This window comes from Neolamprologus multifasciatus, chromosome 4, assembly GCF_963576455.1.
Source record: "Neolamprologus multifasciatus chromosome 4, fNeoMul1.2, whole genome shotgun sequence".
In the NCBI taxonomy this organism is placed as follows: Eukaryota; Metazoa; Chordata; class Actinopteri; order Cichliformes; family Cichlidae; genus Neolamprologus; species Neolamprologus multifasciatus.
In genome coordinates, this window is record NC_140442.1 from 10,452,123 (window position 1) to 10,523,678 (window position 71,556).

At 38.7% G+C, this 71,556-nt stretch overlaps 4 protein-coding genes and 1 long non-coding RNA gene across 12 annotated transcripts in view; 2 read left to right on the top strand and 3 right to left on the bottom strand.

Annotated features, from left to right (window-relative positions):
* The first annotated feature begins 4,681 nt into the window (after window positions 1–4,681).
* unkl (unk like zinc finger) lies at window positions 4,682–22,393 on the top strand. Of its 5 annotated transcripts, none has more exons than XM_085155889.1 (16): window positions 4,682–4,805; window positions 5,430–5,639; window positions 10,337–10,513; window positions 11,491–11,624; window positions 11,765–11,900; window positions 11,979–12,096; window positions 13,470–13,554; window positions 13,656–13,822; window positions 13,996–14,187; window positions 15,133–15,183; window positions 15,286–15,463; window positions 15,540–15,650; window positions 15,751–15,987; window positions 16,207–16,394; window positions 16,475–16,732; window positions 16,911–22,393. In XM_085155889.1, exons 1-16 carry the CDS (start codon window positions 4,741–4,743, stop codon window positions 17,064–17,066), a joined length of 2,463 nt encoding a protein of 820 aa, XP_085012015.1. In that variant the 5' UTR covers window positions 4,682–4,740; the 3' UTR covers window positions 17,067–22,393. The 5 variants fall into 5 exon arrangements, with proteins under 5 accessions (XP_085012015.1, XP_085012017.1, XP_085012016.1 ...); XM_085155891.1 differs by having other exon boundaries at window positions 16,276–16,394; XM_085155890.1 differs by having other exon boundaries at window positions 15,561–15,650.
* On the bottom strand, window positions 21,555–30,358 carry LOC146519800 (dynein axonemal assembly factor 8). Of its 4 annotated transcripts, XM_085155884.1 has the most exons (26): window positions 30,241–30,358; window positions 30,052–30,153; window positions 29,848–29,938; window positions 29,664–29,769; window positions 29,348–29,587; window positions 29,042–29,260; window positions 28,815–28,959; window positions 28,560–28,745; window positions 28,328–28,468; window positions 27,348–27,539; window positions 27,143–27,250; window positions 26,863–27,007; window positions 26,478–26,757; window positions 26,164–26,246; window positions 25,843–25,997; window positions 25,372–25,498; window positions 25,113–25,244; window positions 24,871–25,032; window positions 24,448–24,750; window positions 24,099–24,380; window positions 23,896–23,990; window positions 23,674–23,788; window positions 23,134–23,336; window positions 22,957–23,033; window positions 22,812–22,881; window positions 21,555–22,674 (listed from the first exon to the last, which is right to left on the bottom strand). In XM_085155884.1, the coding sequence occupies exons 1-26, from the start codon at window positions 30,325–30,327 to the stop codon at window positions 22,606–22,608; spliced, it is 3,915 nt and encodes a 1,304-aa protein (XP_085012010.1). In that variant the 5' UTR covers window positions 30,328–30,358; the 3' UTR covers window positions 21,555–22,605. The 4 variants fall into 4 exon arrangements, with proteins under 4 accessions (XP_085012010.1, XP_085012009.1, XP_085012008.1 ...); XM_085155883.1 differs by having other exon boundaries at window positions 22,812–23,033; window positions 26,164–26,243; XM_085155882.1 differs by having other exon boundaries at window positions 22,812–23,033.
* Window positions 30,359–30,478: 120 nt separating this feature from the next.
* Window positions 30,479–43,415, top strand: LOC146519801 (uncharacterized). The gene is made up of 3 exons (XR_014873587.1): window positions 30,479–30,592; window positions 30,823–31,015; window positions 38,828–43,415. It is a non-coding gene; the product is annotated as an uncharacterized LOC146519801 (long non-coding RNA).
* igfals (insulin-like growth factor binding protein, acid labile subunit) lies at window positions 32,072–34,581 on the bottom strand. Its single transcript, XM_085155895.1, has 2 exons — window positions 34,448–34,581; window positions 32,072–34,310 (listed from the first exon to the last, which is right to left on the bottom strand). Exons 1-2 carry the CDS (start codon window positions 34,464–34,466, stop codon window positions 32,569–32,571), a joined length of 1,761 nt encoding a protein of 586 aa, XP_085012021.1. The 5' UTR covers window positions 34,467–34,581; the 3' UTR covers window positions 32,072–32,568.
* Window positions 43,416–48,289: 4,874 nt separating the features above from the next.
* The window catches only part of shisa9b (shisa family member 9b), a 24,959-nt gene continuing 1,692 nt past the window's right edge, over window positions 48,290–71,556 (bottom strand). The window contains exons 2-4 of the mRNA XM_085155896.1: window positions 69,692–69,798; window positions 53,986–54,117; window positions 48,290–52,387 (exon numbers count right to left, since the gene is read on the bottom strand). Coding sequence (XP_085012022.1) covers window positions 52,008–52,387; window positions 53,986–54,117; window positions 69,692–69,798 — 619 coding nt within the window. The 3' untranslated portion in view covers window positions 48,290–52,007. The remainder of the gene's footprint in view (window positions 52,388–53,985; window positions 54,118–69,691; window positions 69,799–71,556) is intronic.

A 71,556-nucleotide genomic window follows, 5' to 3' on the forward strand; every position in this document is an offset into this window, starting at 1 on the left:
CATAATAGGTCCACTTTAAACATTCACTGGAGCATGCAAACACATGTTCACAAACTTACTTTATTGTTATAAATAAAGAAGATGTCCCACTTTTCCATGAACTGAAAGTCAACGTTATTGATAGCATCAATAAACCTGTTTTAAATATTGAGATTATTTTGTAGATCTTTCAGGAAATAGAAGTTAACACACAATCTCTATTTCTTAATTGGTAAGCAGAACATTTGTGCTCATATTTACATTGAATCCAATGTCAGAATCGGGATCAGGGCTCAGTTTAAAGATGGCTGCAGTTATTACCTCACTTGTCAGTTCCTGTTAGCATGATGCTAAAGCAAAGAGGCAGGTGTTGTTTTTGCCAGGAGAGCAGGAGACTGAGTAAACATATCATTCCATGCTAACAACATAAAGCTGCTTCATTCAGGCTTTCTTTAACATATATTCTTAATTTCTAAGTACAGAGGCTTTGACAGACAACATTTCATCTTCTCATACTGCATCCACATATTTTATTTACAAGGTAAAAACTTCTCTTTTTTAGGTAGAATCAAACAACTAATGACAGTAATACAATTTGGCCAGTCAGACATGTGTTTGTTCCAGATTCACTGTGTTCCCAGAGGCCATCACTGCGATATAGCTGCCTGTAAATTGACAAAATGATTTTGACAGAACATTATAAACATTAAGATATTGACCACAAAGGTTAATTTAATTCAAATTAGCAGGTGCAGTATACAAATTTTCAACTTTATGGTCCCTGAGGCGTTATATTAGAGGTTGCATGAAACCTGTCATAATTTGTTTGTTGATCTGTAATCAACGTCGTACGTTCTTGTGTAGTACTGCACTTTCTGTCTTAATTTCACAAGTGCTTCTAGTCATATATTTGATCATCTATTATAACATGGTTCAAAGCATATTAACAGTGTTATTTACATTTTTACAAAAGCAAACATTTTACAGTATCGTGCATTATGAATACTGGATACAGGAATTGCCATCACAACCAGGTTATCTTTATACACAATCTGTGCATTGCCAGCCTGCAGGCCGTGTGTGTGTGTGTGTGTGTGTGTGTGTGTGTGTGTGTGTGTGTGTGTGTGTGTGTGTGTGTGTGTGTGTGTGTGTGCATTAGGCGACCAAAGATAATGGCGTAACTGGGAAAAACAGGAGTCCAAACCACAAACTGTTATTCCAGCTGTAACGGGCCCTCAGCCTGGGAAAGCTACTCTGAGTATTGTTTCAGTGATTGTTTATTAGACGTCTGCAAAAAATGCTAAACTTTTTGCAGTGCACGATGCTAAAAATTCTCTCGACTAGTGTTTCCATTACGCTAATTTTGGTTGTTTGTTTTGCACTTTCCCCATTCAACAAGCTCTGCTTTTCACACCTGTCCATAAATCTGTTAATCTTAACAAAGATTAAGCACAGATTGTATATTTGGAAATTTTATATGAACGTAGACATATCTGATGATTTATAATGTTCTGTAAATGGCACACGGCTATAACAGTGCCGTGAGGGCACAGAAACAGGAAGACAGGCAAGTAATAATGCAATGAGGACTGTCAAGTTCATTGATATAAACAAGCAACACCTATACTCCAGAGCCAAGACCCTCTTTGTTGAGCCCTGAAGGAGAGGCAAAAGCCCCCATCTGTACACATATAAACACACACAACTGTGAGAAGAGCTTTTCAGTGAACTATGTGAACAGCTGAGACTACTGAGGAAGGTTAAAGGGTTGCGGTGGCTGACGTCACAGAAGGGAAAAGGGTGCGACTTTTCCACTGCCTAAATTCAGTCCTTCCTCTTGATAATTCTGACTTGCACAATAAGCAAGAACCATTTGATAAAAGCACAGAATGAAATACTATTGACTTATCCAATGTTTGAATTTTTGGTCATTCCTTAAGATCTGCTTTATTTCTTCATAGTTTGCTTCCAAGGAAAATCAATCGATTGTAATTGTTTAAAGTGGTCTTGAGCAACAGTTCTTCGCTCTTTCTGGAGGGTTTTAACAGTTCTTCTTCTTTCCCACGTCATTTGAATCCAGTGCTTTTATCTGACCATTTTCAGAACAATGTTTTTGTTTGTCAGAGGGCCCTGTGGCGCCAGTGTCCGGCAGCCTCGTCTCTGTCAGTGCGCCCCAGGGTGGCTGTGGCTACAATGTAGCTTGCCATCACCAGTGTGTGAATGTGTGTGAATGGGTGGATGACTGGATGTGTAAAGCGCTTTGGGGTCCTTAGGGACTAGTAAAGCGCTATACAAATACAGGCCATTTACTATAACATAGACTTATGAATCATTCAAAGCAGCTAATTCAAAAGGTAGCTAACTGAAGGGATCAACCAATTATGTGTCTTCAGTCTGAACAGTCTCTCAAAATATTGTCCTTAAGAATTAAGAGGAAATTCAGCAGACACAGAGGACCTGAGAGATGCATCTGACCCTTCAGTTGATCCATCTGTTGTTTGCCAAAGCCTCAGACAAGTAAGGGTGGCTGTCAAGAAGCCATTATCAAGGAAGGGAAACAGATAGAAAGGGCTGAGGTATGCCACGTATTACACAAGAACTAAACTGAAAAATAGTGGAATGATAATTCCAAATTCAAAATGTTTGTTTTTTCATCAGCATGTATGGAGAAGATTGAGAAAGAGGTGTTGACAGCCATCTGTAAAGCACGGTGGAGGCTCTCTCATGGTTTGAGGCTGAATTCTAGTCAGTGGTGTTTGACATTGTGCCTAAAGTGATGGAAATATGAACACAGAAAGGTACAGTCAGAGTTTGATCAACCATGCAATGCCATCTAGAAAATATTTGACTTGAAATGGCTTTATTTTTCAAGGATGACAATGATCCCAAACATACTGATAATCCAGTAAAAGCATGGAACAATTGAACAATATCAGTCATGGATTGGTCTCCCCAGAGTGCAGACTACAACACTGAAGCAGTGTGGGATCATCTTGACAGAGAAGAGAACAAAAGGCAGCCAACATCTAAAGAAGAGCATTACATTCAATTCAACTCAATTCAATTTTATTTATATACCACAAAATCCGTCTCCTCAAGGTACGTTAAATTGTAACGCATAATAACAATGTCCTTCAAGAAGCCTGGAGACCTATTTCTGAAGACTGCTTAAAGAAACTACAAGAAAGTTTGTCTAAGAAAGTTCCAGCTATGTTGAAGAATAAAGGTGGTCATACCAGACACTGACTTTTAAGCACAAAATATTTCTATTAACTCCATTTTAGCTTTATGTACAGTATTTCCATGCACATTTCAATAAAGCTGTGCACCTATTTCTCATTTTCCTAGAAAAATATAAAAGAAATGTTGGGTGGCTCAAGACTTTTGCACATTACTGTATGTTGTAGGATTCATATTGCTGAAATCTAAAAAGAATCTATCCTCTGCTATGAACATGAGCTGCTTAAAGCATACCAAAAATAATGTTTGAAAAATATGATTCTGCTCCTTAAATGTTATTTTTACATAACAAACATTCCCAACATTGTCTAACTGTAAGCTTAGCATAGGTGGGGCATGTCAATGTAATTACAACGGGATGCTCTGGAGCTTATGCATAAATATAAGGCAGTGCACTCGGTGCACCTGAGCAGCTGAATAATGGATGAGCTGTATAATTGCATTTGTACATTAAAATCCCAGGAAAAAAGAACTTGAACAGTGCAGATTATATTCCTAGATACAGAAGTAAAGACCCTTGAAACTACTTGATGCCAATTTAATGTGGAATTCTGGTAAGCTGAGAAAGATGCAAAAAGCAAAACAACTACTCCTTTAGATTTTTCAACTATAAAGAAACAGAAAAAACAATCTGATATATCACCATCTCATAACATAACTTACTACATCAAAGCTTACTTACTACAAACTACATCATATTGATTTTTATCTGTCATTCCAGATAATTTATCATTCAACCATATTTTTTAAATCCTGTGACATAACAGAAAGTTGGCCTGAAATCGGTTAGATTTAATGAACACTCAGCACATAACATGAAAAACAACTGATTCTAAGATAAAGTTTGGTTTTCTGGCCCTCTCTGACTGGAGCTTTAAACTCCACTTGTTGCTCAGTGATGGCTTGATAATCCTTTAAAAGGTTTAATTGGATGAGAGACCATTTATTTATACTACTCACAAGCAGTAAGGGGCATTTGACTAAACAAAGTCACTTTTTTCAAGTAACATTGAGTGTTTTACAGGTTTAACACGACAAGCTTAACGATTGCAAGTATTTCAAAACAAACAGACAGATAAAGGTAAATAAAGGCAGAGAAATTATTTAACACAAAAGCTGATGAATTACTTTTGTGTTTAAGCCAAATATTAAACACAACCTATAGCAAAACAGCTGTTCAGACTATTAAAAATAAATAAATACAAAAGAAAAAGAAAGAACACCATATCCATAGGTAAAAACTACAAAAAAGAATGACTGAAATATCATCAAATATCTAAACGAATAAAAATCTAAGTACAATACAAACAAATACAGGTATATTGGTATGAGGCGTAACAAAGGCATGTGAATAAGATATAAACAGTGTGTGAAGTGAGTCATCGTTCCGTGATTACAGTGCCCCCATACTGCCCCCGTGCGGCCGCGTTTGGTGTTTGCAGTGCGCTGGCGTGCAGGCGAACATGCATTCACTGGAGCAACAGATCCGAGCGCATGCGCAATTCATTGTTTTGACTGAAAATGCCGTCGGTTTCGAAAACGGCGGCCAATGCGTCTCCTCAAACCGAGAAACCTACCCACTATACGTGAGTAAAGCTGCTGCAAAGAAACAACAAAATCTTTCGCTGCTGAAAATGCTCGTTTGAACGCGCACCCTTGCTCGCGTGCATTTTCAGCATTCCTCAACTCCTGTGCGTGCGTTAAAAACATGGTGCTTTTCCTGGCTTTGTGACTACCTAACGTTACATAGCAGACAGCGACTGTACGCTAAAGACATCTGCGTCAATACAGGAAACTCTAGGATCTTAAATCACCAAACTGGTTAGCCAACCGTTAGCGGAATCGTTTTGAAGTGTTTCATGCTGTTGATGAAAGGGTTTTGATGGGTCTGGTTAATATTACACCGTCAACTTGGTTCGCTAAATGATTAGCCAGGAACTCGCTAACCAGTCCGCTTGTAAATAGCTCGGCCTTATTTTGAGTTCCCTCTTGCTACGCACATTTATAGACGTACGCTCAGGTGCTCTGTACTAGCTTTACGAAGAAAAACATACGTAGTCTTCACTCAGCATAGCAAGCTAACTCTACTGACCCAAAATGTATAGTAGGCTACAACACGACTCCCTGCTAAACTTTTCCCTTGGCTAAGCTCTTACTTGCTAGCGGATAGCCGTTTAAATCCCGCTTCGTGTTTGCCCTGCTTGTTTCAGATACTTGAAGGAGTTCAGGACGGAGCAGTGCCCGTTGTTCCTCCAGCACAAGTGTACGCAGCACAGACCCTTTACGTGCTTTCACTGGCATTTTCTCAACCAGCGACGAAGGCGACCCATACGAAGAAGGGACGGAACTTTCAACTACAGCCCCGACGTTTACTGCACCAAGTACGACGAGACCACAGGCATCTGCCCAGATGGCGATGAGTAAGTCCCGCAACTTCAGTCAGGGCAGCTACATGAGTGTGTCACTCCTGGCAGCTGTTGACGTTTGATGTTTGGGATGAGAAGCATGTTTGTTTTATCTCAGTTTACTCTTGTCATGTGCTGTTTTACATTTTTCAGGCTGTATGACCAAAATAGCTTTCCTGAAAGGTTTTAAAGAATTTTAGTTGTTTATGTATAATGAACATGTCTTTGTCTCGCATATAAAATGAAATTAATAACAAGTAAATAAGAAAAAATGATGCCAGCATTAGGTAACATATTTTGTGTTTAATTTTAACATCAGTATTGCTTAGAAATGTCCATCAAAAAACGACTCAGTGTTTTGTGTTTCTGATATACGACTGCACATTTAATCGAATATTAATCTCAATCGTGATTTTGATTTTCCACAATTAAATGATGATGATTAATTGATATTCTAAATACATCCTTCGCCAATAGAACATAAAGCAAGAGCAAATCAGACTCTCCCTCACGACATGTCTGCCTGTGCCAATCATAGCTGTTACCTGCAGCACACTACACAGCCTCAGGTTTCCTAAATGCACTGGACCGCAGTGATGACATACTGTAGATAACAAACCGTTAAAAAGTCTGTCAGCACAGCAGAAAGTGAAGAGCTCATTCCTAGAAGTTGCATCATCATCCGTTTTTTAGAAATGCTTTGGATTTAGGGCAGGTGATGTTAATAAATGCAACAAGCCTGCAGCATTTTTTCTAGATGTGTTGCGCCACAAAGCAGCACAACTACTCAGTGTTCCATCCGCCTTACAAAGCAATCACATTCTGTTTGGCCAACGATGTGCCTCCATGAAAATCAACTTCAGGTTCATCATGCAGGTACAATGAATTGCATGAAAGGCTTTATATTGTGCTTCAAAAGGTGTGGCGTATAACACAACACCTCAGAATTTTTAAATGAATAGTAATGGAGCACAATGTAAAAGTAAAGGCTGTACTTATTCTGGGGCTTTTTTTTCAATATTTTTCTTCTAAAAGCTTCACTGAATGAGGACCAGTTTTATTTGAATGCAAAATTTTTTACATAGTTTTGTCATGCAGTATGAATATAAAAACAGCTTTATATCTTTTTGTTAGTTTTTTTTTTTTTTTTTAAATCACAAAAATGAATCAATCATTTTGTTAAATATTCACAATCCCAGTATAGAACCAAGCAACTGTGATAAGCATTTTGGCCATAATTGTACAGTTCAAGTTTGATAGTGATAATAGGGGGGGGACATTTCCATTATTAGTATATATTGGCCAGAATCCTTTAAATGTATGTATGTTTTGTTTTAGTTTTTTTTTTTTTTACTTTTTACCAATTTTGTATGAAGGCCTTGCATGACTTCACACCAGTGTTGCATGCATTGTGCAGATAGGTGCAGGTCAGACATAAACATTCCTGCATATCTTTACTGCACCATTATTAACTCATAAATTGGCTGCATCTACCATTTAGATCCCTTTTGTAAAGGAGAAATTTTGCCACAGATGTTGTCAGCACATTACAGATGTAGCATTGCACTGGCGATGTATCACCTTGCCTTTTGGTGTCTCATACACTTACTACGTATAATATAAAAAATATGCAGTTAATGTAATATTTAGAGATACACTGATGCTGGAATTGTGGTCTAATGTTGATGTTCACTGGAACAGTGTGAGTTCTTTCTTATGAATAAATAATAGAGCTATTTCAGAGACCTTTAGCTCTTTATGACTGTCTGAAAATGTAGCCACTGCAAAATGATGGGACACAACAGATAAATCAAATATTGGCCATATCTTCATTTACAGAATTTGCCCTTTGTGTAGTATGAGAGCAAACCCTCTTGTCCTTGAAGTGGGCTATTTGGCTACGTTCTCACTGCAGGTCTTAATGTTCAATTCCGATTTTTTTTTGATCAAATCCGAATTTTTTTGTCTGCTTGTTCACACTACAAATAAAATGTGACAGCAAACGCGCTCTAGTGTGAACCCTCAAAGCGGCCCTCATGCACAAAAGAAGACGTCACACACAACACGCTCTGTTTAGACACAGACCAAACAATATTGTTTGACTGATGGCCCTTAATATAAAGACTTGTTTCGGACTTTACGTTTCCCAATTTTGCTTTAAGTTGTAAAGTTATTTTGTTATTTACATGTGGCCTAATAATGATCCTTATTGCTGTTTAAGAGAGGAGCGGTGCTTCAAAGGATAGTTGCAGATTTCTGTCAGAATCTGCAGATTATACAGTACAAATAAAATATTCACGTTTCTTCAACGTTGTCTTCCCAACAGTTTCACTGGATGGCCAGGAAGTGTTTGCGATGTCTTATCGGGTGCTACTCCGGCGCTGATAATTGGCGTCTGTCTTGTGTCAGTGACGTAGAAGACGGATTTAATGCAACATGACCATTCAAACAGCAGTCGCTTTCTAAAACATCAGATATGTATCGGATTCAGTACCACATATGAAAGTGACCCAGATCGGATTTGAAAATTATCGGATTTGTGCCGTTCACACTGTCATACCATGATCGGATATGGGTCGCATAGGGTCAAAAAAGTTGGATTTGATGCGCTTTCGCCTGCAGTGTGAATGTAGCCTTTGAGAGGCTGACTCTGCCCCCCAGCATTATATTTACTGCTTCTGCTATTACCTCTGTCTAAAGGCTGTGTAATTTGACACACAACCATTTATTTATATTCCAGGCGTCATATTTTTGAAATATCTATTTACCACAGTGCCTCATTTATAGTTTAATATGTGATTACTGATTATGGAACATCTGTAGTTTTGTGTGTTGGGTATTTTGTGGGCTGTCCCTGGGGGGAAATGGTTGCGCTTCTCGGAGAGGTGAAAGTTTAATTATCGAGCTGCTAAAGGGTTGCAGTGACATTCCCAATACTAATGCAATAATTTGCGCCGAGTAGTATATACAGACAGCAGCCTCTCGGTGTGACAGGAAATTGTGATGGCGCATTTAATCGAGTGCCTGTTAGAAATTATTGGAAAAAAAAAAATGAAATGATTAAAGTATTCAATCCTTACAATTCCTCCTCTACTAATGGATGCTATTTTTGTATGACCTTATGTGTTGCTATAGCAACTGCTCAAGAAAGGAAAATTTGGTTCATTCAAGAGGCTTATTTGCTCTACATATCTTGAGGCATTGGTAGTGTGTTAGCCCTGCATTGTGGTAACAGAATAAAGTGTTTTAGCGCAACTTCACCTATTTCCAACACGTATGGAGGAAAACAAAGTCTGAAGCAATTAAAGCTCAAGCAACATGTGTATAAAGAACAAGTTTAACATTGACTGATTCAGCTTGTGGCCTTCAGGATCATTATAAACGTGCTGTAGGCTACATTTTAATGTGTGCAGACTAAATAAATAAGTAAAAGCTTTTCTATATGGCCAACATACATATCCATGAAAGAGGCAACAGCACAGATGGCTGGGTGTATGGTCATGTGGCTTAAAGCCAATCATTGTCCCTGAAAATGGGGTGTGCCCAATAGAAAACCAGGGTGGTACTTAATGTGGCACTTAGACAGGAAGAGTGTAAATAACTGGGGTTATTTAAAAAAAAGAAATCCCCATCCAGTATCACACACATATCCACTACAAGGGGCACTTTAAAACAACAGGAAGAAGAATACAGTGGATAAATAAAATGATGTATGCATGTAAATGCTTTTCACAAAAAGAAGAGTGCTTTCAAAGGGATATGTCATCCAAAAAAAATACTGTAAACTATTTAAAAAAATGCTCTGAAATCATAAAAAGAAAAAAATACACATATTTTGGAACCACGGGGAAAATCATATTAATTAAACATATTCTTTGATATTATTAGGTTAGGGTCTTTTTTAAAATAAAAAATCAATAAATGTAAGATATATTATTGTCTGATATAGGATTATGTTCAACATTCCTGTGTCTTCCTTGTTGTACTTTTTATTTCACGGTGCAACAAATGTTTTGAGATGGTAAAAGGTCTGAATTACCAGCAGGCCAGTTCAGCACCTTGGGCTCTTTGGATGAGAAACCATGCTGCTGTAACAGATCAAGTTTGGGGTTTAGTATGCCCTACAGAAATATTCAAGCCCTTCCCTGAAAAAGTTTGTGATTTGGATCAGAATATATGTTGCTCTAAAGCCAGTATATCTTTTTAGCTTTGATGCTGCCTTTGCAATCTTGCAATTCCATAAGTACTAATGCACCGTTATACCCCATATCATACGGGTCAGAGATGCAGGCTTTTGAACTGAGCACTGATAACTGCAGAGCTGCTTGGAAGAGTGTGTTGCAACCTGTGTGGTTGGTACACAGATTGCAACATTTACATCAAGGTTAAAAGTGTCAATCACTGGCCTGCAAAGTTACCATTTTAAAACTCTAGATTTCCTGAGCTCTGCACTTACAGCAGAATCTTAAAATATGTACAGCTATAAGAATTCCTTTATAGTCCTTATGGATTTATAGTGACTTGTTATAGCATTAACATTAATAATCGCAGAAGGATGAAGCATTTTAAAATAATTGTACTTGTGCTATATGTTTAGTTTTTGGACATTTTATGTTGCATATTATTTCATTGCCTTGTCAGATTGTTTCTGTTCAGATATCCTAATTGGATCAACTGGTCAAAGTTGTGAATGTTTTCTTTGTTTTTCTTAGCTGTCCTTATTTACACCGGACCACTGGTGACACAGAGCGCAAGTACCATCTACGATATTACAAGACTGGCACTTGTATCCATGAGACAGATGCTCGAGGGCATTGTGTGAAGAACGGCCTCCACTGTGCTTTTGCTCATGGGCCACATGATCTCCGACCTCCAGTCTATGATATCAGGTGACATGCAAAGCAAATAGTGGCCTCTTTTATGCCTGCCAGACTTTTCACTCAGAGCTTACAATGCACTTAGCAAATGAGCTACATTAAACCCCTGCAGTGCAGAGTAGCTATTTTGTATGTGTGGATTTGGTTTGTAGAGACTTTTTTTTTCTGAACAAGTGATAATATATAAATATGTTTTAATGAGCTTAAGGAGTCTGTTTAAATCAGTGCGTACACTCATAAGTAATGGTCATGTACTGCCCTGCTGACTTTCATGTGAGCTGGACAAGTAAAACACATCAATGACAACCTGTTAAAAAGAAACGCCTCCAAATTAGTCTTTATTTCTCATGTAAAGACAGTCTGACAACATTAACAATTAGCTAGTCATTTATAAAACAAGTTACAGACAAATTAAGAAAAAGAAGACAATATGTCTTGGTTTTTTCAGCATGGACTATACTCACATTACAAAGAAATGCTGCTATTGAAGATGAAAGAGGGGTGTGGGCACTGGGTCTTGGTTTTCACGCTGTCTGTCTTTGTGAAAGTGACAATGGTTCAGACTCAGATGAAATTACCAGCTCACACTACTACTTTAATGACATCATTGTCAGTGTTTCTGCTGTAACTTCTCCAAAATCCCTTAAAAGTTTTACTCTCAAAAACCATTACAGTGGGCCCTGTTGGATCTTTTAGTGGTCCAATTCCAGCCCACAGGCCGTAGGGTTGCAGTTTCCTTTGCATGTACTATATACAGCTAGTCCATGATATGGTGTCTCTTTATATTTATTTGTGTAGTATTTTGAGTTTCAAAGTAAGCAAATATCATTTGATTGAAATATGTTTTTGACTGGTTATGAGAGTAGGCTTGGAGATTTCCCCTTCGGAGTGTTTTTCAGTTTCCTTTAAAAGTGTTTTTTGGTGTTGTTGTTGCTTTGTTTTTTTTTGTGGTACACTGAGTTAAAATGTTTTTAACTCTTTATGCACAGAGAAATCCAAGCACAAGAGGCCCTCCAAAATGGACAGTTGGGATCTGGGGAAGGGATTCCTGATTTGCAGCCTGGTGTGCTAGCCAGCCAAGCTATGATTGAAAAAACTCTGACGGAAGATCCCCGGTGGCAAGGTTAGAAACTCCAACTCGCATGCCGTTTGTTGTATTGAATGCTAATCAAATCAACATTGTTTATTTATTTGTTTTGTTTATTTATTTATTTTTCATTGTAATAGGGATAAGAAAGTAAACTGTGATGCCTCTTTTTGCAGATACCACTTTTGTTTTAGCCAATTATAAAACAGATCAGTGTACTAAGCCACCCAGACTATGCAGACAGGGCTATGCTTGTCCCCACTACCACAACAGTAGAGATCGGAGGAGAAATCCTCGAAAGTTCAAGTACAGGTGAGTTTTCATTCCATATAAGTTAAAATATGAAGGCTTCTAATTCAAAAATGTTAAAGCTGCCTACTCTGAATGCAGGTCAACTCCTTGCCCTAATGTGAAGCACGGTGATGAATGGGGCGAGCCCTCAAAGTGTGACAGTGGAGACAGTTGCCAGTATTGCCATTCTCGTACCGAACAGCAGTTTCATCCAGAGGTGAGTTAAGTTTGTTTTAGTCACGATGCGAGTTTTTCAAGCTTAGAGCGAAAATACAATGGCCATAATGCATAATATGATGTATTTTTGAGCATTAAGTTTTGCCTAGAAGTAGTGTGAAATATCAACAAAATGTTCATAGAGATGCTTATAAGCAAAAAACTCTTCCACTCCCGTAATTTTAACCTATTTCTCATCTACATATCTACCAGCTTGCAAATGGTTTATTAACATTTGGTGTTAGTGCTACATTTAAAAAATAAAAAATTGTAATAATAAGATTATTTTAAAAATAAGATTATTATTATAATCTTAATTTTAAAATTAAGATTACATTAATAGTAACATAGTACCATTTTCATTACTAGTATATGTCCATGGTACTGTATTTCTTTCCCTGTTCATCTTCTTGCCAGACAGATACACGTATCATTGAGAAAAATTACAAGTGCTTGGTAGATGATGTTTATATGGAAAAACAGAGTAATTTTAGCCTTGTTGCTGGGCATGTACAATTAAATTTTTGTGATGTAAGTTGTTGTTGTTGTGAAGTTAAAACAATAGGAAGCTTTCATAAGGTGCTGAAGGAAAGGCTAAAAATGGATTGTCACCCATTGATAGGTGGTTTCCAGGCAACATGATGGCATTAGATCCTGCATAATTCAACTTCTGTGGATATAGATTCAATTCAGTTTTATTTATCTAGCAGTAGTTTACAACAACTGCCTCCTCAAGGTGCTTTATATTTATTTTGTTTATTGTAAGTAAAAAGCCTACAATATCAGAAATAAATCCAAACAACCCCCCCCCCCCAACCCTCTCCCCCATGAACAATCAAAAAGCACAAAAGCCAGTGTTTAAAAATTTGTAAAAAAGTAAATGCAGTAGTGGTATAGAATGAGAGGCCCCCCAGGAGCCTAAGCCTGTAGCATAACCATTGGCTGGTTCAGGGTCACCTGATCCAGCATAACACCTTATAGGTGTCAGTGATAACACCTTATAAAACCTGTAAGGTGCAAAAATGACAAAGTTGGGTTATTTTAACTAGTTCTGTGTGGTTGGTAGAGAACACAACAATGTCATAATATCTGATGTAGATAAGAATCTCCAGGGCTCCAACGTGTACCTGCTTGCAAAGTTTAGTTGCTTAACTCCTGATGGTTTAGAAGGAGTTTGCTAACGAAGAAACAAACGCACAGACAGATTTCATGTATTACAGTCATATTACTGTGGCTACATCACTCATCTCCTCGGTCTCTAATGTATGAACCATAATATTGTTTTGTTGATGAGACTGACGCTGTGGTTAGTTTTCTATAGTGAGACACATTTTCATCTTATTTCTTTATAATCCTGATTTTCTGTCTCCCAAGATCTACAGATCCACCAAATGCAATGACATGCGCCAGACTGGATACTGTCCCAGAGGACCGTTCTGTGCATTTGCACATGTAGAAAGTAAGTGCACGTTTGCCTTAATACTATCTGAGTACAGTGAAAAGGATTTGAGGGTTTTTTGAGACTTAACATATACATATATTATGTTTATATGTTTTTAGGAATTCCTTCTACAGAAGAGACCATGAGCTCATTGCTAACAGCGATACAGTCGAGTTCTCAGTCCCAGCTGAGCTCTCAGCAGTATTCAGAGTGTCCAGTCACTGAGTGGAACAGTGGAGGAAACTCCACCAACAGCACAGCCAGTAGCAATGGACAAATAGGAAGTGTAGGTTGTCTCCATTTCTCAGTCACACGAGACACAATTTTAAACAGTTTGATTTCAAACGTCTGAGAACTCTGTCATCACTTTCATAGCTCATCCATTGTGATGTTTTTATTTCGTGTCATTTTTTTTGTATTCATCGTTTTTATAAGACCATGTGCACTTGTCTTTCTCAGGTTTCATGTTCTAATAGCTCAACTGTAACGTCGAGCTCAGGAAGCGACACTTTGTTATCCCCAATGGGATCCATCAGCAGCAGGCTCAAATCCTTAAATAATAGTAATTCATGTTCAGAGTCCACCACATCCAGTGTCTCATCTCTGACGTCTAACTATCCCAAAGCTCCGGGCTTTGAACGTGAAGATCAGGTACACAGACTGCTCTCTCGAACCTCGGGAAAACTAAACCCCACACACAGCTTAGGGCTTTACACTTTTATCGCAGCCATTTGTCACTCGTTTATTGTTTGCCATGCCATTTTAATTTGACCACTTCAAGCCCTTTTCCTCGTATTTCATTGTTTGCTTGTCATGTCATTGATTTCTTTAAAATATCCCATTACGTACATGCACTATATGTATGCGATGATGACTTGTTAAATGTTAAACACCTGTCGAATATTACAGGACACTTTAAAGTCATTTTAAAGCAATTGAAAAAGAGCTAAAATTTTGTTTTTGAAACACTACACTAAGGCCCAGTATAAGATGAAATAACAACTAGAACTGTGAATCATGGAAAGCTGCTTTATTAGAGCCCTAGAATAAAAATATGGCATAAAAATAGTCTCCACCGCTCCCCTGCAGCTGAGCCACAAACCACACCCTGGACTTTAAAATGAACATAATATGCTCACTTTATGGCATTTCTGTTCGTCTAAAGAAATGTCAAATCTTCTGAAGTGTAGCATTGTCTTATGATCAAGCTGACCAGCAAATAGTTTCGGTTCTTAAACTGCATTTGTGGTTTTATAGTTCCTTGCTAGGAATTCCCCTAAAGGGAATTTTTAAAATGTTTTCTGGCTTTATAGAAGACTTCCACTCACAGTAAAATGTTACTGTCTCCTGCACTCATGATTTGCTAGTGCTACAAGATGAAGGCAAGTCTGAAGAAAGTTGCTCCATAAATGTTAATCATTAGAATGACAAGAGCCGTGAGCGCTGCGACGCCTAAGTGCAGGGACGGTGAAAAATGATAAGATAAAATGTGTTAGTCCAGGGCAGGTGCAATAAAATTATTTTGATTAATACTGGCTTGATGTAAAGGATATGGCACTGAAATAGACTGTTTCTTTGCCATTTGATCATTTCCAGATTAAGAACAAGGGACAGTTGGATCAAAAAATGATGGACCAAGAAAAACAGGTTTGTTTTTTTAGTGAGTCATTTAGATAATGTGTTTATTTTATTATGAAACTTGTAATTGAGAACATAGGAATTAAACGCTTTACTGTGCTTTGCTTTTAGACACAAAATACTGTATTCTCTGTGGTGAACCCATTGGCATCAAGCTTTACCTCCAGTATAACATCAAGCTTGGCCTCTAGTATTGGTTCAGACAGTTCCTCACCCACCACCTTATCAACGATGAATGCAAAAGCCACTCCTTTCTATCCAGGGAGCAACACAGTGGAGTCTGTCATTGGTAAGTGTATGCAAAACAAAGGGGAAACAGCTTGAACTGACCGTCACTCTGCAGTTTGTTGTCAAATTTCAGTCAGATTTGTTTTGTTTCCCGTCAGGATCCGCACTGGACCTCAACTTTAGTGACATTAATGTTGCATCGCTTGATAAGGAGTTAGAGGATCAAGATAACAGTGTGGGAATGGCAGGTAAGGTCACTTCATATGTTTCAAGCACTTATTCATCACAAATCCTTCCATTAGGATTTGTGTGTTTCTAAAGAACACCTGTATATGCTTTGTCCTTCAGGTCAAAGGGTGCTAAGTGGATCTGCTCCTGTCAACATTCCTGGCTCATTGGCACGATCATCTTCTTTTAATTCTTCATCATCGCTCTCCACCTCCCCTCTAAGTTCTCTCTCCCAGTCGCTGTCACAGTCCCTGCTGTCTGGGACAGTATCTCAGCAAAATCAACCTTCAAACATGCTAGCCAAGCAAGAGCACGGCCTTCTGGGAACACCCACCTCCTCTTCCCAGAACTCTCTGGGTAAGCTGATCGCATTTTCCCCCGAGCAAGCTGGAAAGCATTTGCTTTCATCAGCCCCTTCCTTCAGCTTCCCTTCGGTGTTTAATCTAGTTCTGTGTGCAGTAGTGAAGCTGAAAGTGTGACTAATAGAGATGGATCGTGTAAAAAGTGACACAAGTTAGTGCAACCAAGATTTTGTTTAATCTAAATCGCTCTTATCTTAACACGTCGCTCACCTAGGCTTGAACGGAGGAGCTAGCAGCATTTGGGACTTTGTAAGTGGCAGCTTTTCACCCAGTCCATCTCCAGTTTTCAGCAGCCTAACCTCCACAACCACCAGTGCTGATGTGGCCCGCCTTTTCAGAGAGCTGGATGAGGCCAAGAGGAAGATCAAACAATTTGAGGAGGCCTGGCATCAGGTGAAGCAAGTAAGTATACACACGGACTGTGTGCCAGAGTGATTTCCCTTTTATACTTTTTTTAAATTCAACCCTCACCTTTGTTCCAGGCCTGTGAAGCTTGCCAGAAAGACGCTCACGAAGCAAAGGAGCAAGCAAAGACAGCAGAGGCAGAGCGGCAGCTGGCAGAACAGAAATGGGAAGAAACAGAGCGCAAGCTGAAAGAGCTCCAGGGGGACTTTGATGCGCTTTGTCGCACCCCTGGAACACCTCTTCTACGTAGCTATGGAGAGCTGGACCAGCTCCCCTTGTCTAAGCTTCACTCCATCCAGAGTCAGCTGCGTAATGACCTAGACCTTATAGATGGGGTAAGAAAGCCCAGAGCACACACAGCATTTCATTTGTAGCATCGGTTTAGTTTTAAAACAGTTTGTCAGACTGTCATTCAGATCCATGTTTGTCATCAAGCATGTTTATTTGAAAAGTCTGCATGAACTGCATTTCCCTAAGTTGCAGCTGATCTCAATTCTCTTCTTCCCCCAACAGGTAATATATCAGCTTCAGTCAAAGAAATGTATAGTTTGCCAAAAGCATGATCGTTGCATTGTTCTGCAGCCTTGCCAACATTATGTACTCTGTGAGAACTGTGCACCTAGTAAAACAGAATGTCCCTACTGTAGAACAAAAATATTGAAGTGGTGATGTACAGTTACTTAAGGTACTATTTAATCAATTAGCCCTTTGAAAAACTACTAATAGATATTACAATTTTCTACACAGCAGTGTCTGTTAGGATGAAATGGTGTTTGACTGACCAAACAAATAGTATTATCAATCAGATTGCATACGGGGATTCAATCGTTGTGGTTTTTGCTCATTTTATGTTCACTTGACATCAAATAGCCAAGCACTTTCTATATGAAAACCAGGCACTTAGTTAATGAATAATATGGAATCATGATTAAAACATTGTACAGGACATAAAATCAGGTCCTCCTAGCACACAGCCACCTGTCTACTATCCCACTTAGGCAAGAGTACATACAAAATTATACATTAGAAGTTTGCTACTAAGCTTACTTAAAAGCTCAGTACATAAGGACTGAGTTTGTATCTGTATGCAATGTTTATAACTTTAATGTGAATGAACATTAAAGCATTGAACCATAATGTTAGGGTGACATCTCAAAAATTGGCAAATGTTGGGAACATGGTGGCCATCCAAAGCTGAGGTTATTCTGCTGATGGTAAACCTAAAGTGAGCAAAACTCAAAGCAGATATGTCTTTAATTACAGAGGAACTCATCCGGATCAAAAAAATAACAATTTGGAAACCATTCAAGAAACCAGACATCCTAGCACCAAGTGACTGATGTCTAATCCAGGAATCACATATTTGTTTTAAGCTCAATTAGTCTGATCAGGAAAACAATATGTGCACTGGTGGTGTATGTGATGGAGAACCATAAAGCAGGTCTGTGTCAAGCTGAATTAGTATACATTTCATTATTAAACACAGCACTACGAGAACTGTTTATGTGATGAAAACCTCTCATTTTTTGCCACATTTTCATTGTAGTAAAAATCAGATTCATAAAATACTAGGTTTGTCATCTTTAAATCAAGAGAAAATCTCAAAACACCATTTAAAGCAGTCCTCTTTAATTAAAGTCATATTTTCTTTAAACCCTCCCAAATAAAAGTTCACCAACTTTCTTTTTTAAATGCAAACAGTCAAGCATCATTATTTTGACCAACTTTCTGAAGAAGTTTTTCTTATTAAAAGCACTTTGTTGACCTGGGACTTTATTCAAGGGTATATATAAATATATATAAATATAGAAATTTGCTTTAAGCTGCTTTGTAGGTATTCTTTTGTGTCTTTATTTTTTAGATTTATACATTTGTTTTCTACATAATAAGCTACACAATGTCTGAAGCTCTTGTGTGTACTGTGAAACATAATTGAATATTTCATGTTTCCTATTGTTAGATCATAGCATGGTTCTACATATTAATATTTCATTTAAAAAAAAAGTACTTAATAGTTTCTACTTTCATAGCTAGATTTATAAAAATTTCAATCAAATAAGTGCAAATTTAAACTGCATTTTAGGCATAACCAGCAGCTGTAATATCAGTAAGGCACATGCTACATGTTAAGGCTGTTTTTCAATCAGTTTTGTTTTGTAGAAATTTGTATAGCCTATCCATTAGAGAAGCATGTATTGTATTTGCTATAAGCCTGAAACTGGGATGTTTTTTTTCCTTTTTTCCCACTTTTTTTTCCTCTTATTTTTTGTAGGAATCTAGCCTCTTGACCTTGTCTAGAACATATCGGCCTCTAACTCTAAAGTGCCTTGCCTTAGTTCAAAAGGTTATGTGTAGAATTGTCGACGCAAACACAAGTAGTCAAAGCTTGTGCACGCGTTTTCTGCAAAATGTGTATTTTAATTCTGCAGAGGCATTGACATGTTTATGACTATATGTGTGTAAATATAAATATATGCCAGTGTATTTGGCCAAATTCCATTAAGTATTTCTGCAGAAGATGATTGAATATGAAAATTGTCAGTGCCTGTGTCCTGACTTTGCCCTTAGAAATGAACCTTCCCCTCCACCTACCCACTCACCCACTCATTCCTTGGTTGTGGTGCTCTTTTGGTGCAGCTTCAGTCTTTGAATATAGATTTCCAGTTTAAGATTTGGGAGTATGCAAAGTTAGGCCACATGAATTTATACAGCAACATACAAAATGGTTTTTTTTAAACAGTTCAGTAGGGTTTGTTGTAATGATTCTGCAGTGAATGAAGATTTCCATAATAATTTTCTGCGTTGGGTTTGTGCTTAGATTCCCGTAATTTAGATGACCTTCTACTGTGTTTAAAAAAACAAACAAAAAAAACCCTTTTTATTCTTGCTTTAAAACCAGTAGAAAGTCATGTATCTCCAGGTACACTTTTTGCTACTTATAAATGGGAAAATGCATTGTTTACATTTACACAGATGACAATTAAGAAACTCAGAGGAAAAATATCAAGAAAGGTTAATGGTATTTTAGGATTTTCATGATTATATTAAAGCATAAAAGGCAGGCTAAACATTTCATGTATTGCATGTTATGCGATATATTAACCAGCTACACAAAAGGAGAAAAAAGAAAAAAAAATGTTCGCACTGTGTCACACTGCCAGAATATTTGTACTTATTTTAGTGTAGTTAAGGCTTAATAACTTCTGCAAGCTTCGCTGCTACTGGAAAAGGTATTAATGTAGTTTCTTGTAAACATTTAGATGTTTGAATGTTGTTGTGCATCCACAGCTCAGATTTCAGATCCTGGAATAATGTCTTCTGCATCTAACTTGACTTAATCTTTTTTTCTTGTTTCAAATTGAACTCTTCATTTGTAAATTCATTTCAGTCTAAGTTTCAGTACTTTTGTAAATCCTTAAAATGATGTCAAGGACCTGCACTACAGTAGATGGTCCCTTTTTTGTTTATTTTTATTTGAATTGATTGAAGGTTGGTTTTGTTTCCCCACCCCCCTATACACTGGATAGCAGTGTACAGTGCAGCTAATTCACAGTATCCTTTTTGGTCTGTTTTGTTTTGCCTGTGAAGCCAACAAAATTAATGATGTCTAGTGGGGAAAAAATCTAAAAATGAACCAAAGCGGTGGTCTAGTAGCTGTCCAATTATGTATTGTGAGGGGAAAATTTACCCTTGAACAGAATTCAGACAAGTACTCGAGTATTGGGCAGATCACCCTGTAGCTGTCAGCATAGCTCGGTCTTTCCCGAATCTCTAGGTGAGACAGCGTTGTGAGTGGCAGGAATTCTATTTTTAGATGGATTTATTGTAATTTGTTTTGCGTTAATATTTCATTCAGTATATCCTGAGTCAATAACAGGACTTTGCCAGTGGCTTTCGCTTACAACAGTAACAGACTTGAGCCCATGTTTTGTAGTTTTACCAAAGACCTGTATTGTTATTTCTTTTCTACTACATTTCATCATTTGTCTTCATTAATGAAAAGTGAAATTGATTTTAAAAAGTAAATCACCTAGTACCTTAAATAGTAAATGTTCATTAACAGTAATTTTTTTTTCTATCTAAAGCTTGTCATAGTGAGTGGCAGATGATTATAAATGCATGGGTCAGATCCTTACAAAATGTGTATTCGTACATTTGATTTTTGTGTTAAGTATACATTGACGTTTATGGCACATTGTGCAGTACTGGCAAGCACATGCTGACCTTAAGCGCGGATTCAGTGTAAGTTTAATTGTTGTCTACAGTGAAGGAATGTCAAAGGTGAATGACATTTGTGCTTCTGAAGTGGCCATATAAACTTCACTACTGTTGTGAAGTCAATTTTGTTTGTTGATTTTTGTTTATCTACATAAAAATCAGTTTGGAAATGAATAGCATTGTGTACTGTTATGCTAGGCCTGTAAGGTGCTTTCTTTTTATCCGACTCTGTTTTCTGTTTCTTAAAGCCGTGGTCCAAATTAGTTTTTGTTTTCCCGGGGACAGATGACAATTGTGATGCGTCAATGGCAGATACAGACATAATTCCAATTAATTTGTTGTTGACCCTCAGTCTCTCTAGAGACTAGTCTACCTGCCAAAAATTTCTAGAAGAAATCAAACGTTCTCTTTGGAAGCACAGCTTGGTTTTTCTTTACATTTCTTCAGATTTCTTTAATTGTTTCTCTCGGACCAATTACGCTTTCAAATGTGTCTGTGCCTTTTAATAATTCTGTAATGTGGATTAATTGAAGAGACAAAATATAACTTGCTCAATTGGAATCAAAAGTTCAGTGCCTTACAGTATTTTGTGGACCATAATGTGATCGCTAAATGTCTCATACATTCAGCCTACTTCAGCTGAAAGGAAAAAGGCTAATCTAATGAGGTTTGCTTCACCAGTTTAAGAGGATGAAGCAGTTTTTTTTTTTTTTTTTAACTGACTGATAATCGTCTGTATTTGCCATGCACTTCAAGAAAACACAGCAACGCCCGACCACTGAACACAGATCTGATGTGGATTTGTCATTTGATATCAGAAACCCAACAGTTTGCAAAGAAAAGCACCAAACAGGGAGAATCTTGTATATGAACTGTAATAGATGTATCATTATGCTCTGCATTGGAATAGTTTAATCTATTTTGCATTATTGTTAGTTGTTGTGTCTTCTTTGTTGTTTTTTTTTTTTTTGTTTGTTTGTTTTTAACATTATAAAAATGGAGCCAGAAGATTTATGCAATCTTGTACATGTATGGAGCTGTTCAAATTAAGTAAAAAAAGAAATATTAGTGTAAAGTCAAAAGTAAATGATCTTAATGTGGAGCCGGTTGTTCCATGTACTTTAGAAAATTTCAGTAAAAATGTTATTTTAACATTGAAACCCTGAAATATTGAATGTATTGCTCTAAATTAGAATTTCAATGAATAGGTCACTGGATATTATGGAGCGCAGTTAATTGATTATGATGTAGCATCTAGTTGTGAACTTCTATTCAATAAAATTTATTAGAACTTAAACAAATGCAAGTTTTCAAGTTTCTATTTGTTAGCATAATCATAAAATAACTATAAAGAAAGAAATGTATTTTTCTCAGGGTAAAACAGTGATTTGTTAGAGAATGTTAAATCTGAGGAAACTGCATTTCATGGATCTATTTACTTAATGTAAGTGGGTTTAGACATTATAGATTAAAACATATGTCCCTTATTTTGTGATGAGCTGTATGGATATGTAGGAAATTCTATACTGATAATTGTAGAAATTATTCTGTTGGTATATATTGATATTTTTGTGTTGTGAACACAAAAACAGGTGCAAGTCTTAGAATACTAGATGTTTCTTTTCTACATTGAGGATTGTGTACCGCATATTTACTGTAGTGTATTACTAGTTTGTTAACACTTGTTAAATTGTTACACTACAGTTATGCAATGGTTTACAGAGTTCACAAAATTATTTTTATCATCTTGAGAATTAAAATAATTTTTCATCTGAAAAGTGTGACTAATTTTTGTCTCAAACACAACTGACAGAAAAAGATTTTGTGCCTTAAAGAGGAAGTGGACTAGCAGAGGAGGCAAAATGCTGTTTTTGAATAAATATTTATTGAACAATATCTAAAAAGTAAAACAAGTGAAAGCTATAAATTTCTATGCACTTTTCGGAGCAACCTTTGGAAAATATGCTTATACGTGCACACATTTGAATGTTTATGGCACAGTGACATCACAGCTCTCAGAAGACAAGGTATCAAATAGGTAGCATATCAGCAGCATAGCCTGGAAAAGAATATAAAACGGACAAACTTTAAATGTATATTAACACATTGTTAGGGTTATTAAGCTGCTGCGGATGTGGTTTATTTAAATATATTAAGAATAAAAAAGAATCAAAAGTTAATATTTTTCAGGTGTACCTCTTTTTCATTTTCTGGGAAGACGATGTTTTTCCCTACTTGCTCCAGGTCTGGCCTTTCCTTGTAAATCCTGTTGCAATAATGCAGAATTTTAAAAAATAAATAAACAAAGTCTAAGTTTATCAAGTTTGGTTTTCCTCCATACCTTTTAAGAATCAGGCCAAACTCAGTTGCGATATTTTCTCTTCGGAGAGCCACGATGAGACAAGGAGTTGAGTTGATCTTTTGAGAGCATAAGAAAACAGCCAAAGTCAGCATCTGACGGCACTGTCTGCATGAATTTATGGTCCAAATAAACCTGTATCAAGGTCCCATTCCTCACCTTCTCCCTTATGCTTGACACTTTAAGTGTCTCAGATATACGTTTTTGCTGCTCATCATCTAGGATGCTCATCCTTCCTGCCACCAGATGGCAGTCTGATCCCAGCACCTGCTCCACTATCTCCAGTTGGGAAGGCACTTGGCTGCCTGGTGTAGCGTTCAAGGGTATCAGCAGACAGGTTGTTTGCCTGTGCTTCAGGGACCCTAGTACCAACAAACAAGCAAAACAGAACATTTGTTTGTGTACAGCTTACAAAGGTTACCTGGAACTGAGTCATATTTCAACATCCTTTCCAAGAGAACCTCTGCCAAAAAGATAAATCATTTAAAGGGACATATTTGCTTAAAAATAACTAGTGAACCCTGCAATGTTCACTGTTGTCAATTAAACTGAGTCATATTTAATAATGGGGAGATGTGGATTCATTAATATGAGTACATGGCTAATGCGTTATGATTAAAAGGCATAGCTGCTCATAGCTCTGTTTTGTCAGCAACAATACCGTATAATTAAATAAAATATTAAAGAAAACACCAGAACCTCCATTTGGTCGTGATTCAGAGGAGACTGAAAGACTTTCCTGAGCCGCTTGAGTCAGTGTGCAGCTCCGCTGACGCTCTACGGAGGCTAATGGGTCTGAACATAAGCTGAGTATCTGGGGAAAACAAATCATCTGTTTTTTAGCCAAAATTACAACCCTTGTATTCAACATAGGATGGCTTTGAAGTCTAGTTACCCATGTCCCGTGTTTAACAAGCATACCTGCTCCTGTCTCATTGTGTTGGTCTCAGTACAGCAGAGCCCCTCAGGAAAAAACCTCCTCACATCCATAATTGCCTGCTGATACGATCCTGATCCTGTAACGTTGGTTACTGACATTTTAAACATAATACTTACATGGTAATCCTGTTCTCGTGTACGAGTATACAGGGTAGTGATCACAGAAGCTTATAAGTAGGTCGTACCATGACAGGTCATCCACATTGAAGAATCCTCTTGGCTCAGCATGTCCAGCAGCCTCTTCACAGCATTTTCTCCCTGAAGGCAGAGAGCCAGCGAGGGGCCAGAGCACAGGTTGTGCCCACTTTCTGCACGCAGCAGTGAAGTAGCACCACTTTTGTCATGGGTCACTACCTGTATGCCCACCAACGTGAGGCCACTCTGCTGAAGTTTGCTGACTATTTTAGTGAGACTGTGATTCCAAGCTCGTGGTTTCAACAGGCACACGGTGAGCAGCATCTGTGGGTCTGAACAGAAAGTTAGCAGCTCTGATGTATCACTGAGAGAACCTTTCATAGAGAACAACAAACTTACCGGGAGTCATTTCATGCTCGAAGAAAAAAAGGGAGGCTTGTCTGAGAGCCACTTCAGGTGTGGGAGACATGAGGACACTCAGGCTTTGAGGACAGTCATGTGGTAGGAGCGTCCTCAACGAAGAAAAATCAGCAAATCCTCTCAAAGCACACACTAGAGCTGGAGAAGACATCAGCGTTTCCATGCTGGTGTAGCAGAGCGGATCTCCCACCTCATACGGGCTCAGCTCCTGGGCTTGAAGTCGAGTCAGCACAGGAAGCCACTTCAGGCTGAGGAGCCTAAATCTAGCATGTTGTTCATCACCTATAACATTAAAAAAAAGTATTGCAATCAATCAGAAACAATAAGGGTAATTAAGAGAATTGTGATGAGGCCAAAAAAAATGAGGTTTGTTTAGCTAGTTGTGCTCTCAGATACTTCTACCTTCTTCTTCTATCAGCACTCTGTTTAGGAGGCTGAGGCCTTGGGTCAAGTCCTTCCCACACAGAGTCAAAACTACTACCTGCTCCATGTCAGGTCTGAATGAACACCTGTGATGAGACAGGATCACACTGGAGGGATTTGGCACTGCCCACATGCAACTAACTACAAAGAAAACATATATAAGTAGAGAGTTACAGCACGGGGTCGTCTTCTCATATCTGTACTGACCATAAACTGCTTACCAAACTTTTGGAATAAGTTCTTGTTGATCGGTACAGTGTGGAAACACAAGCTTGGCTCTGATGTGTGAACACCATCCTTTCCTGAGTGAATGTAACCCAGAAGCTTTTGAGCTTTGAATTCTTTCATTAGCGCTGAAACATATGACAGTTGGACGAGATTATGTTGACAGCAAAGACTTCCTGCATTATAAGACACACATTTTGACATTTCACGTCACAGAGATGAATTATGTTATAGGGTTGAGACAAATTTTGAGACCTGATGGTAGACCGACACTGTGACGTGATGCATTTTCTTTTCTCAGCAGTAACACGAGACAGTGAGTGGGCAGCTCTAGCTCTTTTTGATCTGGAGTGGAAGCAGGTGGACTGCAGAACACAGATGCCTACCAACAAATTATATATTTGCAGCAGTACAGTACAGCAGTACAATAATAATGACTAATTATTCAGGTTATTCAGGCAAAACATTTGAAACCTGAACTGCCTTAAATTCATTAGGTGAGGCTAGTTCCTTAAGTTTTAGTTGATTCTACAGCTGATTCCAGCAGGAAAGAGCTGCATTTGAATGCTCTTTTCCCAAATTCAGTATGAACCTTTGAGACAGATAGAAGGAATAATTCTTGAGACCTAAGACAATCACTTTCCAAACTTTTTTGCTTAGATTTGATTGATTAGAGCTTTTCTCTCTAAGACTCTATGTACTGAGTGAGTGTCTTGGTTCTTCTACCTGGAAGCTGTTGAAGCCCAGGAGGGAGGCCCCATGGCTATGAACCTGCAGTCTCTGCAGCCCTCTAAGACTGAAGCCTCTGCGTTCACATACAGCCAGCACTTGGCCATAGCAGCATGGAGGAACAACAGGTGACACCAAGAGGAGGAAATCAGCTACACGAATTAGGGAGAGAAAGATGAGGAGCTCCACTCAAGTAAAATGTTTTTATCCTTGATACAAACAAGGACTTTGACTCAAGATGATAAAAGTTAAAAATGAAAGGTGAGCACTGACAAATCTTCCCCACTGTGACAGTTTGGACTTGCTGAATCATCATACCTTTAGTTGTGGCACACAGGAAAGAAGATGATCTGCTTGGATTAGAAAGGATGGCTCCAGCTCTGTCATCTGAAGGCACACTTCTAAAAAGAAAATGTTAGGTAGCTGATTCTAAAAACATCACACTGTAACACTTTAAAATAAGCTCCAGTCATCCCCACAGGATTACACCAACACCCATCAGTTAATGGCATCAATTAAATATAATAAATACCCTGGAATTTGTCCAGGGTGGTGGAAAATGTGCAATAATCAGTTATTTGATAAAAAAAAACAAACTTCATGGACATAGTTAAAGAACATTTTCTACACACCTGTTGTGATCCTGTGCACTTCCTCCCTGCAGTCTTCCTGAAAACCACAGGCACAGCTCACTGTGGACCTGACTGGTCAGTTGGGGTGAATAGATGAATGGTGGTTCTTGATCTCTGCAGTGTAGACCATTGCTGGAAGTGGTTTCTGTCTTTTTGGGCCGCAGAGAATCTAAGGAACTAGTTATGTCCTTCAACAAGGAGTGGGCATAAGGACCTCGGACTGCTAGAGTAACAACGGGATGACAGGGCTCATGGTGTCTCAGACTACCCGCTGTTCTACCTGAATGAGAGGAGATTTTTCAAAGGCTTTTTTTAATCAGTAAAAAACAAGCATCCAGGCCAAGTGGAGTAACTTTAAGCACAGATGGTATTAGTTATGTCCTACCAAAGCGCTCACTCAGAAGCTCCTGCGGTGGATAAAGCAGCCGGAGACCACACACATCGAGTCCTGAGTCTAGGACCAGCTGGAGGGTGTAGTGTGTTAGAAGAGGATGTTGAAAGAAGCCACTGGACCCCAGAACAACTGACACCTACAACAAAGTCGAGTAAAAATAAATTTAGTCCCTGCTGTTCCTCTGACTCTGTGCTTCCTGCAATCAAAAGAAAGCCGTTAAAGAAAGCACAATTACTCCTGCAGATAGCACTTTTAAAGACACCCCGCTCACCTCTGTGTGCACCTCCTGTGTGGTCTCTTTCCCCTTAAAAGCACGATCCCGAGTTTCAACTGTCTGCCAGTAAAAACCTGGACTTAGACCAAATGTCCTCTCTATGACCTAAAAAAACAAAAACAAAATACAGTGAGCAGGAATGAAAAACATCTGAGCGCTCTGATGTTGGGAGTCTTAAAGCAACCTTCTTGTAGCAACCCACCGTTTGGTTGGAGGTGGCAGAGATAAAACAATTTAAACAGGATGAAGGGAGGTGGATGGGAGAGGTGCAGGGTTGCTGGTCCAACAGGTTTTTAAGGTGAGGCAGCCAGCTGGTAATTGCAGTGAGTGAGGTCTCAGAGAGGAACCTGCAGACATTATTATAGAAAGGTGCATAGACGTCTGTGTCCCGTTTCTAGAAAACAAATATGAGATCTGCGTCACTGTCAAATTCATGAGACAAAGGCTACATTCACACTGCATGCCTTAGCACTCAAATCTGAGCCACGGTTTACATCCCTTTGGCTATTACTTCTGTATTAGGTGTCAGGATGCCGTTAAAGGAAGGAGAATCTTGACTCTGACAGTAAAATTCCTTCCAAAAAATAGCTAAAAAAAAATTTAATGTGAAAAGATAATCACAACGAGTTTATATCCAAAACATCAGACCACTTTGTTGAAGCGATAGCCTGTGCAGCTGAACTAGAGCCAGGCCATACTTTCATGTCATGCCAAGTACCATGTCATTTTATCCTTTATTTAAGCAGGCAAAGCATTAGAAAAAAAAAAACTTCTACAAGCATTTTACAATGCCAATCTGGGAAAGGGTAGAGACTCTTGAGGAACTAAGTTAGCTTCAAAGAAGTCTCAAAAGCAGTAAGAGTCGCTGGTAAAATTTTGCATCCTGGTGGTGAAAGTTTTAGCTAAAAGTTGCAGGGGGTAATTACAAAAAAGGAACTGTGTCTGCCAGCACATCTCCACTCAACTCTCAGGTCAGGTTAGAGACCGGTGACATGAATTCTGATTTTACTGTTCCGTCTGAACTCATGATGTACCTACAATCTTTGCAAACTATATACAGACCTGTGTCTGATTTAGGCCACAGACTGAATTGGCTCAAATCAGAATTTAAAAGATCAGTTTTGTGCAGTTTAAATGTTTGTTTTGTGTGTGTAATTTCTTTCTCTTTTGTTTTGCATGTACCCTTGCTGGATAACAGTGACGAGCCACAATTAAAACATGCAAAGCCAGTCCATCTTCTGTCCACAGCTGGTGAAGTCCTGCAACCCAGAATGGGACCTTTGCACTGATCTCGTCTTCACTGCTACGTGGCTCTGGACCGACCTGACAAAACATGAACACAGGGGGGAAACAACTCAAAAAAACAAACTACAGTATGGCTAACATAAGAAGATAGAAGCCACTGTCCACTAACCAGAGACAGAAACCATGCCACTAAAGTGTTATAGATGTGTAATTTGGTTGCAGCTGGATATTTTCTCTTCCCATGTCCTCTGTCTTCTATCACACCAGGACTGCAGAGGTTGACTTTCAGCAGCATAGAGCCCTTACTTTCAATACCTGCTGGTAGTGTGCTGATTGGCTCTTGCTGAGATGCTTCCTGAAAAATGGGAAGTAGTAAGTGTAGGGAAATGCACTGTGCATTTACTCTGAATTCAGTGACACTTACAAACTCAGAGAGAACATCAGTCCTTTCGGCAGCTGGCTGCTTCCCGGACACAGATTTGGTTGGACAATGTTTTTCCAGCTGCCTAAGAGTTTCCTGGGCTTGTTCATGGTGAGACGCCTTCTTAACCCGTCGTCTCAGTTGGTCCCTAATAGTTCGTCATCATCGCAGTTAACATATTTGTTTATAAGAGTTAATACAAATAAAGGCAAACAAAACAAACTCCATACCTCTGCTGTTTTGGTTCTTTAACTAAACTTCCTAAAACAGTTTGTGGACTTTCCACTTCAGGTTCGGATTGTTTATCTACCCACAGATGTTCTGACTTAACAGCTGTGCTTGCTTCCACGCCGAACTCTGGATGACGCATACGTTTATCAGGATATTTATTCTCATTTCTATTCATCTCCCTTATTTTTTTAAGCAACATACTCTTTCCAGTCTCTTCCCTGCAAGCACAGCAATGACAACATGAGCAGAAAGAAAACAAGCCCAACTGAAGTGTGACCAACGTTCCTGACGCAGGATGTATTTACCTGCCTCCCATATGCAATCCACGGTGCACTTTTAAATTGTTTTTCTTTGCAGGTGATGTTTTCTGGTGAGTGTTGTTATGTTTGGCTGACGTCTCTGATGGAAGATTTGGGGATGTTCTTGCTGGTTTTACTGAGGGATCAGGGCAACGCAGGTCAATATAAACAGTGGAACATTCCTGGTGGCTTAACTGCAAATCTATTCCACACTTTTCCACTGATCTGCTCGACATTCTATTTTTTCTGCAAGAAAAAGGTCGATTATTATGATAATATTATCTTTAAAGGCTTACGGATCCTGGGCAGTGACATGACTTACTTGTCGGATTCTGGACTCACAGGTTCTAACACAGACGCAGCCTGATTCTTACAGAAAGCAGCTAATTTATCCATTATATTCTCCTGCAACTTGTATGTGCCACCACCTGCAAAAAAAAAAGATTCAGTTCATAAACCTGTCATCGATCACTACAGCCTCAGTGAATTGTTTCATAACGACTTACCCTGATGTGTTTTCAGGGGTGCCACTGTTACATGGGGTTGCAAAGACAGCTTGTTCTCTTTTAGATTTTTAAGGGCATCATCCAAGTCCCACTGGAGGGAAATCGAGTATTTATTATTATCATTCATGTCATCATAATCAGTCATTCGTTTGCTTGGGTTTCATGATTTTTCTATCATTAAGAATAAAAAAAATATTCACTGACCTCAAATTCAGCATCTACTGAAAAACTGTTGAAGTCCTCAGGAAGCTTCAGGGAAAGAGCAGCTGGTCTTTCATATACAGCGATGATTTCGTCTTTCTCTGGCTATACAACGTTAAAACGGCATTAATTGTGTAAATAAATAGTTATTAGCGGACGTTAGCAAGATTTAAGTTTAAAAACACAACTTACAGGTGAAAGGTCAAAGTCCATGGTAGGAATATTTGGTTTAACTTTCTCCAAAATTGAATTCCAACACGAAGAACGGTTAAAATCCATTTATAACAATGTATAAAAAGAAACTAATTTAAAGTAAGAACGTTTTTTGTGTTGTTGGTGTGTCTTTGCGCTGAATGTGTAATTGTTAGTCCCTGGGTACTTCTTGGTTACCATTGGAAACGAGAAGCTTCACAACAGTGTTGCCTTCAAATGCTGCCAGAAATTCCCACACTGAAACGCGAAAGTTTCGCGAAAATGTGAAAGCAAACAAGTACTAAATTGGCATAGTGTTCCAAAGCTGTGTTGTGTGTGTGTGTTAGGGCAGGTAAGCTCACCAAGATGTAACTTTTCTAAATACAGGGAAATGTTCTTTTTATGCTGGCTAACACTCTTTTATGATTTTTTAAACAGGAATTTTCCTAGTTTGCTAGCTACCGTGCTAAAATTGCTTAAAGTTATAGTTTTCACACAGCTGAATAAACGTCAAACAGAAAATCTATTAAACAGAAGTCTGAGATGATCGAAAATTTACGCCAGTGTCCTGTTATATTTTAGACAGAAAGGAGCAGACGGTTGAGTTTATTTAACTCCACCGAGACATCTGATGACGCAAAACTGAAGGCTAGACCGTCCAATTTCACAGCCGTTCACTTCCAGCCTACCGGGACTTCGGAGGACCCGGCCCACGTAGACCGCGAAGGCCGGGTCCTCAGGTGGATGCAGCCTATGAATTTGGACACCCCTGCAGGTGCTGTGCATAGCCAAACTCATACTATACCTACTATTTAAAGGCCTACTGCCCTGAAGGAGACTTATAATTCTATTTAAGTTTAGAATATACTATTAAAAACTCAACAAACACCAATTTAAACTTTTGTACATTAAGAAAAACATATAGCATAGCAATGAAAAGGGGATTAGTAACTAATTTCACATGAGTAGTCTTGGAAGGCTGTTGCCATGTCAACATAGTATGATTGGTAGTGTGGTACAGTTCCCTAAGTCCCGAACCCAAGGCTAACTCTAGTGTCACAACTGCTATGGGCAAGCAAAGATCAGGTAATCGGTGTACTGACTGCTTTAATGAATACTGCAAGAAATGTAATATACCTTTATGAAAATTTAAATTTGATTGCTTCTTAGTATATTTTGAACTTAATCTGAATTATCAGACTCCTCAAGGGTAATATGCATGCTTACAAAGTAGGGCTCAAAACACATATTTAACAGAATTATTTTCTCAATTATTTAGAATACCATTTTGAAACTCCAGAATTTTGTTCTATTTAGATTAGACTACCTACTGACAGATCGTTTGCATGGTACAATGTCATATTTGATCAAACCAACATGACATTCATGTGTTATTGTAAAATGCAACTATATGCAGTTCTGAAACTGTCACTATGTATTTTTATTGTGTGTGCTCAAATTTAGGATTTTACAGGATTGCTTGTTTTTTTTTTTTTACTAATTTTAACTAACCAATACTCAGACATTTTTGATGCATTTGTTCCAAATTACAGATCCTGTTTCATTTTTGTGGTAAACCAGGCCAGTGAAAATGCCAGGATTTAATCTGTGAAAGTTTTTGAGCTATTCATGTTCAAACATTTCTTCAAATTTCAAAGGCCCATGATGATGGTGATGATAATTATTAATATTATTATTTTACTTTGCTTGAAATTTCTGCAATTAAAGTACTGTCAGGCCTTATCATAATGTTAATACATTCTGTGTTAAAGTTAAGTTATCTGTGTTACGATCATTTTATAACTATTTTAGCAAAAGTAAATGAACCACATTTGCACATTTGAAATGTTTTATTAAATATCTCAGGCAAACTCATATCCATATGAAGCACTTCAGCAAAGGTAATACAAATTGAGCTCTTCACATTCCATCATGCTCTCTAATACTAACATAAGTTGATGTGTCACAAAGCATTGTGAAGTTGCTGCATCACATTTTGTTTTTCCTAGTGTTGACAATCTGCCAACGGTCATCACATTCAACCACAACCACATATTTAACATAACTAATGAAGCAAAAGGAATATTGGTTTTCATGGGATTTCCTTTGAAGAGAATCCAGATATGTTTAGAAACAAATAGCATTTTCTGTAAAAGCATGTGATGGTAGGAGCTTATCTGTTAATAGCTATATAAGAACATGAAACACATTTCAGTATTGCAGTTTTGATGTTCAAATCAAACTTAAGTAATTTACAATGTTGAAATGCTAATGCTGATAGCAGAATTTTAACCAACTAGCTCCATAAAACTGTCTTTGTAGTGCAGCTTAGCAGTTTTGGAAGTGTTCACCGTCCACATCCCGTAAGTCCTGACCTGCTAGGCGAGGTGGGCTGGTGCATGTGATGTTGTTGTATATGGTGATTGTTGTATCAGGCTCTTCACCTTCTGCGTGGGTCTCCACTAGCCGAGGAATCACCTGTGACTTCCTCAACGCGTAGTTTCTAAGTGGGAGGGTGCTGCAGTCACATTTCCACCTGTTTCCAGACAGTAATAGTTTTTCTATATTATCAGAGAAGTCTGGGACCCAGCTTGTTAAGGCATTATCTCTCAAGTCTAGGTAGCGCAGCCTTGGAAGAATCTGCCTTGTGCCATTTTGCAAAAACTGTCTACACTCATTGTTGGACAACAGCAAGTACTCCAAATTCTTGAGGCCAGAGAATGTATGGGTGGTGAGAGCACCCAGCTTGTTGGAACTCAGATCTAGTCCCGATAGGCCTACCATATCCACAAAACTCTGGTGTTCCACAACAGAAATATTGTTGCGTTGCAGAAATAGCCTCCTTAAACCAGACAGTCCTCTGAAAGCTTGAGTTGTTATCTTAGTTAAGCAGCCTCTGTCCAGATGTAGGCTGTGAAGCCTTGGCAGACCTTTGAACATTTGGTCTGGTAGAGTGCGGAAGCAGCTTCCAGAAAGGTTAATGACAGCCACATGAGAGAGGCCTGTGAAAGCCCCCACGTGTGCTTCCTGCACTTGATTGTGTTCTAGTTCTAGGACCTCTAGATGGCCAAGATCTTCGAAGATCCTATCCCCCAGAGTTCTAATCCTGTTGTAACTCAGTCTTAGTTCTTCTAGGTACTGCAGATCACGGAAAGTTCTGGGCCTAATTCCAGTGATAGAGTTGTGAGAAAGGCGAAGTACATGGAGATTGTGCAGGCCAAGGAAGGTGTCATCATGTAGAGAAATCACTTTATTGTTTGTCAGATCCAGCCATCTAAGTGACTTCATGCCTGCAAAAGCTCTGGGGACCACTGTTAAAATCTGATTCTGTCCCAGGTAAAGCTTTTGCAGTTTAGTTAGTTTAAGAAACACGTTGGCTTTGATCACCTTCAGGTAATTTCCTGTCAAATCTAACTCTTTGAGCTCACCAAGGTTTTGAAAGAGCTGTGGCTGCAAGTAAGCAAGTCTGTTTCCTGCGAGTATCAGCTCTCGCAGACCTTGCAGGTCATGGAAAGCTGTCTCAGGTAAGACCGTTAATGAGTTCCAACCTAGGTTAAGAAGCCACATTTGTGAGAGTCCTGCAAACAGTCTTTCCTCAATGCGACTGAGTTGGTTGTTATGCAGACTAAGTGAAGCAAGGTTGGGCGTATTCTGGAAGACTGTACCTGGTAATACCCGGAGGCGATTCCGCTCAAGGTGAATATGTGCTAGCGACCCAAGGCCCTTGAAAGCCTGAGGGTCAATAGTCGTCAGCTGGCCATTCTGAAGATTTAAAAAGTCCAGATTGGTCAAATCCCGAAAAGCTGCGGCTGGGAGCGATGTAAACCGGTTGCCATCCAGCCAGAGAGAATAAGTGGATGGTGGCATGTCAGTTGGTACTTGTGTGACGTTGCGAGAACTGCAGTACATGTTGAGCTCCGAGATGAAATCATCGTATTGACAGGTGCACACCTTAGAGCAGGGAATGGGATCTTCAGCCACCTTCTCTGTAGCTGCTGTGTCCGACTGTGGAAACACCAGTGATGTTCCCAGTATCCAGACTACCATCAGAGCAGTGATCTGCATACTAGCTGTGAAGAGAATATTAACATGTAAATATAAAAATGTAATACATAAATTCATTATAGAATGCAATATATGGTTAAGAAATAAGAAATAAACATTAAATTATAAAATTGTTAATAGTTAAAGGCCAGAAAAGATTTACCTTGAGTTTCAGAGGTCATGATTTAAGGCAGACAACCTGTGTAATAGTGAATGGCTGATCCTTGTGCAACTGTATGCTGAATGAAAAGTCCACCAAGCCCCCAAGCTTCTTCTTTTTTTTTTTTTTGGTCAGGTCCACTTTTTCTGCACCATTAACCCATTCATTTCCATCAGAGTTGTTAGTAAGTACATTTATTCATGTACTTTTTCTTAGAATTTTCAGTTGGGCTTTCTAAACCTTTCTTCCCAGCATCAATACTGATAATTTCAGTGGCATAATAATAGCATAATAATAACAAAGTCTGCAAAATGAGAATATTTTAGACTTTCCATTCCTCTCTGCGGCTTTTGCTGTGCTGAAATTTGTCTTTTTATGTATCTCATTTCTTTGTAAGGTTTCTCAAATATTGTCAGCCCAGGTGGCTGTCAGAGTCATGCCACTGAGTGCATTTACTGTAGATTTTAACTGAGATAAAGTGTTAAAGAGATAAGATTACCCACTGAGCCATTGACTGAATTTATGAAGTTTTTCAGTTTTTTGGGGGTTTTTTTTCCTGCTTATAGGTAACCCATTATTAAAGGAACATTTGTCTAAGGATAAACTGACTGAAAATATATTTCACTTCCAAACTTAAACTTGGAAGCATACATCATATTAAATATGCAATAACATTTTGTCATCTGTTATTGAACAATACTTTTGGAACAAAGCTGTTATATTTGAAAAAATTAAGATGTATGTGTTTTGACAAAAGCTGCATGTGACATAGAAACTGACAGCCGTGCCAGAAATGCTTCATTCACAGAGTTCATAATGTCGGATGGGGTCAGTTCCAGAGGTCAATTTCCTTATCAATGACTGTAATGACTAACTTTGTGTTTGCTCTTTTTCCCCATATCAGAGATCTTTAGAGAATCATGCTAAAGCTCTGAAGGCCAACCTAGATAGTACTGTGTGCTTACTCATTCATTTGATTTAATTTAATTGGGTGATTTTCCAACACTGAATTTTTAACAATATGAAGAAACATTATATTACATATATAGTGACTATTTGCTAAATCTTGTCCACTGCTGCATTCCACAAATAGGCAAAATATTATCTGTTAAGAAGTGTACGTGATGTGCAGCACAGCCTTCTTCAGTTGCTGATAATTACATCTGGCAGATTTATACGTTAATATCAGTGATAGTTATGTTTATTCCAGCATTCATCTAAATCAGATGGAGCTTGGTGTGTGTATTGTAGTCTTAATGCATTCCACATTTCTCATATGAAAGGATCATGTGTGCTGACTGAAACCTTTGTCATGCCTGCAACTCTGATAAAGGCTGCAGAGTGTACTGAGATAAACAGAATTAAAATGTTCTCTTGCCAGTAGAGAGCACTGCTGGTTTTCTGTTTCATCTTGGTCAAACATCACTGTCTTCATCTGTGGAAGCCTTTCCTATACTAATCAAAATGGTTAATGCTTAATAGAGTATGAGCAGCAGTGATAAGCAGATCTATGGATTTTGCTGTGTCTTTCTAGGCTTCACTAGATCAACTGTGGAAAGCAGCTTTCTCGTTCTGAAGTCAGTTTCTTTCTTTTTTTTTTTCTTTTAAATGACATGAATAGAAAAAAAAACTTGGAGAATGGCTACTGCAGCGAGCTGTTCTTTGATTTTTGCATCCCTGACAAACACCTCTGATTGGCTCCTTCTGTGGCATACACAGAGGTTTCCAGCTTGGTCGGTTGCTATGAGCTCACTTGGTGGAGGAGAGGCATCTTAATAGTGAGCGGGAAAGCCTGTCGCTGTGGTTGTAGTATTTTGACTGGTCTTTGTCTTGTTTAAGGAAGAATAATTTTCTCAAATAACTCTATATACATTTTGTTTTACTTGTTTAGCAGCAGAGAAATTGCCTAGAAAGCAAGAAGTCAATCTAAATTAAGCAGCTGGATGCTGATCAGAGTTAAAACTAATATTAATTCTGCTACTCTGCCAATAATTGAGATTGCCAGTTAGAGAGATAACGTATTAGAGCACATACACCGTAGCTAATGAACACACAGGGTTATCCTGCTGCAGCTATGTTAGGCCTGTTTAACTTAGACTTTTGTAATCATTATCTGGATACAGAAATCATACAAGTTTAAACTGAACTGGGTTTTCAGGGATTTTTATTAGGTTTTACTGTTTTGGAAATATATACTATACTACATTGCCTGTCCATCTATCTGTCTATTGTACATCATTAACAGTAAAACACATACATCTAGTCACTCTCATCCCATCCAATGACCTACACTTTTTCAACATCACAGTAAAAAACAATTAAACATGTCTATTTAGCAAGTGAAGATGAAAATTTGTTGCCGTGCTTGCTAAAGTGATTATGACTCAGACTTTAGTACTTTGTTTTTTCTCTGTGTTTTTTTGTTTAATTGGCTGGTATTCAATTCACAGTCCAAGCTGATTCACCTTTGAAACCACACAACTTATCTTGTTGTCTTTTCAAACATAAAACGCTATGTGACAAGTCAACACTAAAAAGACTGTGTGCGGTATTAACTGCTTCATTTTAGAAAAGCAATGACAGACAAAAACCACCAGGATTCTAAAACGAGTCTAAGAGAAGTACATAAAATCCAGCTGAATGTAGTAACTTCGGTAAAGAAATAGCTCCATCAAAAGAAGAAGAAGAAAACAAGCTGTAAAACCAAAGATTACTCCTCCTGTGCTGCTGTAGTGGGCCTCAGGACATGAATAATGTTGGACCCTCCTGCTGCTCTCATCTGTTGCACATAACACAGTGGAAAACAGCCAAAAGGAGCACTTTTCTGTGCTCTGTTGCTGTAACAGGGAAATAACTTTTTACTACCAAAAAAAGGTTAAATAATTGATCTCTTTTCTTATTCTTATAATCTGCTATTAGTGAAGTGGAGAGACTTTAGTGACCCAAATTGTTTGATTTGTCTCTGATTAAAGTTGGAACGACACATCACGATAATACATAAAACATATATAAGAGCTTCATATGGAGTGACAGTCAACACTGCCATCCTCTGGTCGATTGTTGCACTCCTCCCTTTACATTTTAAAAACAAATTAATAAAAGAGAAACGTGTTTTGTCTGAGTTTTAATCATTGTTCAGTTGCCTTTGGTTCAGTACTGCTCTGCAAGTGCTGCCACCTCACCCTTTGACAGTAAAAAGACCCTCAACACCCCTGCAGTGGCTATTAATAACACCCAGGGCTCACAGTCAACTTGCTGCTTTCAAGGAGGAAAGAGAATTCAATGACTTAGTGTCCACATCTGGAATCTGCTGGAACTGGCCATTGTTTGGTAATTGACTGTGATGATGTGACCAAATTATGCAGCTGATGACCCAGATTTGATTTCTATTGTAACATTGTAACCGTTGGATGTGTGCTGCCATAGCCAATCGAATACCTATCTATGCTTTTTTACATGCTGCCTGTTACAAAAATATACTTTGTTCCCATATATTTAGTTTAAGATAACACACTCTGACATATATAAAATTGTATTTTTGCACCAACAAGGTGATTTCTAAAGAGCTATTTGCTGAAAAGTATCAGACCTAAATGAATGTGTACAGCAGATGAACAATATCTGAAGATTATGTCCATAGAAATAGAAATGATCACGCAAGAAACCTGACACATGACGTGAGAGATGAATCACAGGCTTTAGCTGATCCATCTAATGTCAAGGGTGGCTGTCAAGAAGCCATCCTTAAGGAAGGGAAATGAAACAAAAGTTGATGTATACCAGATTAGACGAGGCTGAGACTGAAAATCGGGGGTAAGAGGTCTTATAGAGTCATGAATCCAAATGAGGTTTTTGGTTAGAACTGTTGTCAATATGTACAAGATGTGACAAGTATATTTTATCTAACATTATAATGAATGCCTTGCAGTAAACCTTGGCTAGCAGACCTCGAGTACTTAAAGATTTATTGCTGCAAAAGCTTTTATTTAAATGCTTTTGCATATCTACACAAACAAGATGTTTATCACAGAATGTCAAAGCACACCTGACCATGAGCTACTTTTTACTTGTGCACAATAGGTCACCACACACGATACCTCTGCATGTTTGATTTGGCTGTTTTGTTTTTTGTTTTTTCTTGTTTTTTACACCGGATGCCCTTCTATTTCTATTTATTAAAGAAAAAAATGTTTTGCAGTGACAGACAAGAATCCTGACAAGGTGAAAAAATAGTTTGGCTACTTCAGGGTTAAATTGATTTTATAGTAAACTGCTATCACACATGTTAATTTATATATCGTCAAAGAAAAAGCTCTGAATTGAAATGAAACTCCATTGAAACGCTCTCATTTTTTCCCCCTCACTGTCATCCTGCCCATTTAGCTATGCTCAGGGGATCCAGGATGAAACTGAAACACCTAGACAATGTCAGCAGAAGAAGACAGGTGAGAGAGACACAACCAAACACTAATGTCTGTGTGAATTAGGCAACTGGGAAGAGACCTGGATCTCATTGAGAGGAGGGAAGAAAAGCAGCTCCTGAATCCCTGTAGAAATGCAGATAATCTGAAGCTTCATTTAGGTCTCTCATTCATTTTTTTCTTCATTTATACTTTTTTTTTTATCTTCACATGAGTAAATGCAACTTCATGTGAACAGCGTAACCCAAAAATGGAAATATAAAGGTATATTAGCTATTTTATATATTACTAATAAAGCTACATATCAAACATTATAAGGACTTCGTAATAACCTCCCTTTCAAATGCATTGGTGAATGCTGTTTGAAGGGTGTGGATTTGATTTGCAGTGGGTTCACTTGTAGTGTGGTCCAATTTTGGAGGCCTGTGGGCCAGACGCAGGTGGAGCAACATTAATAATGACATATCATTGATCTCCTTTGTCTAATGTTAGTTGTCGGCTCGTCTGCAATTTCGGCATGCTTCCTAAAATTTGGATTTGAAAAGTTGCCGCAGACCCGATCTTGACTGTTTTTTTTCTACATGCTATATTAATGGAGAGTGTCTTCTGGTAGTTTATCTTCATTTTTTTGAGGAGACAGTTCCCTAAAAGTGCCAAAACTTTACCTTTACTCAGCAACTTTAGCAGCGTGTTTGTGCATGTCACATCAGTTCTCCAAATGAGAGTGAAATTGGTGCCTTTCAAAGCTTTCTGCCAGAATCAAACAATTTCCTGTACTGAATCCTTGAAAAGAATTCTACATTCTTATCTTCATACTTCTTAACAACAAAAACTCTTTACACTGTCTCTCTTGTTCAGGTCCTCATCGCTATTGTGACATTTACTATATCTTTGGACCTGTCACACTACAGTAAGAAACCTTCACGCGTGGCAGTTTCCTTCTTTCAGTTGGTCCTGCAAACTTTCCTGACATGCCTTTTTATTTAATCTTCAATAAGAATCTTGAGATACTTCAGCGGTCGTCTTACGGTTTATACACAATATATATTCCTGAAGTGGTAAAACACATAAGATGCTTTTCTATCTACTCCTGTCTTTGTACGTAGGTCAAGTCAAAAATGTGTGTCAGGGCAAGATGATAGAACTGGTTTTGTGTTAGCAGTCTGTAGCCCGCAGCTCCTGCTCTACATTTAAGGCAGTAGAGTGTATAAATGTGGATAGAAGTGTAGGTCAATAATAAAAAAAAAAATAACACTGTGCCTATGGGACAATGGAAATATTTTAATAGTTCCTTTTCTTAGACAGCTTATAGCACATAGATATCACTTTGGCTTTATCATACAGCCATGAGAGGGCTTTAAAGGGTAAAAGGCAAGATTCTACATTGTTTGCCAATCCATTGCACAGCTAAAACAAAGAGATAGGCAACCAGTTCACACTCACAACGGTGGACAACTTAGAATCACCAGTTAAACTAACCCCATCAATTGCATACTTTGGGACTGCAGGAAGAGTCTGGAGTACCCAGAGAGAAGCCATGCAGGCACAGTGAAGGCTCCAACAACCCAGTGCATTTGAACAGAAGACTTTCTTGTTGTGATACAGCTGTGCAGCATGCTAATCATTTCAGAGTGAATATACTCACTCTTAGTATGCCCTTCTTGAAACAAAGCAACCATAACGGCCCATTGATTTGAACTTTTTTCAGGCCCCAAAATAGTGGCACCTCATCAAATAAACAGGTTAATTCCAAAACAATCCATTACTACTTTATTTATAACTTTAATAACTGGGCCTCAGCAGTTGAATTGCCTAATGTCTAGATAAAGAGATGTTATTCTAGGATTACTGGGAAAAACTAAGAGCATCTCAAAGCAGTTTAAATTGGTAAAAACCCGCAGCATGCGCTTCTTTTTCTTCAGATTTACTTTACAGTCAGAATTCCTTACAGACAGTGGATAAATGAATTATTAACTAGTCCAACAGTAGTTTCACTGCAGAAGAGCTCGTTTTAGCTGACAACATGGGTTCTGTTTCTGCCTTTTGAATTCTGCCAACTGCTATGCTCCTCTGGAGAAATATAAAGCTGCTTTTTCCCGTCTTGTTTTATTTGGGCTGTAATTTTCTAGTTTTGTTTCTCTCCTGAAAGAGAATTGTTACTGTAATGGGCTGCTGTCACTTATTGTTAATGAGCAGTGTAGGGACACGGTTTTTCTCCTTCTTATTTCATATGCATGCAGTGAAATATCTTTGTTTTGTTTTGGGTTTTTTTAACTCTTAGAGAGAACTATAGGGAATTAAAATATGAATTATCATCAAAATAAATTCCCTTTCTAAGTGTTAGTTCTAACTTCGATAGAAGTTGGCTGATATGTTATTTTGTTTGTTTGTTTTTTAATTTTGCTCTAAGGGTGGCCTGCTACATTTCAAAATAAAGTCAAGAATTTTATAGTGCTGGGTCTATTATGTGACTTTGCTGCTTAACCATCACAGAGGACTTTTGTGAGGCTGCCAAAGCAAAGGTGAGAAACCTTTCATGGAACGGGTGTGAAAGAAAGAAATGAGATAAGAGGTGAAGCCTGTCTCCGAGCACAAAAAGACCTAAAAATTATATGCCATGTCTGCAACCCGAATGAACTGCCACCAGTAAATGGAAAAAAGATCAGCTGGCACAGAAATATAGGAAATTAAATTAATACATCATATGACATTTTTAAGTCCATACTATTAAGCTGAAGAGGACTTTGCAGAAATGGGGTACATATCATTGCTAGCTTTGTCAGTGTGTTAAAGTGATGGCAGTATGTCAGTTTAGACATAAATGACATGAGTGGCTTTTGCATTACTGTAACTGCCTGCTTCATTTAGGCATTCATTTACATTGTCATTAGATTGAACAGTACATGAAATGGCATTTAATTAATGAGGTTAGATATTTGAGAGGTATGATATTTTGTGAGCAACTCATAAAGACACACAAGATGTCTTTGCAGGTGACAGAAAAGCTTTGTATGTATATATGTTAATGGGCCGCGTGCAATTCAGAATTGAGTTGTGTTGAAGGTAGTATGTCAAATTATTGGAAAGTTTCAATTTTAGTACAAGCGGAAAAGTAAACCATGAAATAAAACACAATAGCATGTGGCCTTGGCTGATTTTACAGAATTCGTGATGGCGTGTACTCCACCTCTTGCTCAGTGTTAGCTAAAAAAAGAAGGTTCCAACCCCTCTACAACCCTTGTTGGAATAATGGTTAAGAAAATGGATCGATGAAAGCCTTGATTGAGCTTGCAGAATAATTTGGGAGCCGGTTTAATTGTCTTGTGAACCAAAGGGTTCGCAAGCATTCATTTTCACTGATATTATTAAGCTGCAGAGGACTTTGAAATTCATCATCTTGCTCTCAGTTGTCACTCCCCTCTCTGTGACATTTCTTGATTAACTAAGCACTCCGCAGAGGATCAGACACATTTTCAAGTGCTCTAAGTTTATGTACTTTTACATTTACTCTCATTTTACACAATTGCTAGATTCATACTTTGCAATTTATTATTAAGTACGCAATTAGGGTAGATTGCTTCCAAAGGACTTCATTTTGTTTTTTGTTTTTTGTTTTTTAAGTGTCGTGGGTACATTCAAGGAGAGATTTCAGAAATAAAATGTAGATGCTTAAAAATTTCTGTGCTTACAGCTAAAGTACAAAAGGGTATTGTTAGACATGGCTGAGCAGAAATAGAGGGACTTTTAAAGTCCAAGCTTCTTTTTGTGTCTCTTTTACCTTTACAGCAATAACGCGGCTCGTTTAAAGTGCACCCAAACTGAGGAACAACTCAAGCTCAGAAGTAACAAACTATAAAAAAAAATTATATGTTCTTTATATTGTAAGGTAGACCCTACAATAAAAGGAATCTGTCTGTAAAAGGATTCCAAAAGGATCTGGAGTGGTTTGGCAGTTCCTGGGTCCAAACCAGGTCCAAGGATAAGCAAGGTTTGAAGGACAGGTGGGGAAACAAACGATCAAATATAAATCTTAAAGCTGTAATATTTTTAAACTTACTTTCCTTAGAATTTCATATGTGACTTGGGACCAACACGCAAACAACACAGGAGGTCCAGGTGTACTTATCTCACAGTCACACGTATGCTTTCCTTTGGATTGACTGAAATCTCTTAGTAGATGACAAGCAAGAACATTCACTAAAATACTGGAGTAAAGAAAAAGCATTCTGGTCTTTGAGGATTAAAGAACTAAAACGGTTCTTGTCTTGTAAGTCTCTGTAGGACAAACTAAAAAGGCTGATAGCAAACTGTATTTAAATCTTCATGAAAGCACAACACAAGTATGCATTTATAATACAGTTAGTTCCATATTTAGTGAAATCTTAACTTTTAGGTAAATTAATGAATTTACAATTATTACGTTCACACTGATATCATTATATTATCTTTTATGCACAAAAAACATAAACAGCAGCACTCACCGTTATGATTGAATCAAATCTTCAGTGTGCAGGAATACAACACCCAAAATTTGGTAGAGGAGCTGAAATAAAGCAACTTTCATTAATAAGGTAAAACACTATGAACCCAAGTTATCACAAACTCCAAAGGTTTTGCATTGCTTCTCTGAGGTAATCAGAGTATCTCAACTGTGCCTATCCCCAAAATAACACAATGACCTTTCTTTTGACTTGAGCTAGAGGAAAAGACTTCCCTGTGTCTCTGTCTGCTGTCTAGGCATCTCTCAGAGGAGTTCCACATTCCTAATCTCTGTGTACCTCCCTTCAGAAAGTCTCAGATTGTGCTGTTTCATTTGCTCCACAACAATCTAGGCTAAGTTGCTTTGCAATTGGAAATTTCTTTCTTGTTTAACGTCTAGCTTGGCTGCAGCACAGCTGAATGTGTTGTGATCTTTTCTGGCCTTTCTCAATTAACACAGCTGCCTTTTCATTAGAAATGCTGCATGACTTCTTTGCATTAAGAAATTGTCATGAGAACAATACTCCAGTAAATATCTACTGGTATTATAATGCTCTTTAAACTGAACCTATAAATACTTAACTATAGTGTAGCATATTTCAAAATGCCTCAGCCCTCCAGGTACATCAAACCAAAGAACACCTTGACTGTATAGCTGTTGCTTTAAAAAACACCAATTGTATTCATTTAAATGCCCCAAGTGCATTTTTCCTGTAAATACATAAATCTCCCACATTTCCTCACTTTACGACTCATAAAAGGTAGTTATCAGCTGTTTTTTTTTAAATAAGCATCAGCTCATATTGAATGCATCTGCAGCAGAATATGCAGCCTGTTCACTTTGTCATGTCAGTGACTATGAAATCTCGACAGCTTGTCATCTGAAGCTTCTCACTGGGCTCCTATTTTTATTGCAGTCACAAGGAAAAAAAACTGGCACAGTCCCTCTCTGTTTACTGCGCGCATAAAAGATATGTATGACTGCATGTATGTCCTCATGCATGTAATTGTTATGGGAACCGATTCTGCAGTCAGAAGTCAAATCAACTGAGTAATTGAATAAGACATGTTAAACTTCCCTTTAGTCCAGCAATGCACATTTCATGAACCCCAAGAATTGTATCACTAGTGTGGAAGCAGAGAGGACTTACACAATCCATTCATTGTATAATTGCATTCTTCTAATTGCGTCTTTTGTCTGCTGCTGAAGTCACACAGAGCACCTGAGTAAGTCTGTTTCAAACCATCAGTCAACTGTTCTATTAGCCTGTTGTTGGTGAGCTTGATGATAAGGTTGAAAATTATCACATGAGAAGAGGGTCTTAGTCAAGATTCTGCGAGTATGCTAGTGTGACCTTAGATACTAACAGTTACTAATCAGCTAGTCTAAAAGTACTTATTCTGAACGTTGCCTGCTGATGTCACTATCCTGAACAGTAATATCAGATAAGCTTTACTGATGCATTCATTGAGTTGCCACTGACCTTTTTTTTAGGATACTGGTTAGATTGTTGTCACGTGCTACACAAAGCTGAAGTTGCATGCATGCATTTGGCCTCATAGTTGTTTTGAGTTAACCCTCAGTAGATATGTAAAGGGGTAATCTAACCCTAAACAGGTTTTCATTATTTTGGTGATGGATGCTATAAAGTCAAAATGCTGCATGGTCAACATATAGTTTGGGCAATGAGTCTGTTCTTTCCTTTCCTTTTAAAAATGGTAAAAAAAAATCTATTTTTTATTACATTGCTGGTGATTTTTGATTAGAACAGCTGTTTTCAAACTGTGGGCCACTAGAGGTGGGTGTGGAAAATCAGATAACAAATATGAAGTGAAACTAATTCAAATAAATATAATTTTATTGGGGAAAAATAAGTGTTTTCTAATGTTAATGTGCTAAGGCCCCTCCTCTACAATACACTGGATACTTGTATTGCCAGCATTATGTTAAAGTGGATTTATAAAGGTTTCACTATACTATGTGTTTAATTCACGGCTAACTTTTTTTATGCAGGATTATTTTCCTTATGAATTTATTTTTAGTCATTTTATACTCCACTAATACTTTTCTAAAATGTTTTGAAGAAGATCTGATGAAGCTGTTGAATCAAAGATTTGTTTTTCACTGAATGTCTTATAGAGTAGTTAGCCGGCACAGCTGTATTTTAAATTACACAATCAAAGCAAAAAAGTGTAGCCCAGAAGAGGAAGCAGAAAAGAGATCGATATGAACACCAGGACTTTGGTGACGCTGATGACTTCACTGAGGACAACCCAGAAGATGAAGTTCTGATAGCTGAGTAGTTTTTTTGTAAATCTTGTAAAGATTTGTAAATCTTAACTGACCTTTGAATACTGCGATTATCCGATCAGGTGATTGCTGACACAGTTGATTAATTAGGTGACATGATAAGCTAGTTCAGCCCACTAGATATGCGTATTGGAAAATAGTGCATAAAGTTTGATTGGAAGTGTGTGACTGTAAAGGACTGAAACATTGTTACCACTTATGTTGAAAATATGCACTCTACTCTGTGTGATTATAGCTAGAAGCTGGTGTACTATTACTGTGATGAGTAATGATTGATAAAAATGATAGGAATTATTGAGTGAATTATTTTTGGTTTCTCAGTTAGAGAATGCCAAAAAATGACTGCTGAAAATTAGACTCTTTTTGGTTATGTCAGTATTCCATTAAATAAATGTTTTTTATAACATTTCTGATCAATACGTTGCTTTTCTTTATAAATGACCCCACACCCACTATTTTCAGTGAAGAAAGCTGAACATTTATTTTATCTGCATACCACAAGAAAGATAAACCATATGTGAACCATAAAGTCAAAGGCCCGATGGAACCAAATGAATCGGACTATCTATTTGCATTTCTGCTTGATGTTTTATTCAACTCTGTCGCTGCCCAATTTTAATTCTTCCCAACATGTTTATTTTAAAAAGTAGATTTTCTTCCCAACATGTGGGTTTGTGTAAGCAAAACTATAAAACTATGTCATAGTGGTTGACTTGTAGATGATTCTCTGAGTTGAAACCTTTGGCATACTTCATCTTTTACTCCAATGCATTTGCCTGTTTGCAAGTTCGAACTTAAACATTCTTTCTACCCTGTGGATGGACTGTTGTTGCATTATTTCATGTTTGAAAAAGCATGCAGGTTTTTTTTCTTTTTATGTCATTGCTGAAGTTTTTTCTCACCATAGCTGTGCCCTTTTATCTGACTGAATTAGGTTATTGTGCTGATTTAATTTCCAGAGGGAATCACATTGGTGGAAGGAAACATGATTTGCTAATTAACAAATGTCTCCTGGCATTTTCAAGTAAATGACAGAGCTCCCAGAGGCTCGTTAACACTCAAGTTTTGATAGAAAGGCAAACTGTAAACAGTAACATGTGCAGGATGGATTGAATCAAGTGAAAAGAAGAGTGAACAGCAAAAGGATTTACTTTGTGGACTAAAATGCTGGGGCACTTATAATCCAGGAGGGACCACCTTCTCCTCCTAGAGTTGCTCTGCGTTGTAAACCCATGCCGTGAAACTCCCAGCCCAGTTTTTATGCTGATGTTAATGCCAGAGGAGGTTTAGAGCTCTGCCGCTATTAAGTCAGCAGAACGTTGGTGACTTTTACACAATGTATGCCTCCACACTCTACAACCCCAACTCTGGTCGAGCTGCTGTGGTTCCTAAACACTTCCACTTTGCAATAATGCCATTTATAGTTGATCATCAAATATATGACAATGGGACTGGAAAAACCTGAAGTCAAAGATTAAGAGGTGTAAGTGTGTATAAGGATATGTCTCCAATCAGCCCTCTATAGTTTGGGTACTTTGATGTGTTTTGGAGATGTTTTTCCAAAGATGTATGTTTTTTTAATTTAAATGCAAAGTTATTACCAAACACATAAGAGAGGAAAAAACAAAAAAATATTTTCTCTGTTAAGTTTTTCTGTCCTTTTATGCTATCATGCAGTGCTCTTATCAACAAGCCCCAGGCTCTCTGTGGAGTTAAACGTAACGCCCTGGGCCTTAGTTCTTTGCTGAATTGATTCACCTCCTTTACTTATCCAGGTTTTGAAAGATGAGCATGAGTGTGTCACATGAGCATAGGAAAGGCCACAGTTAAAGAAATTTATTTGCACAGAGTGTAGAAATTGTGTGGCGTAAATGAGTTTACTTGTAGCAGATTGATATTATTGATATTATTTAGTTAATATACACACACACATTTTCATATCTTAGTGAGGACATCTCATTGACATAATGCTTTCCCTAGCAGCTTAACCTAACCATAACCATCAAAAATGAATGCCTAATCCTAAACCTCAGCCTAAATCTAACCATAACCTAATTGTAACCCTGACACTAAAACCACATTTTGAGTCTCAAAAATGCCTTCAAACTCATAGGGATTCAATGTCAGCATTATGTCTTAATGAATTGAGAGATACAGTTTCACTGGGAGCAAAAGTAGCAAATCATCTAGGTTTTAAGAATGTGTAAGCACAAGGCAGAGTTTAAATGATATAATCACACTTCACTTCTGTACAGCTGGAGCGCATTTTTAACAGAAGGTCCCAAAAACTGCAATGTGTGATATCAAAGTGGTCTTTTGACATAGCTCAAAGGTTCTTCTGTGTTATGATACCATCTGGTGTGGTGTTTGAGAGGGGTGCGTGCGTGTGTGTGTGTGCGTGTGTAGTGAGGGGACAAGTATAAATTAGGAACAAAAAGACACAACGTGTGACAGTGTGTGCGTGTTTTTAAAGCACCAAAACTGCTACTGTCAACTGAGCACTCTAGAAATGTTTCTGTGATTATGTGCTCATCACTTTCAGTGCTGCCACAGTAGGCCCTACCATATGTCAGGTGACTGTCTTCCTATTGCAAAAGAAAAAGTCAATGAGAAAACAAGTTATAAAATGTTTAATGTGTAAATTTTATTACATTTGTTCCTGGAATGTTAGTGAAGTTAAAGCCCCAGTCAAACAGGCCTAGAGTCCAGTCAATGACCCTCTGGCAACCTTCCATTGATAGGAAGGATAGCGCTCACTGGAGGTCGTTGAGAGTCGCTTTTGGTTGCTAGCAGTTTGCCGCGGTCACTCATAGTGTGGGAGGAAGATGTCAACGTATCTACAAATGTCTGCCAATTGTTCACTTTCAGTGAGTAAAAGTTGTGACTATTGGCTAAAACCGGTACAACTTTTACTTTGAATGCAAAGTACTCAGTTTCAGTTTTTAATTTGCTGTGCACTTTTTCAAGTTTCATACAGTTTTTTGAGTAGTTGGCAAATATTTGCAGACTAGGCAGTCTTTGTAACCAATTTCACCTAGTGACTGTCAGAAACATCCAACAACCACTCACCAAATGGTCAGGGAATAAATATTTTCCTTCAGTAACAGCAGGTTGTCAGGTGGTCACTGACAGGTCTCCAGGCGTGTGTGACTTAGGCCTAACTACAGGTGATTATTGTACATTTGTGCCTGTGCTGTCTTGTAGAAATCTTGTATGAACATTAGAGCAGTTGCACATACAAGGACACTGTCATGAACCTTGAACCACAGTGAAACATTACTGGATTCAAAGTTTTGCAGGGCACCAACAACATGGGAACTGCAGTTCACAACACAAAAATAACATATGGAAAACATTCAGTGAGTTGCTCAGAAACATGCCAGTACATGTTAACCACTTCAAGAAAAAGTTCATTTTTAAAAAAAAAAACCCTGTACTGTACATAACACATGACAGATAAAAGATAAAATAGGTATTTAAATGCATCTTATGATAATGAAAAAACAGCGATCAAACAAATTGCAGTTATCATTGTGAACAACACTGTTCATAGGAGCGTTCTTTTAATCTTTACCAATGCTGCAGTCCAGATGTGTATTGGTCACATTATGCTTTAACTGGCAGTATAACAGTAGAGCTTCATGATTAAATGTGATGTGCTGTAGTTAAATATACAGTAAGTGATTTAAACAGTATTGACGAGGTAATAAAACATTCACGAAACAAGAATAGTCAAAGACTGTGACTACTCAGTATTGATTAAAAATCTCAACTGACCTTTGAATACTGCGATTATCCGATCAGGTGATTGCTGACACAGTTGATTAATTAGGTGACATGATAAGCTAGTTCAGCCCACTAGATATGCGTATTGGAAAATAGTGCATAAAGTTTGATTGGAAGTGTGTGACAATACGAACAACTACCAAAACACAACAATATGCATATTTTCTGGCCTTGTTATATTTTTTGTTTGGTAAGATGTGGACTCGAGAAGACATAAATATATCTTTACACTAGCAGTTCCCACTTCCCACTTGTGCGGCAGCTCTGAGAACATCCCTGTCCTCAGCTACCTCAAATAGTCAAATGCATGAGTAAGACTTGCATGGAGGCAGGCGTGAATGTCCTTTTGTATTGCTTGGCTGTGAATTCAGCGTAACAAATGATCATCGGCACCTGAAAACCCTGTTTATTAAAAACCTTTTGCCATGTACGGTAAAGAAAAAAAAATTCAGTGTATGGCAAAAATGTTCCTATTGATTCAGACCTGACTTGGAATATTTCATTGTAGTTCAAAAACACCTTTGAACACCCACTTACATTGCTTCACAAGAATTTTACATTCATTCTGATTTATTATTGGCCTCTAACAGTCAACTAATATCACTTGTATTTAGACTACCCATACCACGTACATTCTTTAAATGTCAAAATTGGGATTTAAGTCACAAAAATAACATGTTAAAAAACCCAAAAGGTTCAACTATAATGCAAACATTTAAATTACTTTTGTTGGGAGCATAATACATTACTAAGAATAAAACCAGTTTCCACTCTAATGCTGGGTTTTCAAGTACAAGATTTTCTAGGATAATCACACATACTGATACCACATATTACACCATGACAACACTGGTTTGATTACGCCACAGCTACTGAATGTTTCTCCAAGTTGTACGTCAGTACTGACATGGTTTTCTTTCAAAGTAAGACAACCACAACTTTAAAAAGGGAAACTACGTCAAATTTAAATGAGCCTTAAGTCATTTAAGTAAACATCAACACTTTTACAAACTGATTCATCTATGCTTTATCAACAAACACAGCTTTTGAAAATGGACGGGATTTTGGAAACAGATCGATTCTCCCCGTGATGGGATCTAGTATGTAAGGTATGTTTGGTAGTCTGGCATCCACAATTTTCAAGATATCATGTTCAAATGGTGTTTGATAGCAGATACCAATAATAGCTCAAGCTAATTTAATTTTGGTGAAAATCAGATCAAGCTGGAGTTACGCTCTCTGAGTGCTCTTGTTTCTGATTGTTTTTCCTTTTAAATAAGTACAGCTATCATCTTGCCCCAATCCCAAAGGACTCCCACCATTTGCTAGGAAAAAGCTGGTTGGTGAGCGGTTGCTGGCAGTCACTATAAAATGAATTGCTAAAGCCTCTTTCATGTAAGCCTTGAGATCAGACAGTGATCACCTGGCTACTAGGGAAAAGTTTGTATTTTGCGATGAGGAAATGAAGCTGCTACAGGTTGCTAGCTGTTGTGAGTGTAGAATTTGCCACAAAGAAGTTTTTGATTTGGCACTAAAAACCTGTAGTTTGCACGGAAGATGCCGGCTTGTCTGTGAAACTGTGAAAAGAGCAATGCAAATTTTAAATGGAGACCCTTCGCATTTAAAGTAAAAGTTGCGCCTCTTGAAACACCTTTTTTTTGCAGCAATAAGGTACAACCTTGGAGGTTATTATCATCCGTTTCCAGTTTCAGACATTTTCAAATTTCACTACAGCTCAAAGTATAGTAATCGTTTCCAGACAAGTCGGTGTATTTCATGCAAAATACAGGTAACTGCAACAATCGGCTAGAGGTCAAAGCATTCGCAGAGAGGTGTCCAGAGCAGCATCCTTTTTTGTGACCAATTTCACCGGTCAACAGCTGGTTGGGGAATACACAGTTTTCTCTGGCACCCTCCAGCTGCCAGGGTTTCTGTGCCTGTGGGAATAAGTCCTTAAGTTGGACTTTAGAGATATTTAGTCTCATGTGAGGTTTTAGATTATCTCATATTCAGAGTATGGTACAGATTAGTATAGACTGAAAATACAAACCCTGGTCCCTGCAATTGGTCCAACTGCTACTGGATATTAATCCGTACTCTTAACACATGAACAGTTCCCAACATTTTTAAACACTATTCATTATCTAGTGAAGCATTTCATAAAGATCCCACCAACCACAGGCTATTCCACTCTGATTAGATAAACATAAACCTCTTTTTTTTTGTTTTTTTCTTAATAGAAGTTACATAATATGCTTTTATTTTAAGGTCCTTTCAGTAGATACTGGTGATAGTACTTAATGTGTCACATCTCATCACTGTACTATAAGTTATGTAACTTTAGCAGTTTGATTATGTGAATATTAAACACGAAATATTCATTACAGTGCCCATTTGAGGCACGGTGTTAGATACAGAGTCCTGTCAAAGTACACTTCACCTCGTGACAGTGTCATAAATGTTATCCATTACAAAGACAGAGCCACATACTACAGTTCACACTGCTTTCTTGTAACTACATCTGGAGTCTGCAGACTCATTATAAGCCTGACGATTAGGCAGTCGTTCATACTGTCACTTCTGTCTTGCTGTTAGTGACATAGTATGGTTGTGGAGGCATGTAGCGAATGGTGTCCAGCTCCTTTTCTGTGATGCAGAGTTTCTTTGGGCCATAGCTCTGTCGGAGTCCCAGTGTGTCCTTGCTTTCCCAGGATCTTAGCACGCCTGGACTGGGAGCACTGCTGGCACTGTAGTACAGTGACTGGGAGCTGTGGCTCTTGGAGCTTTTATACTTGTGTCCATTCTGCTTTGACAGCTGTCTGGGAGGGCTGTAAGGATTGCTCGGCTCTGGCTCCATATCCACACCTTCCATTGGGAGGACACCTTTGGCTGTCATCTCAATCACTTGTCGACGGTTGTTGTGAAAGCTGTCATTAGCTTTCTCCGCTAATAAAAACAAAAATAAACAAGAGATTTATTGTAGCAAAAAGTGTGTGCGTTTGTGTCATCATCATATATTAGACATTCTTTACTAAAACAAGAAATATATACAGAAAGAAATCTTTGATTTGGCAAAAGTGATGCTGTAATTGGCACGCACACACACACAAGCATATCCTTGCACCAGTGAAACACAAATCATTGTTGGTATAGCTCATATATTCGGACCACAGAGCCTCTTGTGTGCACACAAGATGCATCACATCACCATCCCCTCATTCATTTTTGTTTTGATTGCTCTTGATTGTCTCCTGTTCCTGCTCTCATTTGCTAAGATTTGCTCCCTAATGATAAGTTACTTTGACGGCACTTCAGTGGATTAGCAGCGAAGAAGCATCAGCTGCTTGTGCCATCACAAAGACTGCGAGCAGTGATTGGACCTCGATTCACGCATGCTGATAGCTGTCATCTCTCCCATGATCAGGTCCGTCAAACAGAGCCAATTGATTTCAATGGAATCTAAATAAAGCATTGCACTTCTGTGTTAATAGCATTATGTACAGATCTACAAATAGAGACTTGGATGTGATCGGATCAAATTAGGACTATTTGTTTGGAATTATTTTTTCCTTCAGTAATCAATGTGATAAGTAGTTGGTTAGCTATAGTTCATTCAGATTACTGATAAGGTTAATATAATACAGTGGGAACAATACATTTCAAAACTTGACAACCAAAGTTGGAGTTTATTGCTCTTGAGAATGTATGAACACACCCATCGAACAATAAAAGATACTTGCTAAATACATCCCACTACAATATTGTTACTTAAAGTGGAACTGAGAAGCGATTTTATTTTCTTTACCCTGACTTTAAAAGCATGTCAAAAGATATTTAAAAAGATATTTTTAGCCACGTTTCTAAGTAGTACTATTTTGACAGCTTCTATAATTTCTTGTTTAAAGTGCTGCTTGTCCAGGAACTGGCTGTAGACTTTCCAAAATTAGCCCATGAGAAGAACAACAAACTTGCTTCTATAAATAATCTTTCAGTTCCCCTCGCTGTTGGCATTGATGGACGGTGGATTAAATCACAAGGATTTCTGACAGCAAGAGACTTGATAGAGATTCAAACCAACTATTCTCCTTTATAATAACAAAAAAGCACTTGTAAAGTTTTACTGCTGTATTATGTAAGTAGTATCCTTGGCATGTAGGTAATAATCAGATAAGAAAAGCTAGATGTATTAGATAAATTGTTGATGTTGAACTAAAAAGAGAGAGATGTCATCTTACTCTTTTCTGTCTTTTGATATGAGCAACTTTTAACACCAATTTTATTGAAATGCCAAAGAATATTTAATGAAGATTTTCATCCAAAATCTTTGCCTCATTAACTTCTGAACTTGCCCTCATGGTTACTCATATGACATATTGTTTCAGCTCACTCACCCTGACACTCATTATAGATCCAGGAAAATCCTCATTAAATATGCAAATTTCATTTATATCTGATGTAAGATCCTACCTAATAAAATCAAACAATGAATTTCAAGTGCTTTTTTACCATATTTTATGGGGGGTTTGTGATAAACAACCTCTTACCCACAGCCTTGAGTGTGGTGTACTTGTTGATATCCTTTGGGTCCTCATATGGGCTGATTATCGGTCCCACACCTGGATATGGCTGACTTACCAGAGTTGGTACATGAGCTGCATTGTTCATCTGGTTGCTCTCTAAAGAAGGGCAATCAATAGTTATTAATGCAGAAACTGAATTACAGTTTCCTCGTTGTGCATTTGTAAGCAAGATGTCAACAAATTTAAAATGAGTCATAATAACACAATAGCTTTATTAGTGTAGCAGTTTTCAAAACACACAGTTTCATGGATGAAATAGACATTAAAAAAATGTACATTTCTACAAGCATGCAGTCGATCATGCGGCTTTCCATTTCTTCATTCTTCCATACATGCACTTGCTCTGAGCTATAGGGAAAAAATTAATGCAATAATGGAACAGATTAAGGAAATACAAGCCTATCTATGTGAGTGCACTGCAGCTGTTTGAAACTACTGATTCAGGTGAGCTGATTAGCTGAGGGGGGCTGATCTAAAGTTGAGGCACTACAACCTCAAAAGTATGGTCGACTTTGGATTTAAAACAAGTGTGTGTGAAACAGTCAAAAGACCCTGATCAGGTGTTTACAGAGGACCAACTGCTGGGAAAATAAGATGCCTTGCCATGGATGTAATTTACATGTAAATAATAAAATTTCAATATTGGCGTCAAATGAAATTTAGAATCAGTGACGGGGAACAAAAACAGGAGTGATGTGCAGGTTTTTAAGTTTTTATTAGCAGCTTAGCTTTTGTGTTCTGCGCTAACTGAAGACGGGCTAGTGAAATGTGAGTTATAATAACTGAGAAAGGAGATATTGAAGTGTGTACCAGCAGTGAGCAAAGTTGTTGGCCATTACTGTAGCAGGTTTGATCTTATCACTGATAATAAGTAACTTTGCTTTTGCTACACACATTAGCTATTTTGACATATTTTGACATAAATATGAAACAGAAATGACAAATGTTGGGGTTTTTTCAGAGTATGTTTAATTCAAGTGTACTAGTACTAGAAACTGCAATTCCTCTAGTGGCCATGCTATTAAATAAATAGCAAATTAGTCCTTACAGCTCAATTAGACATAATTGAGCTGAAATATTAGACAGCTCAATCCAAAAGTGTTTTCTTTTGGTCTCTATGGATAGTTGAAGAAGCTTGGAAAGAAAAGTGTCTGGACTTCTTTAAGTTTGCTTGATGTTTCACCTCTCATCCGAGAAGCTTCTTCAGTTCTAAGAGCAACTGGTGGAGAGCCCCAAAAGAGGAGTGAAAGAAGCCATCTATGTCCACTGTGAACGACCATCTTTGAAGAGAGGCGTCTTCAAGGAAACTTAAAGAAGTCCAGAGGCTTTTCTTTCCAAGCCCCTTAGATTACAATGACCTGGTTGACTGAGAACCTTCACAGACACGTCTCCTTGGATAGCTTCTTCCTTCATAACAACACTAGATGGGGTGATTTTGATACTAGAGTTAGGGGCATGGCTACTTTAACAGGTACTTGATCATGTTTCCGCAGTGCTTTTTTGAGCTTTATGGTTTACTGTGTGGTATAGTCTGTCCACAAAGTTTATGCTTCAGGTTTCATGAATGAAATTTTTGTATTTTATTCACTTATTTAGTCGTGACTCAGTCAGCTAGTGATGTTCAGTGATGTCAAACTTCCAAAAAACAAATCAACTTGATGTCCAGATGTGAACATATAGGCTAAAACCTGAAGTGTTTTCTTTGACCTGCTAGTGTCACTTTCCTTTAAGTAGCCTTTTCTTGGGGAGCCAGCTGTAGAGCTGAACTGCTCTTTGTAAAACCATCCTAATCGTATAGTAGACATCTGGTAAATTAAGGGGTGCACAGCAGATAGACTGGCCTCCTGCCTACTGGCATGACAGAGCAAACAGATGTTCAGAGTGTCTACTCCTACTTTAGACTGGAGAACGTACCAATTCACAGCCGGCTGTTTGAGGACTTCGCTGTGTGCTGTGTTGAATCTGAGTAGAGATATCAACATGCTTATGGTTGTACATGTTGTGGACAGTTTTAATTAAATGTTTGTTTATTTTATTTATTTAAGTTTACAAAGTTTAAAATGCGATGATTCCTTTATTCCATTGGTCTAGAATACATCTCATAAAAACAGATCATTAATACAGAAAATGGGTTAATTAGGCTCCTATTCCCCACTGGTCAGCAAGAAACTTTATTACTGTGCTAATTAAATCAGAAAGTCTCAAATTATCAATGCTGTCTCATGAAATGATGCAGAGGACAGCTGCAACAGATACTTCACCATAGACAAGGGGAGGGTATAATTAGTACGAACAGATTTGGGGATTTTAAATAGCAAAGGATTAGTGGTGCCACAGTGGTCGTTATATTATAAAAATATCTTTATATCAAGCTCTCCTTTCCTGGGACTTAACTTATTCAGTTCAATAAAAACTAAAGATCATCATTGATCAAGGACATTTTACAGTAGTTCACTAAAACAGAACTAAAAAAATTAAAACTAGTTGTAAAAAAAGCCTTTTAGTTAACTAGAAATATTCAAAAAGGCAAAAAGTAACTAAAAAAAACAATATTTTGCACTTGCAAAGCTAATTGAAACAGGAAACAGTTGTATTTCCGTTTTTGTCTTTGTCAGTGTGGTCAAATTTTTCAACAAAATGAGCATCAGGATGACAGCATGACATAAGAGTCCAATAAAGTCAGTGGAAACAAATCAATACAAATCAATATGTGACCCTCAACCTTCTCAACCTATGAATTAGAGGTTAAGGGTCATGGTCTGAGCTGGAATCTTCAGTAGAGATGTGAGTTGACAGTCCAGTCTTTGTACCTGCTCATTTTCAAATCACTGTTTGTACTGTTAGTGAAGCCACTTAACACTGACTTATGAATCATTCAGGCATAAGAAAGACACCTAAGTCAAGAGATGACATGGTAGCATGGTCCATAGCAGATCACTTAGCTTCTTTCAGTCGTTTGGCACTTTTTTATCAGCAGCCTGTTGCAAGGAAGAAACAAGTAATTTCCTGTACAGTATGTCCTCAATATTTTTAAGGAAACTGAAAAAGTGGAGGTCAAAACATCAGTGGTGACAAGTCTAATAGAGTGATGAATCCAAATGTACCAATCTTCTCAAATTTGGGGTCATAGGAGGGCTAGAGCCTATGGATGGATATATGGGTTCCTGTTCCAAGCTGACATGACTTTGTTTTTTGCAAAGTGTACAAAACAAGTCAGGAGAGACGTACAACAGTGAGCGTCTGCAGCTGCGGTGGAGGTTTTGTCAAGGTTTAGCTGTTGGGGATATGTTGGAATTATGAACGCAGAAAACTATCATCAGATTTTGATCCATCATATATTACCATTTGGAAAAGCTCTGATGCAGTTTCTTCACTTTTCACCATGACAATGACTCCAAACACACTGCTGGTGCAGTAAAACTGTCCCTGAATAGAAATACACAATGGAACATGATCAATCATGGACTGGTCCTGAAGACGTGAAAACGGAAAACATCAGTGTTGGTGGTGAGGGTGAGGATGTAGGTAGGAGGGAGGACTGCGAAGCTGTCGGCGGCCAACATTGTAGATGCCGTTAAAATTATCTTTTCTTGGTAAAAGAAAAGAGAAACCACTGTTCTGTGTGACGACTCAAATGACAGGCTCTCAAACACATCACAAAAGAGCACGGCACAGTGCGACGAGGTCTCAAATACCATTGTCCAAGTGAAGACAACCATATTGACCATCTGTAAAATAAGGGGAGGAAGAAAAGGTTCTACAAGACAGAAACCTGGTCCTGTTTCAGTTGTTCACAATCTCGGGACAGCTTAACAACTAGCCTATTTTATTTTTACGGATGTTCCTCTATTAATTCTGCTTATCAAATTCAGGGTCCTGGGGAGGAGCTGGTGGATGGATAGATGGATGCAGGAATGGATGGGTGCCTGTTTCAAGCTGACATGACTTTGTTTTTTGCACCTTAAAATCCTATGAGGCAGATTATTTATATATGTATGCATTTATGTATTTATTTATATTTGTCTCCCCTACCTTGAAAGCTGAAAACACCAGATGGTCCCGTTTCAAGTTGTTTTAATAACCGGAATAAATTTTTCCCCCAAAGTGTTCTTTTAAAAATAATGTAAGGGATATAACCTGTATATCCCTCAAGCTATCGTCCAATATCCCTTATTAATGTAGACCTCAAAATAATCTGCAAAGCTCTCTCGAAGAGACTAGAGAAAATAACCCCCCTCTTAATTCATCCTGACCAAACTGGTTTCATAAAAGGTAGGCACTCATCAACAAATATGAGTGTCACGCGACACGCCGGGACGGGCGTCCCGGCGTGTCGCGTGACACTCATATTTGGGTGGGTCCGGGACGGGCGTGAGGTTCTGGGGGCGCTCCGGCTCTGGCCTGGGGCCCTGGCCGGGCCTCGGGGGCCTGGGTCCTGGTTGGTGTGTTGCCGGGGTTGTGGGCCGGTGGGTATATGGGGGCCCACCACTGGCGCAGGGTGCCGCCGGTGCGCCGAGCCACCTGGGGGGCTCTTCAACTGGTGGGGGGGGGGGGGGGGGGGGGGGGTTGTCACATCTTGCAGGAGCTTTCCTCTCTCAGGAACTCTCTCTGCAAGAGGGGGAGATACAGGAGAGGTGGAGGAAGATCTCAGCCTGGGCGTCTATTGTCTTATGTAGTCTGGAAGATGAGTGGATGATGGGGTGGGTGCAGTTTTCTCTGTGGTGGGGTTGGGTGGACTGCCCCGGGCTCTGTGGGGCCGGGCAGCGCCGCTGCACTGGGCCCCGGTTCGGATGGGCCTGGGCCCCCCTTCCCTGGCGGGTCGCGGAGTATGGGGGTGCCTACTGGGGTCAGCGGGGGAGCTGGCCCCAGGGAGGGGTCACTTGCCCCTCCCTTCCTTCCCTCCCCATCTCCAGCTGCCTCCCTCTTCCCGCTCCACCACAACCACCCACACATGCAGGGCCTTGGAGTAGGGGTGTGTCACCAGGGTGCAGAGGAGGTAACCCCCCCCCCCTCTGTCCCCTTCTGGCTGCCTCTGCCTCAATTTTATCCCGCAACTTAGACATTCACATTACTCACACTCTCATTACACATACATATAGGATCTTGGGGGTGGGCACGCTACACGGAATCCCAATTACCATCAGGGTGTACACCTCACCCCTGGCGTCATTGCCCACCTCTCAATTTTAAATACACGTAGACATTGAGGGCTAGCAGGAGGGACTATGCGCTTACCTGCTGCTCTCTGGCAGGTAGCTCCATGCCCTCCTGGGTTTTAAATGCACCTTAGAACACACATACATCAACACTACAATGAGCGGGTAGAGGGAGGTTAGGAGTCTTCTCTCACCCTCGTTCTCTGCGGTCTGCTGGAGCAGGGGGGCTAGGAGGAGGAGTTGGCCGTCCGACTGGGGTCCGGAATGTGGGGCCTCCCTGCTGCTGCGGAGTCGGGGCGGTCTGCTTCTCCCCACCGCAGGGAAAAGGGTAACACAACCTGGGTCTGGGTGCGGTTCCCCCCTCCAGGGGCAAGGGTACCTAGACCCGGTTCGTAGAGTACGCTTGGGGAGTGTGATTGTGTGTACAGCGTCTCTTTATGTCTGTCTCCACGTTGGTTGAGTGTGGAGTAAGTGCATATGAGAGCATGAGGGTGGGAATGGATGTTTGTATCTGTGTGTGCCTGTATGTCTGTGTCCATATGTCAGGTTGGGTATCAGACGCCACCTCTCTGAGGACAGCTCAGGCCCTCCAAGGTTTGGAGGCCTATCTCCCCCCACCACTTCCCCTGCCGGGGGCGGACTCCCTCAGACATCGGTGCGTTGGTGGTTCTTTGTGTCCGGGGGTGGGCGTCCGGGTACACACCGGCTCACTCCTTGGCGGCTGCTTATCGGGGCCTGGAGCCTGAGGCTCGCTTGGGCCACTTCGGAGGTGGGGTGCCCCCGGCCTCTCGGCCTGGGGCTCGGTCACTCAGGCACAGCTGGCTGCCGGCGGAGCTCACGGGCACGTCACTGCAACCCCCCCTGGCTTCTGCTCCGTGGCTGCTGGGTGACCCCTCATCTGGGACTCTCCTCAGGTCTTTCTGGGACAGTGGCACGGCTGCCCCTCTGTTGGTCTTCCTTGGTCTCTTGTGTTCTGGGGGCCTCTGGATGTCTGGAGTTTTGATCTCCTCCATACCTGCTTCATGCCCTGGAGGACGGGGCAGTGGCCCCCCACACCCTCTAGCAGATCATTACATGAGGGAACATTTTAAGAAAACAAGCGCGTCCATGCTCACAGGTGTACACACGGGTGATCACACACACAAACTACACCCTTTGTGGCTCCTACCTCAATGCACACTGTGCTGTCGATCTTACGTGCTGCACAATAATGTTTAATATTTAGTATTTACTGTCATATTCCCATATATCATTGTGATGTTGTTTATTGTATTACTCTCGTTTTCTTCTGCTTGTTTTCTTTTTTCTTTCTCAACAGGTGATCCAGGTGATCGATATATGTATTTTTTTTTTTTCTGCTTATTCTGTTGGTTTTTGTTTTTTGCCCTTCTCCCCCGTCCCTCTTCTCAACTGTTTTTCTTTCCCTCTTTCTTTCTCCCTTTTCTTTCCCCCAGTCAAGTCTGTCCCGTATTCAGCAAGTGAAAATAAAATAAAGAATAAAAGGTGAATCAAATGGACCATTACGGCAAAGCTGGGATGGTCAATTTGGTAAAGAAAATCCGTTGGGCATCTTTCTTCGCCTTTAGACAATAATTCTGATGGCAAAAGAGCCAAACGGGACAGGCAAAAAAAAAAAAAAAAAAAAAAAAGTTTTTTCATGGGCTTAGCAGTAGTGATGGGTCGTTCGCGATCGAAATGGCTCTTAGAGCCGGATCTTTGACGTGAACGACGCGAGCCGGCTCCTTATCGCGAGCCGTCACGTGGTTTTTCGCACGCGAGCCTTGTGCTTTATGCTGGGCAGAGGGGGGAGGGGCTGTAGTTACACTCACAGCACAGGAACAGAGCTGGAGGGAGAGAGAGAGAAAGAGAGCCAGGGACAACAACGTCACATTAGAAAGGTATAGTAATCATCCACAACTATTTTCGGTTGCAGATGATGATAGTTAAAATTTGAAATGTGAATAGTTGATTTTTGTATTATATAATTTATTTATTACATTTTATGTGGAGTGAATAAATAAAAGTATATTTACGGTGGCCCCTAGAGACAAAGCACATACAAACTTCAAATCACGTACAAACACGTAAAAACTCCGAAGCACGTAAAAACTCAAAACGCGTACAAAAGACAACAGAAGTGCTCCAGGATGCTGGGCGCAGTGTTGAGCTTTTGTTACCTAGTGGCTACACAAGCCAGCAAGTACCAACGACCGGATTTGGTGTGTGGTAGTAACAGGTAAATGAACTTTTTTTTTTTTTTTTTTTTTAATTATTTGAATATATATGAGTGCCTGTGTATAAATCCACAAACAATACACACATGCTTTCAATTGTGTAATTTAAGTGATCTAGTAGCTCTGCTTTGGAAGTTCAGTTCATGCTAGAAATGTGTTTTGGAGTTTGTACGTGTTTTGTCTCTAGGGGCCACCGCATATATTTATAAATAAACATATATAAATAAAGCCACTTTTTTAACGTTAGTAATTCCTTTTGTGCTTAATTTTATATTATTGTTAATAATAAATTAATTAAAGCAACAAAACAACCTGAAGAGCCGGTTCGGAGCCGAAAGAGCCGGTTCTTTTTAGTGAGCCGAACCGAAAGAGCCGGATCTCTAAAAAGAGCCGGAAATCCCATCACTACTTAGCAGGTATTATTACATCATGAGACCCTGGTGTTAAAGTAAAACTACAGTATAATGGCCATCCTGTAGTTTGTGTCTTGTTTTGTCTGTCCATATGCTTCATGTACATGCTTCATAATACATAGTTGTCCATATATGCAAATAAATATTCTCTCGGTCTCTATGGATCGATGGAGTATAAACACTTTAAACGGACTGTGCCATGCTTCCTGCTACCTTTAACGTCACCAAGACCTGCTTTGGTCATGAAGAGAAAACAGTGAAACAGTGGAAGAAAGTCCAGCCACATAGTCACTGCTGGTAAAAATAGTCAAAATGTTAATACATTTAATCAAATCCCTACATTAAGTCTGTCTGGTTTAAATTGCTGTCATACTTTTTTTCTGAGCTTATTGACCTGTTTCAGTTTCATACAGTTGTTGTAAGTGGGCCAGCCACAGAGGCTCTCATTCAGCCTGATCTTGTTAAATCTCATGGATTAGAACTTTTGCTTTCATACCCAGAAGTTAAAAGCAATCGGTTTACTCTTTGACATACATGTTAAATGACATTCCTCAATTAAATATAGTTCCATGTAGTGCAATTTTCTTTTGGATAAGCTATTATCTGTGGAAAACTGTCCATGCCCTCATTTGTTGGACCACAGTCTCAGGCAAGTTTGTAAGTGATACCATTTGAGCTGTTTCACCTGACTTCTGTTTATCTGATACTCCAGCCAAGGTCAAAGTCTAGGTATCTGCTTAAAGGCAGAGACCACTGAGAGTAAATATTTTAATTCCCATACTCTGAATGCTTTGGTAAAACTGTCAATTCAACATTTGTCATAAACATTTGATCTTTTCCGTGTCTGGAGGTCTCGAGTATATCAAATTTCCTCTTGAAAAATGGACACTAAAATTCAAACTGGAAGCTGATTTTTTTTTAGCATCTGATGTCTTTTTCAGGATTCCAAACTCAGCATCATTAAACTGATGTACTGATGTGTACTATTGATTATCTTCCTCTTTATTGCATATTTTACTCTGATTGAGTGCCATTTGAGCTTGCACTGTTGTTGTAGTCACAGCTTCTGTGTCAGCTGCTGGTGGAAAGTAGGCCACTTCTGAAGAGTTGTAAGGTTAAAGACTCAATGGTTGATGCGGGAAATAAGTGAGTTAACACTCCAGACACAGACACCTCCCTGGAACTCATAAAAGATTTAAGAGAGTATTTTGGGAGCTGTATGCCCCGGAATAAATGGTACAAGGAGAAGTTTTGCTCTTATTTACAGGCACCCTACTTTCAAGTTGGTAATGAAAATATTAATTTCTTTCTGATTGAATATCTTGACGTTTCTACCAGATTTATGAAAATTTTAATTACAAAACGCATTTATATATTTATTTCAGTTTATGTATTTTTAAACATTTGTATAAATTACTTGATCAAATTTGAGCAGCAGTTTTCATTTGGGCATGTAGACACTGTGAGTACAACCTGACCTCCAAACTCGGCATCAGAAAGGCAACAGCAGCTCATATGCCAATCATTACAACCAAGATGCAGAAGAGCACTTCTGACCGCACAGCACAAATGTTGAACATTGAAGTGAATAAGCTGCAGCAGCAGAGAACCACACTGGAAACCACTCTGGTCAGCTAAGAACAGGAAACTGAGGCTACAATTCACACAGGATCATCAAAACTGAACAACAGAAGATGGGAAAATGTTGCCTGATATGATGAATCTTGATTGCTATTGTGAGATTTGAATGGCAGGATCCGAATTTAGTGTAACTACCACTCAAACATTGATTCACCATGCCTCATATCAATAGTTCAGTCTGCTGCTGGTGGAGTAATGGTATAGGACATATTTTCTTGGTGTAATTTTGGCCCCTTAGTACCAACGGAACAACATGTAAATGCCACAGCCTATTTCAGTATTGCTGCTGACCGTGCCAATCCCTTTATGACCACCGTGTACCGATGTTCCAGCAGGATAATACTTCATATTACAAAGCTCAGATCACCTCAAACTGGTTTATTGAGCATGACAATGAGTTAACTGTACTTAACCAGATCTTTAAAAGAGCACCTTTGGGATATGGTGGAGTGGGAGATTTGCATCATAAATATGCAGCTGACAAATTTGCAGCAACTGTGGAATGCCGTCATGTTAATATAGACCAGAATCACTGAGGAATGTTTCCAGCACCTTGTTGAGTATGTGCCAAGAAGAATAAAGCAGTTCTGAAGGCAAAGGGGGTCCAATACTAAGAAGACTGACCTAATAAATTGGCCAACGAGTATGGTTTAGTCTGATAATTATTAAGTGAGGATTACTTAGTGTACAAAGCTTTATTGTTTTTTTTGTTTTGTTTTTTTATCTAAAGGCATTAAACAAACTTACAAATTTAGATATTGAAAACATGGTAAAGTTAAAAGTTAGTTAACTTTTGTTAGTTTTCTTAACATTTAAGTACATATAGTGCTGTGCAAAAGGTTGAGGAAGTTTAGGTATCATATTATGTAATCAGAGAAACATTTTATTGGTCCCAATTGCATTTTGCAAAGACAGCACCAACCACAAACCCGCAGCCAAAATTATGAAGCTCTATATTCAGTGACGACAAGAACAAGGAGTGCTGCAGCAGATGGTATGGCCCACACAACGCCTGAGCTCAACATCATGGAATCAGTCTGGGATTACATCAAAAGACAAAAGCAATTAAGACAGCCTGGATACACACAGAGACTGATAGGTTCTAGAGTATACTTGGGACATCCTATCCACCAGTGTACCTGTGAAAACTGGTGATGTTTTACAACTGAAGTGTGTTCTAACATTAATTTAAGTTAGGAATGGCTTTTGTATCTTAAAGAGATTTCGTTTACAATAAAAGTTGTAAAACAAACTTTTTACAAAAAAAAGTTTGCTTACTGTAAATTATAACCGCTCGTGTTTTTCAATGCTTCCTCGCTTATATTTTTTATTAAATCTCCAACAATCAATTTGAATGTAATAATTTGTTATTAAAAAAAAAACCACTGAGCTCAGCAACATAAACAAGAGATTCACACAGAGACTGGTACGTAAGTAAGTAAGTGTGGAATCCTTTCCATTGTAAAGAAAAGACACAGCAAAGAAGACTCACTATATTTGACTCTACTATAAAGAGATGACTTTATGAGTGCCAATACAGAGGACTCACCCCACGTTGCAAGAACATTTCATAATTCTCAAGAAAATCCAGATTAAACTCAGTAAATAAAATGTGCATAAACGTCTGCAAAACTCTGAAGCAGCATTCTTTGGACAGATGCAGCAAAGATCAACCTGTACAGGAAGTAGGGGAAAAATATGGAAAACGGACTACGTGATGCATGGCTATGTATAGTTTCCTATGCCAGTGAGTCACAGGTGTTTACTGATGCGATGGAAGACAGGTGCAGCTCCATGAATTTGGAAATGCTCTGAAAAGCTATTATTTTTGCCGGATGCAGTAAAGTTGACTGGAATGTGTGTCACAGTACGAATGAAGAACCCAAAATATACTGCAGAAGCAACCTGAAAGATTCAAGGCCAGGAAATGTAATATTTGTTAATGGTCTGCAGAGAAATCCAAAGTGAAATCCTTGAAAACAACACCAGATTTTATGCAATCACTGGCTGCAAAGGATTCATGATAGATTATTACAAATAAAGAAATAATTCCTCAACAGTTATTACAATATAATGGTTGACCCCATCACGTGTACTTTAGATTCTGCACTTTAAGATCATATTAAGCTCATATTAAACTGTTAACTAATGGCATTGGCCAGTCACCTATAAGTGAAAATCCACAACTGAACTTTCTCTCACCATCCAAATAATTTTTCAGGTCACTATGTAGTCACATAGTAATCAGAGCCTTCTCTACGAGTTTCAGAGTACAGCATGTGGCAGGCGGAAATATAACTATAGGTACACTCTACATTTGGTAGCTGTTTCTCAGCTGCTGTCATAAGTAATGCTGCTGAAATACATTTCTATCTGAAAATGAGGAAATGGGCTGTCATGCACCAGTGGAGTGTTGGCACTGAGTGGAGACTTTGTTCTCACTGGCTGACTGCCTGGAGTAAAAAGAGGCCACTCTTCACAATTACCCCCATGTACTCGGATGTCCAGCAGGACAACGATATGATAGTCCTGGTAGCCAAAGAAGCCCTTGTAATAAAGACAGTGTTGCTGGTGTCTTAAGGAGAATAAGAGCTCATAGCCCAGTTAAACAGATTTCTATTATCTTTGACAGGCAGCAGATAAAGACGGATATCCTATTGAGATTTACACCTCTATCTGTAAAATACAGTGGCTTGGGCATGCCACTAGAAACCACAGCTGTACAGGATGGGTACATGTGTCAAAAAATACCACCTCACCTCATGTAACCTTCCAGGGTTTGCTGTCAAGAAAATAATCATGACTCTTCTGTTGCCACCTCAATTACACAGAGTCCTTGTCATAAATTTCTAAGCTGCTGTGCTCTGAAATGGCATGTGCAAGGTCACAAAATAAAAGCTGCAACCATCTTCTCCTCAATATAGTTAAAAAGTAGAGATTAACTGAATAAATACAAATCGTATTAGCGCTTTTGTTGTTTCTTTGTTTTGTTTTGTTTGGTTGGTTAGTTATTTGTCCTGTGAATGCAGACATCTCACTTCAGTTTCAAAAATCCCCTTCTGCCTTGAAATTGTATGAATGCACAGATGTATAAAAATACACTTGTACGTGACACATCACGCACAGCGGTCTTGTGTTAGCCATAATTAGCATGATTGTTAGGTGTGATTGCATAACATTTCTTCAGCCTTTTAATACACCTGATTGCTGCTATTATACTATTATAATATATTACTCTGTAATGCCAAGTGTATTATGTTTGATACATTCGTTTTTGTGTAAGTTTTTGCGATGTCTACAATCAACAATGTGATTTTTTTTTCACAAAAAAGTGAAATAAATTGCACAACACATCATAAAGCAATAAATTGCACAAAAATACCATATGTAGCATAATATATTATATATTTTTTACTTTTTCATAAGGTTCAGTAAGCACTCTAGTTTAAAAAGGAGAATTTTCTGGCATTTATTTTGTAGTTGAGGCTTTACAGAGATTTAAAGAGATTTAACTTGTGCTTGTAAAGTCCTCCAGACCCTCTCTCTGTTTGTCATCTAAACATGGATGAGAACATTTATTACTATTCATCACTCATCTGTGATCATCTTGGATTTATGTCTCAACATCTTAAAGTTGACAAGTATGTGCTACGACCTAAAAGATTTTCTTTCTAATCACAGAATTCATGTTTTTACTAATTAGAAACCCTAGCAAAATAATAAGGGTGCACTTGCTGCGACCGTAAATTCTACTGAGAAAGTGCAAGTGTCTGGGCCTCATTAATGATAAATTAACAAACTGGTGATTTTTTCACCTGAAATTTAAAAAAAAAAATTAAGAGAACCATTTACCATAAAATGGCAGAGCATCCCTCATTCTCATTTCTTTGCTCCATACTTTATTTGAATCAGAAGCTAGCTTAAACCATGTTATTTATTTTACCTCTAACTCATAATTCCCAGTATATACTGTTTAATATTGGACCTAATCAGTATCATGTCAGTGTTTATCCTAAGTTAAGAGTTTGGAATTTACTTTTTAAAAGTCAGATGTCTGGCTGTAGCAGCTTTTCAAAAATGAGTGCTGTTTGACTGTGTCTGTAAAACCTTTTTTATTACAATGGCATTTGCCATAATTATCCATCTCGTTGGGGCGTGGGGGTGCAAAGAGACCTTTACTGGCTGTAGCTGTTGAGGCAGAAAGTAGGTTGGCAGTAAGCAGGTTAGCATTAATAAGAACTCCTTTCTGTCTGTGTGCATTTGTGGGTGTGTGTAGGCGTTGGTGCTGACGAATGAAAGAATCACGGTGCAATATAATGGCCGTGGCATACAATATGTTTTGGCAACGGAAGAGCTCAAGGTTGTCAGTATGAGGGTATGACTAATATGTTCGCCAGGCTTGAGGATATGGGATTTTTTCCCCCCCCCCCCTGGTTCCGATACTTCCGGTTCCGCACATTTAGGCCAAAAAGAAAACAAAAAACATACAAAGCTCACAGTTTCAACAGTCAAGACCTTCGAGGGTGAGCTTTGTGGTACAAAGCAATTGGAGTCACTGAAAGTGGGAATTTACCAGAATTAAAAGCTCATGATGGAACATTAGTTAACAGACATTACCCATCCATCCTGTGTGCTCAGATACTGACACTGACACAAGTTTAGTTTTTTTTAACTGTTTACTGAAACATATTCCAATTATAGTTATATAATGGACATGTACATAATTTGTAGCCTCTTAGCTTTCCTTTGGAGGTATCCGCTTTTGAAGTTGGATGAAGGGTTTAGGAGTTTCAGCTCCTTAACTTGTGCCACCCTCTTTTTACAGTGACCAAAGTATTTGGACAATTGACTCAACGGCTATTTCATAGGCAGGTGTGGGCAACTCCTTTTTTGTGTCATTATCAATTGAGCAGATAGAAAGCCTGGAGTTGATTTGAGGTGTGGTGCTTGCATTTGGAAAATTTTGCTGTGAACAGACAAGATGCAGTCAAAGGAGCTCTGCATGCAAAGTGAGACAAGCCATCCTTAAGCTGCGAAAACAAAAAAAACCCATCTGACAAATTGCTACTGTATTAGAAGTGGACAAATCTAAGAAAGCACTGGTGAACTCAGAAACGCAAAAGACCTGGACGTCCACAGAAGACAGCAATGGTATATTGTTGTGAAGAGAAACTCCTTTACAACAGCCAACCAAGAGAACAACATTCTCCAGAGGATAGGCATATTGATATCCAAGTTTATCATGAACAGAAAACTGCAAATACACTGTCAGGTAGAAGCCACTTATAAACCTCAAGAATAGAAAACCCAGATCGGACTTTTCTAAAAAAAAAATTAATTAATTAAATTAAATTAAATTAAAAAATATATATATTATAAAGCCAGCACGGCTCTGGAAGAACATTCTCAGAAACCAAGATCAACCTCTACCAGAATGATGGCAAGAAAAAAGTATGGAAAAGGTGTGAAACAGTAAAATACGGCAGAGGCAGTGTGATGGTTTGCGTGTGCATGGCTGCCAGTGGCACTGGGACACTAGTGTTTATTGATGATGTGACACAGGACAGAAGCAGCCAAATGAATTCTGAGGTGCTCAGAAACATCATGTCTGCTCAAATCCAACTAAATGCAGTCAAATTGATTGGGTGGCATTTCATAATACAGATGGACTGACCCAAAACATACAGCCAAAGCAACCCAGGAGTTTTTTAAAGCAAAGAAGTGGAATATTCTTGAATATTCAAGTCAGTCACCAGATCTTAACCCAATGGAGCATGCGTTTCACTTGTTGAAGACTAAACCTTGGATAGAAAGCCCACAAACAAAGAGGAACTGAAAGCCGCTGCAGTAAAGTCCTGGCAGGGCCATGAGATCAAGACTTCAGGCTGTCATTGGCAGCAAAGGGTTTTCAACCAAGTATTAGAAATGAACATTTTATTTTCAGTTATTTAATTTGTCCAATTTCTTTTGAGCCCCTGAAAAGAAGGAATTGTGTTCAGAATCTTTTAGTTCCTCACATTTTTTATTTCATATCATCTTTTTGTTCAATACACTAAATAAAACTGAAAGAATGCCCTTCAACTGCATCTGAGTTGTTTCATTTAAAATTCACTGAGGTAAGGTGCAGAACCAAAATTAGAAAAACATTGTCTCTGTCCAAATATGTATGGTCCTCTGATATGTATGTGCATGTAAGTAGATATGTATGTGGGTATGTGCTACTTACGGAAACTGTTAGTTGTGAGTCTGGTTTGTATGTTCTCATAGTGCTGACCGAGTCCAGCGTCGTCTGTATGTTCTGAGGCAGGATGGCGGATCACATGTGCAAGAGCTCTGAAAAGAGGAAGAATGTGAATATGAACACATACATGAAATACGTGCAAAAATAAAATAAAAGTAAAGATCTGTTTAACATGTTATATAATCCATAGCCAAATCTATTTGGGGTTAAAGTTGCAAAGATGGTTTTCATCAACTTTTCAGGAGACAATTCACAGTACTAAGGTTGCAGGCTTTGTTTCTGCAGTTTTAAGAAATATTGCAGCCAGTGATTGTTGCTCTTCTAAACATCTGCAACACTACTCTCAAGAGACAGACTGAAAAATAACTGAGGCTAAGTCATTCCAACTTTTAGCTCTTGAAGAGTTAAAAAACTGGATCCTGCATATCTTGAAAGCAAATCTTTAGACCATGTTTGCCTCCTTAAAGCTTCCACACGTTACATCCTACATGCAGAATTTTTCTGTTTTAAGTCTTAGACCTTGTTTGACATAAACCATGTCATCAGGGCTCAGAGTTAGGTTGTCAAAACTGCTTGTCAGAATAGGTCAAATACCTTCACACATACACCTTTCCAGCAGTGTATTGGGGAGGGTTGCATCTAACTATTTCTGTAACATTCGCACTCATTTCACAGCGTGACCGCCCTGCTGTGCAGAGGTGAGAAAGGAGATGGGATTTGATCTTCTTTCTCTATCTTGATTTTTTTTTTTTTTCATTCTTGAAAATAACAGAACTATTTGTCTGTGAAGGTTCTCAGTCATCCAGGTCATCGTAGTCAAAGGAGCTTGCAAAGAAAAGCGTCTGGACTTCTTTAACCTCTTAAGCCCCAAGCCTACCTGATCTCCTGCTTTTTGCCCCCCGTATCAGGGGGCGTTGGGGCTTAAGAGGTTAAGTTACTTGAAGTTCTTTAAGTTCAAGTAACTTAAAGAAGTCCAGACGCTTTTCTTTGCAAGCTCCTTTGACAACAGAACTATTTGTGTCATTTTATTGTAAACAAACACATGCTGCACTGACAGATTGGGGGAGGTCTTAACAGAAAATATCTGCTGCTCTCCATTAAATTAAACTATATGCACCTCACTCTCTACAGCTGTTGGCTTGGAGAATTGTTATACACCTAGTCCCCCCCCCCCCCCCCCCCCCCCCCCCGAGTCCCACCCAGCACACTGTTAAGTATAGCAAAAAAATAAGACTAAAGACTGTATTTAGTCTTATTTGCTGAACCACATGCGTACACGCCAGATAACAGTACCTAATATGATGATTTGCGAATGTATAATTTACAAAAAAAAATCTTTAAAAGTGATACAATGACATAAAGGAGACGGGACTGTGGCCAGTACTTCCACCCTTTACTCAGTACCTGTAGATCAGACCACCACCTTGATATGCATTTTGATTTTAACTACAAACCTCAAACACATCTCACACTTCTCACAACTCTTGTGGTAGTTCCTGCTGCAGTCTCCAGGACCATGTTTTGCCATGAATACACACATAGACTCACAAAGTGAAAAGAATACTAGCACTGCCTTTGTAGCTGTCAAACATACAGGCAGAGGACAGGGTCTTTGCAGACAAATACACAAGCACACTTGTAGTGGGAGATAAAGTGAAGATAACGTTGTTGTTAAAAAAAATACTTGAGATTTTACGAGCTCTACACATGCATGGATTTGACTAATTGAGGCATTGAGGGTTTTTTTCCTAATTTCTTTTAAATAGCTATTTGTCTGTGGTACTCATAAATGGAGTCACTATGTTTTTAGGGTGGTCTGCCTCTTGCAACTATGACGCATGAAAAAAAAT

Bases quoted from the DNA above. Each gene is read 5' to 3' on its own strand.
- unkl (XM_085155889.1), top strand. From the start codon at position 4,741: ATGCCGTCGGTTTCGAAAACGGCGGCCAATGCGTCTCCTCAAACCGAG. The intron at 15,464-15,539 runs GTAAGTGTATGC...AATTTCAGTCAG, and splicing joins CACAGTGGAGTCTGTCATTG to ATTTGTTTTGTTTCCCGTCA. The intron at 15,651-15,750 runs GTAAGGTCACTT...TTTGTCCTTCAG, and splicing joins TAACAGTGTGGGAATGGCAG to GTCAAAGGGTGCTAAGTGGA.
- LOC146519800 (XM_085155882.1), bottom strand. From the start codon at position 30,327: ATGGATTTTAACCGTTCTTCGTGTTGGAATTCAATTTTGGAGAAAGTT. The intron at 29,770-29,847 runs GTAAGTCGTTAT...TTTTTTTTGCAG, and splicing joins ACCCCTGAAAACACATCAGG to GTGGTGGCACATACAAGTTG. The intron at 23,991-24,098 runs GTACGACCTACT...CCAACGTTACAG, and splicing joins AATGTGGATGACCTGTCATG to GATCAGGATCGTATCAGCAG.